General features: G+C 43.1%; 3 protein-coding genes and 3 non-coding genes across 6 annotated transcripts; 3 read left to right on the top strand and 3 right to left on the bottom strand.

Annotated features, from left to right (window-relative positions):
* Nucleotides 1-1836: 1836 nt before the first annotated feature.
* LOC136501982 (uncharacterized) lies at nt 1837-3016 on the top strand. Its single transcript, XM_066497481.1, has 2 exons — nt 1837-1927; nt 2135-3016. The coding sequence occupies exon 2, from the start codon at nt 2318-2320 to the stop codon at nt 3014-3016; it is 699 nt and encodes a 232-aa protein (XP_066353578.1). The 5' UTR covers nt 1837-1927; nt 2135-2317.
* A 17024-nt stretch (nt 3017-20040) lies between these two features.
* TRNAL-CAG (transfer RNA leucine (anticodon CAG)) lies at nt 20041-20121 on the bottom strand. Its single transcript has one exon. It is a non-coding gene; the product is annotated as a tRNA-Leu (tRNA).
* Nucleotides 20122-21237: 1116 nt separating this feature from the next.
* LOC136502336 (U2 spliceosomal RNA) lies at nt 21238-21434 on the top strand. Its single transcript, XR_010770498.1, has one exon. It is a non-coding gene; the product is annotated as a U2 spliceosomal RNA (small nuclear RNA).
* Nucleotides 21435-23217: 1783 nt separating this feature from the next.
* On the bottom strand, nt 23218-23291 carry TRNAI-AAU (transfer RNA isoleucine (anticodon AAU)). Its single transcript has one exon. It is a non-coding gene; the product is annotated as a tRNA-Ile (tRNA).
* A 1108-nt stretch (nt 23292-24399) lies between these two features.
* LOC136499348 (UPF0481 protein At3g47200-like) lies at nt 24400-26201 on the top strand. The gene is made up of 2 exons (XM_066495037.1): nt 24400-24486; nt 24750-26201. Exons 1-2 carry the CDS (start codon nt 24400-24402, stop codon nt 26199-26201), a joined length of 1539 nt encoding a protein of 512 aa, XP_066351134.1.
* A 15214-nt stretch (nt 26202-41415) lies between these two features.
* LOC136502235 (auxin-induced protein 15A-like) lies at nt 41416-41724 on the bottom strand. The gene has a single exon (XM_066497697.1). The coding sequence runs from the start codon at nt 41722-41724 to the stop codon at nt 41416-41418; it is 309 nt and encodes a 102-aa protein (XP_066353794.1).
* Between the last annotated feature and the right edge of the window lie 20629 nt (nt 41725-62353).

Genomic DNA, 62353 nt, shown 5'->3' with positions numbered 1-62353 from the left:
CCCTCGAACTTTACCGAAATCAACCCGTAGTCCAGGCCTTTTAAATGGGCCAGCCTACCTCCCGCTCGGGCCTGTATATCACCGGACCTGGGCCTTACTAGGCCGAATTTGGCCCGACGACGTTTTTCTATTTTCCTGCGAATTTATTATTTATCTAAAACGGTTGAAATTTTGTAAAGAACATAATGTGGATCTAGATTTCTCTAAAGTTTTCTATAAATAATTAATAGAGTTAGTTTCTTTATTCAAATTGCTATGAAATTTTTACGGTAGCTTACCCATACCACGCATAAAATAAAACGATTGAGTGATTTTACCGGCTTTATATATATATTGCATTTTAATGTTACACGCAACTAACGTATCGAAGAAGTGCTGAGAGCCGGACATCACAATAATACCATATCTCAAAGTAGATTTTTATCATGATGCCATGATATATTAGAATTATCTTCGCAATAAACGTAGGGGCCTGATTATGTCTTTGATTGAGACAGACATGACAAAGTGGAGTTAATCAATTTCTGATTACCGTGCTTTAAATGAAACTCACGCCTTTCTATGTTTTTAGATTGTGCTGAACACTTCAAAGGGGTCAAGAGTCGCGCATCTGATGAACAGACAGAAAAAAGTTTCAGAGCTGCTTGTAGAAGAACTAAAACAGAGAGAAGATGAGGCAACACAAGCCCAACAAGAGGCTGATGTTAAGTTGCTCGAGGCCCAGAAATTAGCTTCACAGTATGAGAAGGAGGCTGACAAATGCAGCTCAGGCAACACCTGTGAAGAAGCTAGAGAGAAGTCAGCTATAGCATTGGTCCAACAGAAGAAACTGACTTCTTTGTGGGAGCAAAGGGCTCGGATCAGTTTCTCAATGCAACTCCTAGCATTCTTACCTCAGATTTTTTAACCTAGGCCAAAGATTTAGGTGGAAACATCATCAGAGACTATATCTACTCATCATGGCGTAGATTTAAGTGGATACATTATCTCGAGAGAACTCTAGGTCACTATGGCTCACAGTCTCACACCAAATTCTACACTGGCATCAATCTGGTGTAGGCGTGGCAAAGCCACGCCCATGTTTCTAGTTTACTTTGAGTGTGGCTCTCACCTTCTTAAATACATGGGAATTCCAATCTCTTTCCAAATGTTCACTGAGAGCAAAATAAAGGCTACAAGTTGCTGGAAGGGTTACTTACTCTAGGAGGCAGGTAGGCGCTTGTAAAGTCTAGCCTAAGCAATGTGCCATTGTACATCCTGTCTTTTATCAGCTGTTTCCAGAGTAAGGAAAAGATCAAGGTGCAAAAAAAGTGCCATCTAGTAATTAACTAGACCCAGGTGTACCCATGTAGATAAAGGCGGTTTAGTTGTGATTGAACCTGGTTTGTTAAATCTAAATCTCTTAGGAAAGTATTTGTTGAAGATTGATAATGAGGAAGGGCTCTTGCAACTCTCCTTGCTAGACATGACTTGAATGTTTGTCCCTTTGGAAAACAGAAACATGTTGGCTTATAAAGTTAAGGAGCAAGAAGTATGCTGTTTTGATACAGCACAATTAACAACTTACCTTCTTCTTCTTTTAATTAACAAGTATATCTTTTCTGTCACTGTTTCTCTCTTGTTTCCCTTAAAAAGAACTTATATTTTTCTCATAATGTTTGGAAGGGATGGACATTTTAGAAACCTAGTACATATTACACACTCAAGAAGATTCTTTGCTGCTGGCAATTGGGACATGAGAGCACCATAAGTTGATTATGCAGGAGCCGCATGTCTTCACCTAGTGCACTAGAAAACTGGAGAAACATTGGGGAGGCCATGACATGACACGAGTGCTATCATTAAGCCACCGTATAATTCTGTGATCAGATCAGAATCAGATGTTAACACGCGGCTTGATTGGAAACCTGGAGCTGGACTGCTGGAGGTGAGCGAAGTCAACATGCTGCTCACTCATCAAGCGGCAACTTGCATCTTAATTAATCCACGTCATGATCTGGATCTGATGTAGTGATTTCGGATCTTGGTGTTCACCCGTGCAGGTGAGTTTGCTGCCAAAAATGCAGACATGACAGCCTTGTAATCAAGCTCAACTAACTAGGATGCTTCTTGGGTTGTGTGTCTTCTGTTGCAGGTCACTACTTGGTTACAGATGAGAATGATTCTTGATGTCTGCTGGTTCATGTCTGCTTCACCAGCTCTCGTTATATAAAGAGGAAACACAAGGTCAGAAAGAAACCATCGCAGCAACAGAAGCAGCAGCTTGCCTTCTCTTCTATTCCCAGTGAAGAGAAGCTTCAAAGGTTCCATTGCAACCATGGCCTACCATCTGAGATCTGCAAGTGTGCCTTCGAGCCCTCGCTCCGGTGAAACCAATGTCGAGGAACAATTGCAGAGCCTGAAGGTGACTGTCTCTGCGTCTTCCCTGACTGTCCAAACCATGAGCGATGGTCTGACAAAGCTGAGGAGTATCTACAGCTGCATCGACGAGCTCGCATGCTTCCCTAGAAGCCAGAGGAAGATGGTGGAGGAGGAGCTCGAGCGCTCTCTTGTTCTGCTTGACCTCTGCGGTGCCATGCAAGAGAGGTTTGCGGAGCTCAAGACCATCGTTCTGGAGATGCAATTGGCTCTCAAAAGAGGAGATGAAGCGGCTGTTCAAGCCAGGGTTCAGTCTTATGCCCGCTCTGCCAAGAAGGCGCAGAAGCAGTGCAAAAGAATCAACAAGCCTGCTTCTGGCATTGAAGGAGGCAGAGTGGTCAAGCTGCTGTCTGAAGCAAGGGAGGTCACCGTCACAATTCTCGAATCAACACTGCAACTCCTATCGAAGCAAGTAGTGATGCCAAGTCCTGGCAAATGGTCACTTGTATCCAAGGCATTCCAGAAGAAGAGAGTTGTGTGTGATGAGGAGCAATTGCAGTTGTTGGAGTTAGACATTGTGGATCTTGAGATCGGAGTTGAAACTTTGTTCAGGAGGTTGATCCAGAGCAGAGTTTCACTTCTAAATGCTCTTAGCTAGTAGATACATCCTACACCAACTCTGACCCTGCTATTTGCGTCCGCCTTTCAGAGGACTCGCTGATGATCCAAACAATTTTTGTTGTATATATGTGACAGAAAGTGTACAGAAAATTAGTTGACTGAAAAAGGAAAGTTTTTGGTCCATTTCACCGTGAAGAACTACTTTGTTTATGGTTGCCCATGCTGCGTATGCGTTTCATTTCACATCACCATGATTGAATTGTTATAGAAGTACACATCATTCGTCTTTGCGAACACAAGGTTGACAAGTACCCTTGTGTGTTCGTTTTGTGATGAGTGATTGTCAATGTGATCCACGAAGTAGGTTGAGTGGTGACTAACCCTACCATGGCGAAAGCTATGTGTGCGACATGTCTTTTGGCTTGTGTTGTGCAGGTGTGGAGCTCGGATGCGGTGGTCGACGGCGAGGTGAAGGTCAAGGAGGACGTGCCGTGCCGACAGACCGGGAGCGGTGAAGGACGGACGTGAGGCTTGGACCGAGGGACCCAGAGGCCGGGTGACTAGCTACGGTGGCTGACACTTGGGACATCGACAAGTGCAAGAAGACATGGAGTGACGGTGTTGACCGGGTCAAGACGGCGGACGCGTGAGTCGAGCGAGGCTCAGGAGGACTTGGCGGGCTGGCCGGTCGAGGACGGCGGTGACACGCGTCGGATGGCGGGGGACGCGTATGGAGTACGCTACTCGCGGACGGTTTGATGGTTTGGACCTCAAAACCATCGGATGGACGGTTTACGGGTTTGGGCCTCAAAACCCGGGCGGAGGTTCCGAGGAGGGACGGACGGCACGTGGCGGCATCGGGGAGTTCGCGTCGAGGCGAAGCTACCGGTGAGAAGGCGCGGTGGCCGTCGGATCAAGATTACACCGGGTTGGACAACAACGCCCTTGGGCTTAGCGGTTCAACTCATTTGTATCCAGGGGCAAAACTGGGAATGTGTAATAGCCCTGTTAAATAGGATGAGGGAGCCCCCATCTCCCTTACCTCCTCCAGTTTTCATTTTTTTCCTTTAGGGTTTCTTCCTCTAGTTTGCTTCCATGTAAGAGAGAGGTCCACAACTTAAATTGTGATTTGGTTTTGAAGGAATCGGTGGCCGTAACCACCGTATGCCCTCCGGGATTCATGATTTAGTTGTGTTCTTGATGTGATTTTGGTGTTCTTCACGAGATCCTTTTGTCCCTTCTTGTTTCCCCTCTCGTTTCTTCGATTTGGGATGGTTTTGGTTCGTTCTTGTTGCCTTGGATCGATCAGTGACATGAGTAGAAGCTTTCCACCAAAGGAAATTCACTAATTCCTCACGAGATCGCAGATCCGGGCAATTTTAGTTCTTGACCTATTTTTTTTGGGGTTTTCTTCAATTCCTTCGATTCACGGAGTTAGAGTTTGTCTCGGGCTATGATCTTTTAGAGGTTGCCTTTCTACTCGCTTGTGAACTCTTGTGCAAAGTTTCAAGTCATTTGGAGTTGATTTGATCAAGTTATGGCTTGATTTAATTTTTCCCGAGAAACTGCTCGTTCATACCGGACGTGTCCGATATCATACCGGACGTGTCCGATATTTCTCACTTTGGAGTTTTGAGCTGAAATTTTGTGGAGATCTTCCCTTGGTGTCTAAAGAGCTATGGTTAAAATTTCATGATTTTTGGACACCGTTTGATGGGGTTTCGGATTTTTCTCTTTTGGTCAGCTTGCTGCTGAAAATCCCGGACGTGTCCGAGATCATACCGGACGTGTCCGAAAATACCGGACGTGTCCGATATAATACCGGACGTGTCCGATATTTGCAGGAGCAGTGCTGTTTTATTTTGGGAGTTTGCTCGTTTGGGCCTCGATCTGTGATCCGTTTGCTCTGTGGTGACCCGCTGTGTTCTGAGGGAGCATCCACCCTTCTCTTGGGTCGTGGTCACCAAGTCTTTCGTGTATGGTTTTTGGGGATTGATATTGGGACAGTGGTCGAAGATTTCGAAAGAAATTTGAGGCTCCCATTCAACCCCCCTCTGGTCGCCGTTTCCGGTCCTTCAGTCTTCATCGTTAGTATGATAAAATGAGTTGCCATGATATTCTTGTTCACATGAGATGTGCCTCAACAGCAAGCACAAGATCCATATGCAAATCTTGCTCTCAACAGCCAAAGTGTGCATCTTCCAAGAAGCCGGTACCTTAACAATTACAGACAAATGAGTGTTAATCCTTGAAGATTCAGCAATACTCTGTTAGGGTATATTTCTAAGAAACCAATCTCCATTAAACAAGTGTTAGAGCATGCACGTATACACTTGGGAGTTGGAAAATGAGTTGGTCGATCATGATGATTCCTGTTGCCGATAGCTGGAACATGACAACGTGATAATCTTCATTAGGAGTACAAAATGCACCACAGAGGCCATAATTTTTTTATAGCATGTGGATCCTCTTGAGATTGCCAAAGATGCCACATGAAGGTTCAGCAGGCATGAACAGTGAATGTCAACACTACTGCTGCGGCGACGGCGTCAGGTGCAGAAGTTGAACCTATTCCCCATCCTACAACTGAAGACGACGCGGCTGCTTCACGCCATGGGCCTCGACGATGGCCTAGACTGGGAGTAGTATGTAATAGGCTACAATCCACAGTGTAATGTAATACTTGAGAGAGTTGGAGGGGAGAAGAAGGTAACAAGCAAAACGATAACAAACTTGCTAATACAGCTCCCTGGTTCCGCCATCTCTTACCTTCCTACTCTGTTCTTCGCGATTCCTCCCAATTCCCCTTGCTATTGCTAACACCTGGTATCAGATACACCGATCTAAGCTTCGCTTCCCCCCTTCCTTGTGATTGTCGTGCTCCTGGTGGTGGTTCGTTGATTTGGATTGGATCCAGACAGCCGCTGGATTCGATTTGGAGATCCTGTAACAAACACACAGAGCAACACTAGTTATCAAGTCCAACTCTAAGCATAGACAATTTCTGGGCTGCAGCATAGCAACTACTTGTTTTTACCATACCTAGAGTTATAAGCGTCCAACAAACATAATCCTTAACTTAAAATCTTATGAGATTGTCTACAACTTTCTTATTATCACCTTAAGATAATTCAATAGTTAATAAGGTCAAATATTATAATGTTTCAGATCTGTACAGACATGGACAAAAAACTGACAGGAACTTTAGAAGTTTCTATTTGGAGTTCTACTCCACCAAAAATTTGTGTTCCTCAACATTTTGGAAAACCTAGGAAAAATACTACAACTCTCTTGTTGTCACCAAGAGATGATTCAAAGGTTAACTAAGTAAAAAAGCACCACCTTTTAGAACTGCACAGAAAACAAGCAAAACCTGATAGGAAACTTATAAAATCTATAGCTCCTGAACTTGCTGACCTAAAATTATAAAATTTTAGGACAAGCAAAATCAATAAGTTATCTACAATTTTTGTATTGACAAGATTCACAGAAAATATCATTTGCAACACGAAGTCATCACAACAGAAACTGCTCTGGCAGCCAAAACAACACAGCTATAATACATATTCATCACTTGTTTTGCTAACAACAAGCACAGTTATGTTACACCTGCAGCTCCACACCACTCCTAACATACATTGGCACCTTTAATTGGTCACTAAGAAGAAAGGGTACCACTAGCATCAAACTCACATACTAACAAACTTCTATTGCTTGGTATGATCACATGGCCGTATTAAGTGTGTAGAAGGCATAACAACATCATATGAAGGCAGTGGAACCACTTTTTCCATTTTTACTCACTTATTTTAATTATAAACTATTTAATAAGTAATAACCTAGGTAAATCAATAACTCAGTCATACATGCACAAATGAAGTTGAACTTTTTACCATAGCACAATTAAATAGCCTACCATAAAAGTTTCATAGCAATTGGAGCAATGTCACTGCAGATATGAATTTCACACTAAAAAGCATAACAAAGCTTCTACAACAAAAACTTTCTACTAAAACATGTCATACTATGGCCATGTTCGGCTTACCTTATAATCCGGATTATTCGGTTTCTTTTTTTGAGCCGGAACAATGTTTTTCTCCCACAACAATTCAGCCAGAACAGTATTTTTTAGCCAATTTCAGCCAAACGAACGGGGAGTCTAACAAAACTGGATTTGCTATTTTACGATTTGTCTGCGACTTACTATGCAATTTAGAAGATTTAACTGATTTTCTGCGTAAAGGAAAAGAATAAACAGAAAAGGGGAAAATTATTTTGCATCGGGAATCCTGGATTATTTACTATTTAACCCGCGCACTCATCTGTACTGTTAGACACTATTTATCTGAGTCACAGATGTTTCATTGGAACCCTGCAAAAGTTTCTATTCTACTTTCCTCTCCTTCGCTCGATGCAGGAAGCAGAGAACGGGTCTGGCCGGCCCCCGATTCCGACCAACAGAGATAAAACAAAAAAGATTCCGGCCAACGGCGGCCGTCCCGGGTGGCGAGGGATGGTGCTGGAGCGCCTCCGCAGTGTGCAGCGCCCGTGGGAGGCCTCAGCTTCGCCGAAGGCGGCCCACAGCGTCGTGGTCGCGTGTGCTGGCGGTCTGCAGCGGCGGCGGCGACGATGGCCGGAGAAGCAGCGCTCCAGGCGCGGGAGGAAGAGAGGAAGGGGCTGGAGGATGAGCGGCGAAGGCGAGCGCTCCGCGCTCAGCTGCGACCATGGTGAGCGGGATGTAGACACTGGCGGAGCCAAGGGGGGGCTGGCAGGGGCCATGCCCCCCCCCCCCAATATTTCACAACAAAAAAATTTAGTAGTATGACTTAATATTTTTTATTTATATTAAGAGAGAGATTATATAAAATTCTTGTCATATATACCTATTAATATCTTCTAGATAATATAATCATACAAAACACAACTAGATAATAAAATTATCGCAATGAAAAAGACCGAGTCGGTACTCAAGATTTACAAAGTCGTCCTATACGTCTTGCTGTTAACGGGCATATCACTTACCACTGAAAAAATAACGTCTTAGATCCTAGAATACATATAAGAAATTGCGAGCACCCGTTCAAATCAGTGAATTAATTCCGATAGTCATCACAAGGAACCTAACGAGTTGAGTTACACTTAGTTTTTACATGTTGGCTCTTTTGGCCGGCCCCCCTAAGTATAATTCCTGGCGGCCGGCCCCCCTAAGGATAATTCCTGGCTCCGCCACTGGATGTAGAGAAACGAGAGAGAGCGAGCGAGAATGGGAGGAAGGGAGCAGAGGGCAGCGCCCGGTGTCCAAATCATGAGCGCGGGGCGAGGTGGCGGTCATGAAAGCAAGCGATCTTCACCTGCCCTCGGTCGGCCACGCGCGGCTTTGCCGGTTCGACCGTGAGGCTCACGGTCAGACCGTGGAGTCGACTGAATCTTGTTTTTCGTCGTGTTCCCAATGCATGTGGCAACAGATCAAAGTCCTTTGCTACGGATTGTAGAGCTAGGAGACGGGAACAACTTTGTTTAAGAGTCTCAAGCGAGATGATGCACGATTTAGGATATACAAAGCTTCAAACGCAGGCACACTAAACTGAATTTCGGTTTCAGAAATTGAGACCAAGGCAATGAGGGATCAGGGCAAGATGCTATTTAGGTGATTAAGCATGACTTATTTTAGTTGCCAACCATTGACCACAAGAAATCATATAGAGAACAGGCATCACACTCAACATTACATGTGATCAAACAAATGCATCAACTTAAGGTTATGGTCATTCTTATGTGATGCACACTGAAGTAAATATGATTAACACTACTCAAGCATTGTTTGAAAATAGTTACCATTTAAGCAAAAGAGGGTTGTCTTTGCCTTTAAAAAGTTTATAAGTTGGGGCTCATCTTCAGAGAGTTGAACTCAAAACCTTTACCACCACTTTCAAAGTTTTAACTAGAGCTAAAGATCACCACTTGAAATATCTTTCTCAAGTCCAAACACCACTACTTAACCTATGACTAACACCCCTGGGTGTTACAATTCACAACTTCAAAGGAACATATGCTAACTTCTGCTTTTCAACTACTCCATTAGCTTTCTATTTTAACAAGTGATGCATGTTTGTAAAGCTCATCAGCTTTTATGTTGTTGGGTTCCTTTACACAAACCAGGGAAATCCAAAGCATTATCAAAGCTCAACTAGAACTATTCAACCAATAAGTAACTCATAGACTAGAAACTATTATCACATATTCCAATGTAGTATCAAGCATAAAATATACCATTAGCCAAGATGTTTCTCAAAATACAGTTCTCAAATTGATGTTTCACAAAACAAAATACTGACAATTGGATCTACAGATAAGAGAGTAGTATATTTTGTATATATTGACCCACAAAAGACAATCCGCCATTTGGTGATCATGCATAGCCTTTCATCTACTGGGAATGATTACCCATTCCTGTAGTGATAATATTCCTCCATGAAATGAACATAATCATCTTCTTCTTCCATCATATGTTTGTCACCCCCATTCATCTTCATCTTCTTCTATCATGTGTTTGTCACCCCATTCATCTTCATTTTCTTCCATCATGTGTTTGTCACCCCCCCCCCCTCCATTCATCTTCATAGTCTATCACATCATGCTGATCTGTTATATGGTCAGAACGTTCCTTGTCATCAAAATCATCCATTCTATGCTTATCTGTCCCACGTGAATCAGTCATTCCATAATCATCCTCAACGCAGTTCACGACGGTGAGTGGCCATCAGCTGCTTATAAGGCCTATACTTTTTCCTGCATAGTTATGGTTTAGTCAGATATATGGTAAGTAAAAAAATTAGAATATAAAAGTACCACATTGCAAGAGCATTAAAGTTTGGACAACATAGATTATCAATCGATTATATTGTTAATAAAAAGTGAAATCAATTTCATTCCCAAAATCGTATCCCTTTGACAAGGTGGTGGCTTAAATAGTTCAACTTCTCAAATATACATTACATAAACTAGGTCGAAGGGGGATCTAAGGAGATGTGCATCCTCATATCACAGATATAGATATGTATAACTCTAATTAAAAACGATGTGCTTCCATGTACAAAGAGTTTATGTGGGTGCATGTGGCAGAATCACCTAATCTAATACCCTCTCAAGAGTACTTGTCTTCCATTAGACACTAAGTACCCAAGAGTGCACTAAATTGTGTCGTTCCGTCAAGCACACCCCAATGGGGGAATTCGAACATCCATATTTTTCCGTCAGGATCATAAATGAGATAATAAAGCTTACAACATTCTTAACCATTTCTTACATCACTTAATTACAACATTAGAGTATTTAAACAAGATGAACGCTAATAGCGGAATTAAGACAGTTTTACATGTAAAAGAGTTGATACATTTTAAGTTTACATTTTTATCTTTCAGCGGAGAACAACATATGATCAGAGTTACAGTGGAAATAAAGATTAATGGTGAATCATTATCATAGTGAACATTTATAAACCAGATATGATGGCAGGTCATAAAACTTTTCTTCTAAAACTTTTAGTGAGGGTTATAAAGAAACACTACGATCGTAGCGCGAAAGGAATCATTTCTAAGCCCACCAGAAGGTTTCCACACACAAGAGTCAGCTCTAGCATCCACCTATCACCTGCAACACAGGGGGAAAACCTGAGTACTCGATTGTACTCAGCAAGACTTACCCGACAGAGAAAAATAAAAGACTCCAAGGATATGCTAGGCTTATTTGGCTTGTGGGTTATTGCGTCGACGGAAGTATTACTAAACGTGCGTCCTTATATTCACTTTTATTAACAGTCATCATTAGATCATTAACTAACCATTCTATGTAAGCACATATGCTACTTTCAAGCAGGTGGTAAGCAATCAGGACCATTTTACCATCTTTCATATTCCAGGTTCTTACTAATGGTGCTAGACCATAGCCAAGTCGTACTGTCTCACAGAAATGGCGATTCACGAATCAATGTATCCCTAGTTGGGTACCTTCGAAACACACGCCTCGCTTGTACCCTAGGCACAAACAAGACCAACCCATTCCACTCATGTCAAGGGATCTAGGTCCCCATCCAAACTTGGACTTCAAGCCCCCAACACCTGAGACCCAGTCTCAGTATGGTGCTTAGACCTTCACCTTTCCCGTCTCCAATCAGTCGGTCCGAAAAGAGCCAGAACCCACGACAAGAGTGTAACGAGACTTCTCGCTCCTATAAGCAAGTATGTGCTCAAGATAATAAGTCTGTGACCTGACTACTATCCACAGCAACGGACGGTCCTCAATCAACACAGGTGGAACAAATACAACCCGAGCCTCGCTCGAAAGCCTAACCAAGTCTAGATCCAAAGTACCATTCCGTCTGGTCCCCAATTATCATCCATATATATTCCATGTGATAGTTATATGATAATAAGAACAATAATATATTTCCTATATCTCGCGAGTGATAGGTAATCACTCGACTTCTACCGGGTCCTATAGCAGAGCAAGCTACACGATCTTGCCATACTAGTAAGACTTGGTTTTCATTCAACTCTTTAAAACTTAATGCACAAGCATAAAATAAAGTGTAGAATAATAGGGGTTATGTACCGGCGCTTGCCTAGGTAAGATATAACCAAAAGTTAGCATTCCATCATGGTGACACGATCATCCAGGCACCATCTTTTCCACTACTCCGATCATCTCCACGGTCCATCGTTGTTCAGCGAGCTTGCCCGTGGTGATGGTTCGGTCAGAGGCGGTCTGAATAGGGCTGGCCACATGCGACCGAGCGGGGCGGTGGAGCTCTACGATGGACACCGGCGCATCACCCCACCAATGATGAGCACCCCCCCCCAATACACGTACTGCGGCGGCACCCATGGCTGGCGGAGAGCAAAACCTGAAATTGGCCACGGCCAGACCACCGCTGGACCCGACAAGAGTGGGGCGTCTATGTAACTCTCCATAGTACTCACTGATACAAGGAATTGGGCTAGGAGGGATTGAGTTGGTGATTATGAAGGGGGGAGGACGGCGCATCGCCACTGCTACATCACGCGACGCGGCCCCAGTAGAGGTGACCCGGCCACGACCCGATAGGGTACAACAACTCAGGGAAATGGCCGCACGAGCGAGGGCAGGAGGTTTGTCGGTTAGTGCTTAGATGGAGCCAAGAGGGGTGCTAGCATGTAGAGCACTTGAATGCAGTAGCCAGGCCCGAGCGGCTCACCGGCGTTGGCTAGCGGGATAGGACGAAGCTGGGAGGCGTCACTGTCACCCTGTAGCTGGGATCGGTTGACCTAGACACGGCGAGCGGCGACACGAACCCACGGTAGGTGAATCGCAGGGCAGGGCGACTGCCACGCGAGCATGGCAACGATGGCCATAGCCTCGACTGGCTCGACAATGGTGGTCGTGGCTGGCTTGGCCCATCGCGTAGCATGGGGCGGCGACGAGATGACCACCAACAAGGCCACGCGCGATGTGGTGCGCGCGTGCGGTGGTGGGTGCACCAACGCGCGACGTCGCACCCCGAGTGCGGTGACCACGCACACCCGTCCAGCCAACCTGAGGCGATGTCGTGCACAGATCTTAAAGTGTAAAAATCAACCTATTAGAGCTCGGTTGAGATTAAAACAAAAGCTCAAGACTCTAGTAGACCCTAAGGGCTTCGTATCCAGACAACAAGCACGGCCGGAGGGTGACCGGCAAGAGAGATAGAGAGGTGCCAACGTGGGTTCATCACGCTGAGCGCTGGCCCATGAATGGAGCGCTAACAGCGTGGACACAACGCGTTTTAAGAAAGTTCGAGCCAATTTAAAACGAGCAAATCAAGTGCTCACTTAGAGGCAACCAACAACACCAAATCATGAAACTAGTGTTTTAAGTATTTTAGTTAGAACTCAAATGCCAAAATAGCATTGTCCAACACTCTTTTCCGACTTAGAGAAGACAACGGTTCAATTGGACTTAACATCCATGAACACTTGTTGCCACAATTTTTAAGAGGTCTATACCTTATTAACTTCAACCAAGAATTACTACATGCAATAGCCCATACTTTACACTAAACTATAGGAACAAAATACTTAATCACTATTTAACTATTTTGCTCAATATAATTCGCCAAAAATGACATTTTAAAAATAAGTTCAAATTCTTGCCGATTCAACGAAAAGGCTGATTTTTAGTTTCAGATTCGATTTTTGAGCTCTCAAGAACACTAGTTAACAACATTTGTTTTCAAAAATTAAAGTTGCATTTTCGACTACACCACTTGCTCATCATCTTTACTTAAGTACTACACACAAGTTATATTTTATTTTTGTTTATATAAATTGTTTTTCGTGCCAAACAATTAAAATGACTTATCCCATTTTTCTCGTTAGGATTTTCATTAGCACTTTTACGCACCAAGTAAGTTAACTTGGATATTTATTTGCATCCACAAAAGTGAGTCACATATGATTCGCTTATCATTTCACGTGCGTTATAAATTTTTAAAACCCAAAAACTTGTTTGGCTAATCCCTGTCGGACCTAAATCTTGGTGTTAAGCAAGCTCGTAACACCAGGGGTGTCACACAATTTCAACATCACCAGCTGAAGAATGTTGTTGCTCCACCAATTGTGGTTGCTCAGCTTGCTGCTCCACATACTGCACATCAGCAGTCTTCTTTCTTCTAGTATAAACATGCATAATGCCTGGTTTTCGCCTTGCATCCATGTTATCAATATTTCTATTTCCTTGCCTTTCATTCGCATTAGAATTATTCATATGGACTGGAATTAGTCCGCTGATAGCTTTTGTTGCCCTTGATTGATTGTCTTCCTTCTCTTGTAATATGTCCATATCATCCACTCCTTCTCGATCATCCACACTCATGCTTGGATCACCAAGCTCAAACAAGGAATTCATATCAGTCTTCTCCCCGTAATAAGGTTCAGATTCCCGAAATGTCACATCCATACTAACAAAGAGCCTTGGTTCAGTAGGACAACAAGAAGTATACCCTTTTTGACTTGATGAATAACCCACAAATATACACTTAATTGCTTGTGGATCCAACTTTCCCATAGACGGCCTATGATCCTTGACAAAGCAAGTGCACCCAGATACCTTTGGTGGAATAGTAAACACATTCACTCCTTGTAACATCTCATAAGGAGTTTTCCATCCAAGCAATCTAAAAGGTGTACAATTAATCAAATATACGGCACGGCCTCACATTCATAGTATACATAAGTGAACGTGCAATCTCCAAGATATGACGATTTTTCCTTTCAGCTACTCCATTTTGTGGAGGTGTATCAGGACATGTTGTCTGGTGCAATATTCCATGAGCTGATAGAAAATTGCCAAACTCATTGTTCACATACTCTGTTCCATTGTCTGTCCTCAACACCTTAACTCGAGCATCATATTGAATCCCAACAAGTGAGCAAAAATTCCGAAAGCATTGAAGTACTTCACTCTTGTGTTTCATGAGATATATCCAGGTCATACGTGAACAACAATCAATAAAGGTCATAAAGTACTTCATTCCACTAATAGAGGTAGCAGGGCATGTCCACACATCAGAGTGAATAAGCATAAATGGAGATAAGCTCCTTAGACCCCTGCTTACATATGTCGATCTCATATGCTTTCCATATTCACATGCATCACACACAACCTTTCTCCTGTCCACCTTGCTCATCATCTCTGGAAACACTTTTACCATAGTATCAAATGATAAATGGCCTAATCGACAATGTTGGAGCATCACTTTAGCTTCATCATCATTCATACTTGCTGTTAGTGCAGCGCTCAAGAACCTGTCATCTTTCTTTTGGTCTAGGAACCATAGCCCACCATACCTGATGCCAATTCCAAGTTCCTTTCCTGTCTTCTTGTCCTCAATGATGCAATTTTCCCGATCAAAAGAAACCCAACAGTCCATTTGATCAACTAAAGCACTTAATGATAGTAGGTTAACTGGAAAGGAGGGGACATGCAAAACCGATGACAGTGTAATTGATGGAGAGCATTTTACTGAACCAACACCTTTAATAGGTTGGCATGTTGCATCAGCTATTTGAATAGTCTCACTATGTGTGGATGGATATGCACTGTATGATTCAAACTCACTAGATGCACCCGTGACATGCCTAGATGCACCTGAATTAAGTATCCAATTTGCATAAGATGTACCTTTGTCAGGACGAGCGAGATTGATGAGATTGCCGAGCATAGTCGCCTTTCTATTTTCCTTTGGAAACTCGCTCCCCCTTGAGCTTCCTTGCAATTGTTCCATCTCCTTCCTTGACTCTTCTGTAGCTGACATTAGTTCACAAGTTCCTTAGCGGTGAGGATTTCATCCAACTTCTCAAACATCTGCTCAATCCTTCCACTTTCTGCCATTGCTTAGTTGCTGCTATCACTCTAGGGAAGGGGGAAGGAGTCTAAATCTATGGACATTAATGAACCACCATTGATGGACGTTGCACATGACACGATCAATTCGATGCAGTAGTAGCAGTATCAATTTGTTCCCTCAGTGAATCAGTGGCTTAGCACAAGCTGCAACTTCTCTCTAACCTCTTCCACCAGCTAGCAAATCCGATCCCCTTTCTTTTCTCACTCAACCTCTCATAAATCTTGTACAGTATGGACTCAATTTGAGCATCACCACACTGCACCTCCTCTTCCTCAAGCACTCAAACCTCCACTAGCTAGCAGCAGCACAACTACAGTATGCTCCAACACAGCTGCTGAAATATCAAATCCACAGAGGTACTCCCTCACAGGACGACAACAATTTCTCCCTCACGGTGCTCTCCTTTATTTTCACAAATCAGAAGGAAGCACCAAATCCACCCAGGATTACATCGATTGCAGTCCTGCCACTGCCAAGCAGTAAACTGCCACCAAATTTCTCTCCTATTAGCAAAACCAGCACCTTTCTTCAGTCCCTGCTCCAATCCTCCTCCTTACCACTCCCAATCAGTACCCAACCGTAGTGACTCCCTGTCTACTCTCGAGCAAGCAAGCCACCGCCAGAAACACCACTCTTTCTCTCCCTTCAATCCACAGCTCGAGCTTCCCTTCTTCCTGATGGAGGCTCGAGCTTCCCTGCTTCCTGATGCAGAGCAAGCAAGCCTGTGGTGCGCCTTTCTGCCGTTGAGGACTGCTGCCTGCAGATCGACCATCCGCCGTGGCCAACTTCCCCAACACTCGAAAATCAGACTTTGTTAGAACCGGTGGTGACCACCGAGTTCTCGATCTTGGAGCTGGCTTACAGCCGGCCCGGCTCGTTACGAGCCTGCGCTCACACAGGTCCCAGGTCCACCGGAGCTGACAACATATAAGGCTTTTGGGCCTTACTCAATCCAAAAGACTAGTCTGATAGGTGAGGGTTCTCCCACCTTATATGTTGTGCTCCCCCACCATCGCTACACTGGCTTGCAGCCGGCCCGGCTCATTACCACGAGCCTGCGCTCCCACAGGTCCCAGGTCCACTGGAGCTACAACATATAAGGCCTTTGGGTCTTCCCAACTCAAAAGACTAGCCTGATAGGTGAAGGTTCTCCCGCCTTATATGTTGTACTCCCCCACCATCGCTACACGATGTGGGACTAAACCTGCTCTTTCTTCACTGCGCAACAGCCTACTCCACCTCGAACTGCAGGAGTTGCTCCTAATACTCACCAATGTCTTCCCGCTTGCAGCACCACCGCTCGATTTGAAAGCTCCCCTCGCCGATTCAAATCAGCTCCGCCACGGCCCTTCTTTGCCTTCTCACACACTCGTGCAGATGAGTTTGGCGCCTCTGACCTAGACATCACATGTGGATCATAAGCTCCAGTGCAGTTAGAGATGCTTGTCATGAAGATGGCTGGTTTCGTTGCAGAAGCAGTGCATGACACAGCATTGTCAGTTTGATTCTTGTTGTCTACAAGGTCATTAGGTTAGGTCAGCAACGTCACTTCAGCTTGTATCGTTATATATAGAGGTAAAATCATAGCCAAGAACACATCGTTGAAGCAGCTTGTCTTCTATGTTCTTCTCTTCCATTTCTAGGGAAAACAAAGCAGTACAGTTTCTACTACAACCATGGCTTGGTTGCCACCTCAGATCTGCTAGTGTGCCTTGGAGTCCTTGCTCCAATGACATGGATGTCGAGGAACAGCTGCAGGCTGCAGAGCTTGGAAGACAGCAATCTCTTTGCCTTCTTAGACCATTTGGACCACGTGCAATAGTCTGAGAAAGCTTGAGGAAGTGTACAGCACCGTCAGTGTCAGTGAGCTCGTGTGCTTAACCTTCAGCCATGCTACGCAGCAGCGGAGCGGAAGCAGTAGAGCAAGAGGTCGAGAGCAATCACTGGTCGTTCTTGATTTCTGCAACGCTTATGCGCGTTGCCAAAAAGGCACATAAACAATTCAGGAAATTCAGGGTCTGGGTCCGATTCTGCAATAAGCATCCACCTTTTAGAGGATCTGCTAAAATAGTCAGTTGAAAGAAAGCAGAGTTTTGATTCATTTCAAGCTGTCGATTTTGTGCACACTTCCCTAATTTCCCTTCATTTGAAGTTTGATCGAGGAAAACGGAAGCAATTTACTCTGAAGAATTATTAGCTAGCACGAAGTGAATTTAATTATGGGAGGTGCTAGCGCCCGGACGTCCGGACGGACGCGCACGTCCGGACACCCACGCAGCTTGCCCTTGTCCGCTGAATTTTTTTTCCGCCCCGCACGCGCACCCCGCTCCGTCGCAGCATCCACGTATATGGAGGACTCGCCTCGCACTTGCAGCCCGCCCTATTTGCCTCGATTCGAGGCCGTTCGCCCCACCCACACTCGCACACCGCCCCCATCTCACCCCGACCGCCGGCCTCGAGCGCACACCGTCCGTAGGACACCGGCGTGCCCCGTGCCCCGGTGCCCGCGCCGTGCCACCATCTCACTTCCCACGCCCCACCCCCCCCCCCCCCCCCCCCCCGACTCTCCGAACAACATGAAAGATGTGCAACATGAAACACTTGAATGCAACACACGTATGCAACAGATAAAACATCTGGAACATACGCTTGCAACATATGTGTGAAACATATGCAATATCCAGATAAAACACTTGCAACTTGCAAAATGATCGAAAACACTTTAATACAACATAAGACTAAAACAGTTGAAACATTGGAACATATTGTTGCAACATATGTGTGAAACATATGCAACATCTAGATCAGGACGTTTACAACATACATCTAGAACAGATGAAACATTTTGAACAAACCTCTAAAACACTTCCAACATGCCTCTGAAACACTTGCAACATATGCAACATCCCTAATCTACATATGAACCAATTGCAACATACATCTGAAACGTCTAAAATACTTGAAACATACGCTTGCAACATGCGCTTCCCTCGCAACATCTCCTTGCTGAGGTCGCGCATCGCAGCGGCCAGATAGCGGCCACCACCTTCTGGTGGGGAACGGCGGTGTCGGCAGCACCTCGACACTCGCAGGGGACGGGGCGCGACGCACAGTGAGCTAGAGCGAGCGCGGCTGGGGATGGAGCGCGGCATTGGATGCGGGAGCCGCGTGACGCAAGATGGGGTACGCGGTGGGGAAGATGGCAGCAGCGAGCGTACGACGCAACAACATGCGATGGGCGAGAGGCCGAGAGCGATGGGGAGATATTTTAGAGAGAGATGAGAAACACAGAGAGTAAGCAGGCCTATTGGGCCGGTACGTGCAGGCCCGAAAAGCGTCGTCCGAACGGATGGACGCCCGCTCCTAAGCATTACTGATGAATTATTAGTACAGAGTTCATGTTTGTATTTGAAAATAATAAAAGATGAGATGGCCACAGACCACAGTTAATATGCACATGGAATGTGGCTCAACAACAGGCACAGGATTCTTGTAAAGTGAATTTTAATCTGCTCTAACTTATAATGTGCCAGCTTAAGCCATGACCATGAGATTTGAGCAGTTCAGCTCACAATTCATAAGTGTTCACAAGTCAAATTAATGGTGAATAACACAAGGGCCAGAAATGACAGCAACTGGCACTAGAGTATAAGCTGCCATGCATGCTTACTCATGCTGACAATGTAACAATGTGATAAGCTGCCATGCATGCTTACTCATGCAAAAGATAATCATGTATTTAAATATGATCTTGAGATTGTGCAAAACTCACACTCACATTCTTAAAGCTGTGAACACGGGTTGCACAAAGTAAATTACACTTTAGCTGATCCTGATGCAACAAGGCACCGGTTTACTATAAATCCACACGACAAGACAGACACGCAAGCAAGCTGTTTCTTAGAGCTGTTATAACTGCTTCCAGCTCAATGTTTCCCTGTAGATTTCCTGGACGGGACAGTACTTGGATAGCTCTCCGGGTGTGCCGAGTTCAAGGTGTCACGAAAGAAAACTGCAAACCTTTCCAAGCTGTACTGCTATGTATAATTTCTGGAATGGAAGACACAAAAAGTGTGAACTTGTACCAAGTCCAAGCATATGTATTTCCTCCCACAAAATATATTAAAAAAGCAAGCTTTTTATATATTATATATAAAGAAAAGGTTTGACCATGTATTAAAGCAAAGAAAGCTGACCTGCACTGAATCTGGAAAAAAAAAACATGTCCATTCAGCAAAGAAAGCAGACGTGTACTGAAAACTAAAAAAAAACAGCAAAGAAAGCAGACCTGTACTGAAAACTGAAAAAAAAGGCAAGAAAGAAAAGGTTTGACCATGTATTAAAGCAAAGAAAGCTGACCTGCACTGAATATGGAAAAAAAACATGTCCATTCAGCAAAGAAAGCAGACCTGTACTGAAAACTAAAAAAAACAGCAAAGAAAGCAGACCTGTACTGAAAACTGAAAAAAAATTGTCAAGAAAGAAAAGGTTTGACCATGTATTAAAGCAAAGAAAGCTGACCTGCACTGAATCTGGAAAAAAAAAAACATGTCGATTCAGCAAAGAAAGCAGACCTGTACTGAAAACTAAAAAGAAAACAGCAAAGAAAGCAGACCTGTACTGAAAACTGGAAAAAAAATTGTCAAGAATGGGATTCGAACCCATGCCCTTTCGGACCAGTACCTGAAACTGGCGCCTTAGACCAACTCGGCCATCTTGACATATGTCCATAAGTTATAATGTTTGGAATTTTCAAGGATAAAACCTGCCTATGTGTTGCAACAAAATATACAGCTCTGCCTCATATGTGCTAATACATTTTAGAGTCTAACTCTGTTATGTACCTCAACATGTGCTATACTAACTCATGCGAGCGCGACTCATGAGTTCAGATCATGGATAAGATAACAAACCAATTATAACTCTAATATCTAATTCATCACGTACCCCTATTCTTAGTAAAAACGGAAGAGTGGAGGGACATATAGACGGGAAGAGTGTGATGGATCAAAATTTAGAGAAATAAAATCTCTCCTTTTAGTATTAGGTGTAGTAGCAAATATATCTGCACGTGCTATTACGCCTCGTTTAAGTAAGGTTCCGTCCTTACCAACTTGAGAGTTCCTTGAATGTTTATGTCAATTAATGGTAAAATATTGCTAGTTTAATTAATATAAGGGGTCGTTTGGATTCTTTTATTTTGAGAAATTAAAATCTACTTAATAAATTAGACTATTTAGCTTGGAATTTGATATTCCACAACTTTCAAAAATTCACATATAAGCTTATCTTAAATTCATAGCGTGGGAGATGAAAATTTATTCTATAGATCACCATTATACATTCCTATTTTGTAACTTATAATACGCTCTTCAACTCGCTCCCATACGATAGAAATACAACACATAAGTATCTCTCTCGTATAACCAACAATAATATACATATATACTCCATATACAACCATATTAGCTTAATTAATGTGTCTAAATTATGATTATTAAAATAAATTCAATTCCAAGGATCAGGGTCTAATAATAATTCATATAGAATACTATTACTTTTTTATCAATAGAATACTATTACTTGGCAAAAGAAAAAAAAAAGAAAAGCAAGCACCTTCCGACCGATGCGTTAGGAGGCTTCGACGAGTCCTACTGGCGGGCCTAACTAGTATTTTTCTTGGAGGATTAGTGAGCCTAATTAAGTAGAGAAGGCCCATTACATATGGCCGGCATGGAGCTTGCAGCCGGTTCACCCGTTTAGTGCCAGCTCGCCTAACAAGAAGCATGGAGGCGTAGACTCACCATATAAGGTGACCCGGGGCATCTGGCCAAAGCATACCTTTCTCGACCTTTTAACTAAGACTAAGTGTATAGTATTTGTTTTTATCAGTTTAATATCTGATATGTGTGACATTGTCTTACAATGATATTAAATATTAAATTTATTTTTTGTGGGGAGAATTTATTATAGAACTAGGGTTCTTAAGTGTTGCCTAGCCGTTGCACTGTTGGCAAGGCCTGGCACACCCTAAGCAAATCTTATTTTAAATTTCATTTCACAGTTGCTTAGTTTGGTAGTAATTCAAATTTTCAAAGTTAACCTAGGTGTTTGTAGTGTTTGAACTGTGTTGCTCTGGTTCAGTCTACGTCTAAATGGTTGCAGTTTCAGCATTCTGTGAGGGGTGCTGTACCAGTGCCATATGGAGAGTGTTTCACCTATGCCAAATGAAGCATGCAGTAGGAGCTGAAGGACCAGATCATGCAAGACCCATCACGGAGTCGATGCCGTAAAACTTACTCCCTCTATAATATAGTGCATTTTAGAAATTTTAAGATAAATTAAAAGAGAACATAAAAGACACATGTACCCTCATTTTATTTCCTAATTAAACGCTATCATCAACGTGATTAATGGTGATTGATTGATAAATGGAAAATGTTTAACGTAAAATTGAATTTTGTCCTCTAGAATGCATTATATTTGAGAATAAATTTTGAATGCTAGAATGCACTATATTACAGGATGGAGGGAGTAAAGTTCAATTATCTACCATGGATAGATTGATTAACTTCTCCATGATAGAAGCAATGTAATGTAAATCGGTATGTCAAACATAATATGTAATTACCTAGAAGGGAACACAGTAGTAGAAAACATAAAGTAAAAAAGAAAAGTAAACGGAAAACACTAAAATGGCTCATGCAGGTAGGTAGGTAAAATAATATGTAATTACCTTGTATAGTAGAGAAAACCGCAGTACAAAATAGAAAGTAAACAAAAGGAAACGAAAAAAAAACTCTCTAATATGAACACATTGATTAACTTCTCCATGACATCAACACTATAAATCGGCATCTCAAATACCCCCTCAGTCCAGTAATATAAAAGATCAAAAGTTCAAAATATGTACATAAACATAAGGTATTCTGTGTCCTCAATCCCTCCTCTCCTCTGTCTTTTTTGTTAAGTATTGAGATCCCTTTTAAACTTAGCGTCACCTAAGACAACCGGCATTAATTAAAGAAAATAACAACTTGACTACTCCCTCCATCCTGATTAGTGAGGGGCAAGGTGGTCTTTTGTTAGTCTTCTTATTCTTATTTTAAAGTCGCTTGAATCCCTTATATTATAGGGCGGAGGGAGTATAAATCTATAATTATCTAATAGGGAAAAAAGTAGTAGAAAACAAAAATTAAAAAGAAACAAAAAAACATTAAATGGCTCATCCAAGTGGTAGGTCAAATAATATATAATTATCCAGTATAGTAGAGGAAACAGTAGTGCAAAACAAAAAGTAAACAAAGGGAAAATAATGTATGATTACATAGTAGAGAAAATAGGTATAAAATGCTTTTCAATTAATATTATTCAAGATGTTCACCTGATAGTTTCTACGGCCGATAAGCCGGCTGATGCTGTATTGATTGAGAGAAAAAATATTATACCAGCAGTTCAAGCGAACAGGGCACTCGGCACTCGCTGTTTTAAGGTGATCTTCGTTAACCTTTTTTAGGATTTTTTATATTCATATATGTTGGCATGAGCAAATAACATTTTCTTTTTGTTCGGCAATAACGAAATGGATGGTGTAAAGTAAATGGAAAACAGAAAGTAAACAAAAGGAATGATGTACAAAACAGAAAGTACACATAGGAAATAGAAAAAAAAAGTACAGAGAAAACAGGAAAAAACAGAAAGTAAACAAAGGGGACGTGGTGCAAAACAGAAAGAAAAATACAGGGGGAAAACAGTAGTACAAAACTAAAAAAACAAAATCAGACCTGGGAAAAAATAAAAATAAAAAACAAAAAACTTGGCCCATGCAGGTCTCGAACCTGCGACCTTCGCGTTATTAGCACGACGCTCTAACCAACTGAGCTAATAGGCCACTTGGTAGGCAAACAGTAAAATAAGTTTTTTAGTTTGTACTTACTATAAACAAAGGCAAATCCCCCTTAACCATCGAAGCCTCAACGTGAATTTTTACCATGAGCAGCATTCCAAGTGTGTGTTACAAGTGCAGCGGTAAGATAACTAAAACCATTACCAACCATGAAACTAGATGATTGTTATATTCAAGTGTCAACTAAGCAACAAAGATGACATGACATTGCAATTAAAGAAGAGAGATGAGAAAATGGTTTATTAGATATAAGAAGCCATGTCTACACAAGAATCAAGATATGAAGAGATGTAATAGGTAGATGATGGAGAGAGAAGATGTGTAATTAGATAAAAAAATTATTCTATAGAAACTATCCATTGGAAACCGTTTCTACATTATTAGTGTCTACGTAAATTAATGGCAATAGAAATTAAATGTGATTTCTAGCTTTGGGACTGCCCTAAATGAATTAGATTTCCACCCACGTGCTACAAACAAAATCCAATCAGACATAACAAGGTAAGAAATTTGTTGGACATGTATTGACATAGAATAAGTTTGTTTGGTTTGGAGCTAGCAAAAGGTGTCTGCCAGGCAACAATCCCAGATAATGTTTTTCGGAGATCCGGGGTGAAGATATATGCTTGGTCAAGTTGCCTAGTTCCAAGGCTCCAACCAAAATGCCCCTAAGTGAATATAAACACAACTTCAGTTCTTAGATTAATTACTTCGCAAAAAAGAATTCTATAGCTCCAATAGTGTTAAAATAGCTAGCTCATAAAATATTTTATTGAGTAAATAGGAGAGAGAATAAAGTTAGTTTTCCATGAAGAGCTAAGCCCAAACACTTTTCTATGATTCATATGTCTTTGCTTACAATTTTTTTCTATACTAGCACGTTAGGTTACTCTATTTTATATATATTTTAAAAATAATAATATAAGCTGGCAAGCTGATGTTACCTTACATAAACGAGATCATTCACATATATGGCCTCGTGATGCTCACCAAGGAATATATGGATGTCCCAGGTCGTTATCATCACTCACCGCGCGAGGGCAAAGACAAGCATCCTCCTCCTGGCGTTGCCGAGAAGTCAGACCGGCGACCGATGCTAGCTTTCAGATACCTGAACACCACGTCTTGTGGATGCTTCCAATCCAAGACTTTTATCAGTTCTAGCAACGCGGGAGAGCGTGTATGTGTGCGTGTTAAAAAAGACCAGTAGGGCCAGCCAGCCATGGTGATGAAGATAAACCAAGAAGGGCTCACAATGACGCTTGCTTGGAATCAGAGTTAGGCAACCAATCTAGGCAAAGGATCATAGGGATGATAAAGAACAATGCATGCATGCTTCAGCGATCACTCTGAGTATCTGATAGCTGTTGGACTCTTGCTTGCATGCATGCATATAAAGCTAGCTGTACGTGTGCACGGCAATGTCGAAATGACTGTTCCCAGTTTCCCATCAATCCCAATCCTGGCGCCATGGAAGTCACTGACACGAGAACGATACTCATCAACGACGACGTCCCCGACCTCCCCGCCATTGCCGAGAGGATGGCCACGACGACGAAGAGGCTGGAGGCCGATTTCTCCAAGGTGGAGAGCAAGATCCACCGGTTCCCCGGCAGCCTGCGAGGAATCGGCGGCGACAACGATCGCTACATCGTCCCCAGCGTGGTGGCCATCGGGCCGTACCACCACGGCGCGCCGCACCTGCACAAGATGGAGGAGGTCAAGCTCGCGGCGGCCTACTACCTCTGCGGGGCCTCGGGCCGCTCCACCGCGGAGGTGTACGAGAAGGTGCGCTCCGTCGCGGGCGCCGCCCGGGGCTGCTACGACGCCGACGACCCCGCGGTGGTGGGCCTCGGCGACGCCGAGTTCGCCGCCATGATGTTCCTCGACGGCTGCTTCCTGCTGCAGTACATGGTCGCCGGCGGTGACGTCGACGACGACGCGACGGCGCCCGTGCTGCACAACCGGATGACTCTGTCCACGGGGCCCAGTATCCAGAAGGACATCTTCCTGCTCGAGAACCAGATCCCCTGGCTGGTGTTCGACGCGCTCGCGGAGTTCATGTTCGTCGACGTGCGCGGGTTCGTCACCGGGATGGGCGACAAGTTCCTCCCCTTCCCCAGGAAGGTAAGGCAGCCGGAGGATAGCCGCTGCTGCCGCCGGGGGATGCGCTGTGGATGCATCCCGACGTCGCTGGCCAAGACGACGCGACCGTCCGATGAAGAAAGCCGCGGCGTCGTCGGCAGCACCGAACAGCACAAGCCGCCGCATCTCCTCGGTCTGCTCAGGTTTACTCAGGTGAGCTGTATGCCTGAGAAGGTGAAGAACTACACGGGCGTCTCGTCGTCGTGGTCCAGCAGCGCCGTGGAGCTCGCGGAGATGGGCGTCGTCCTCACGCCGAGCACGGAGGCCTGGTTCGGGGACATGAGCCTCCGGCGGTGCTGCCTGTACGGCGAGCTGTCGCTGTCGCCGGTGTTCCTGAGCGACGTCACCGCGTGCTGGCTCGTGAACATGGCGGCGCTGGAGGCGAGCACCGCCGGCGCGGCCAGGGACACGGACGGTTTCGTGGTGAGCTCGTACCTGTCGGTGCTTGCGATGCTCATGGACCGCAAGGAGGACGTGCACGAGCTCCGGCGGCGGGGCCTGGTGCACGGCGCCCTCAGCAACAAGCAGGCGCTGGGCTTCTTCAAGGGCCTCGGCCAGCACCTGCGCTTCGGCCGCCGCTACTTCGCCGCCCTGGAGGAGATTGACTCGTACAAGCGCCACAGGTCGGTGAGGATCAAAGCGTACAAGTTCGTCTACAACTACTACAAGTTCATCGCCGCCTTCCTGTCTGTCACCGGCGTGCTCATCGGCATCTTTAAGACCCTTCTCTCACTCAAGCGCCATTGCTAATGCTGCCTATGATATCATGTTGTTGTATGCTCTAATATAAGTTTCATGTTGTTGTATGCTCTAATATAAGTTTCAGATAAGCACCTATTTGTTCATGATTGCCACACTCGTGCATGCATTTTTTTTCTTCTCATTTTTGTTTACATTAATACACGTTGTACACGCGATGCATATATGTTTACAATTATTATTAATACACACATGTAGCAAAAGTTCGATTCCAATCGTGTGGTTGCAAAATTCAAATAAGAATAGCCGTGTTTTTATTGTCTATATATACTCCGTACCGGATGAGAGATCACTCCTCTCTCTGATTTTTTTTAGCATGTTATTAAAATTACCCTTGAGGGTCACAAAACAGACTTAACGACCATGTCTAGCTTAGCATCAACCGTCGGTGAGCTCGTCCCACCACTTCTCTTATTACAGTGCATGCTCTGGGATTCAACCTTGCTTCGGCTAGCTCGACGTCCAACTGGCAGCTGCTCCACCTGGCTTCCGCCCTGGGCTTCATGATGCGCACCAATGGGAGCTTGATCTCTGAGGACAACGATAGGTCGTCGTTGTTGACACAGGAGGGGATTTGTGTTCTTGAGAAGGACACCCTGGCCTTCTCCGGTGTGCTAGTGCTGCCTAATAAAAATTTGGGTCCCACCACAGAAAAACGGCATCGCTCTCCATCTGCTGCAATGCAGAAGCAAATAAAAAAAAAGGAGGAAACCAGGCACACGCCGGCGATGGCAACTGCATGGACGACTGAGCGGCAGTACTACAGAATGTCCCAGGCGGTAACAGCTTTTAGTCCCGGTTATCGTGCCGGGACAACGATCTTAGGATTAAAGGTGGAACCTTCAGTCCCGGGTCATCGAGTCGGGACTAAAGAGGGACCTTTAGTCCCGGTTGGTAACACCAACCAGGACTAAAGGCCCTCCAGCCGAGTAAACCTGACGCACCCGTTAGTCCCGGTTGGTAACACCAACCGGGACTAACGGTTCACCCTTTAGTCCCGGTTGGTAACCCCAACCAGGACTAAAGGTTCCTTTTCTTTTCTTTTTTTTTGTTTAATTTGTTTTCAGTTCAGTTACACGTATTTGTTTAATATATAATATATTTTTATGTACATATTCTACGCTGCTAATATAAATACACGCATGCGTATAATTACATCTAATTCTCATCTTGAGCATTATTATATTCGAATAAAGTATGAAACTATATTATATATATATATATATATATATATATATATATATGTATATATACAACACTTTTATAATCTTGTTCTCGAAAATAACGATATCAATAAACATTTAATTTACATCATTTATTCCTTAGGATCAAAGTAGAACTCGCCGTTGGGATTTAGCACTTTTTCTAGAAGATATCCTGCTATTGACTCTTGAACTGCTTTCAGATGGTCTTTTTGCATGACCCTTCGTTTCAACCATTCAGTCTTGCATTTGAAATAAAAGGAAAAGTATTAATACACATATACGTATATATATTCATTTAAAATAAATAAAAATTGATATATACGTACTCTGAGGACATCTTCAGGAGTTCTTCTTATGTGCGCAGTGATAAATTCACAAACGTAGTATCCACATAAGTTATTACCTGGTTCTTGCCGCAAACACCACTGTACGAGAAAAAGATTATTCTCATCATCTCACACGTAAATTGAAGTACGATATAGTAATTAAACACGTGGGGAAGTGTATATAGTACAACTTACTGGTATTTCAACTACATTAAGTGGTGCCTTGCAATCCTTACGATGTTGCCGAATAAACTCTTTTCAAACCCTGTGCGACCAATAATGTACGATGGTTAATAAATTATGGCAAAGTCTATTCAATAATAGTTGTGCGCGAGAGATCGAAATTACCCCTGGATAATGTCTATCATATCTTGGTATAGTGCCTGTTCTTTTCTCAACGAGTCAAAGATTAGTAACCGACTTGAGTTTAACTCAATGACAATGAGTATCCAGTGAAAACTGCATTGGTTTATACACACATGTACATGCATATGAGTTGTATTGATATTACATAAAATGTGTAGACTACATTATTATTAACACTTACTCAAAGTTGTACGGGAAAAGTATTGTTGTCTTGTCGTGCTGCTTCACGAAGAACATCATGATATTCTCCTATGCTTCAGATACCCATCGCTCCTTGACAATAATACCGGTTTTGAATACGATATAAGGATCAATGAAGCCAACACTGGTGTCTTGTATTCTTTGGAGCTCTGACATCTGGAATCTGTATATAAATATAAGTTACATGTGAGGATAATTATATACACGTACGCATGGAAGTGAGTTTATTAAATAAAAGTAAGAATCACTTACAAATAAAAGGAGCTAATGATTGATTTGTCCAGAGCGTCCATGTGGTATAGTTGATGCAATTCTTCGAAACTAATATGTAAGATGTCATCGCCATGGAAGTAATGATGGTCTCTAAATCTGACAAAGATCCACTGCTCACCCCTGCCACACGCCTGCATGTACCACTTGTTGAGCAAGTACATTTGCGTACCCAATTCATTCAGAGCCACAGGGTTGTATAGACTTTTGCCATATTTATAAGTCTTCCAGGTATCAACTTCCAGGTTCTGGATTGGAGCTTTGCCCGTCAATTGATCCAAGGTTAAACCAGTATCTTGAAAAAAAGCATTAAGGGCTTGAACCGACACTTCTCTAGAGTTGTCTGGTCGATAGACTTCTATGTTGGAACCATATTGATTAGCAACAATAAGATTTTGCATTGGTTGCTTCTGTTGTCCGAGCTGTGGGACATCCTTCCCTGATGCTCTTTTCCTTTTCTTATCTGCATCATGTGACTTCACGAGGGAGCGGTCATAGTCTGATAGTGGCGAAGGCTTACGAAGTTCAGTCATCTTTTTCTTGTGAGCATCGACCTTCTGCCTCAGCACCTCTCGTGGTAGGTAAAAGTATGGCTTCTCCTTAAGCTTCGCTTGACTCTTCTTTTTGGTATCTATAAAAAAATCTTTCACTTTTTTGTCTTCTTCAGCTGCTATTTGCTCATTAGTCTTTTCAGAAAGTATTTATTGAGAAATAACTCTTTTTCTCGGGGTCTTCTTTGCCGCCGGGACCTTAGACGTCTTTGTAGTGCGTCGCTGTGGAGGGGGTGGGGCGGTGTTGGAGACCGGCGTGGAGGTGATGTGGCCGGTGTTGGTGGAGACCAGCGTGGAGGCGTTGGAGATCATTGTGGAGGCGGTGGAGCCGGTGTAGGAGTTGAAGATCGTTGTGGAGGCAATGGGGCCGGTGTAGGAGTTGGCGATCGTCGTGGGGATGAAGTCGTCTCGCCCCCCCCCCCCCCCGCAACACTGTGATGAGATGGGGAATGAATGATTAGGCTAGGCTGGGGGGAGACCCTGCTACAAAAATAAGTTGTGTGTCAATTATTTTTTAAGCCAATAGAAAATTAATGGAAAATAATATTTCATTCACTTTCATTCGTACCTAGGGTGAGGTAGGGGAAGCGGTGGCGCCCCAGGAATGATGATGAAGCGTTTGCGCCATTGAATAAATGTCTTCTCTGCTTCTCCTAGTGTCTTCTCCCCATCACCGCCTTCAATGTCAAGAGGAACATTGCTGTAACCTTTGAGCACTCATTGACCGAGACGCTAGCATATCCAGGTTGAATAACTGACCCATGGATTCTTGGTGTCTTTGTTCAGTCTATTGGAGATACAACCCCGACAGCCACCATGATTGATGCATTATTACCATCTGGAATGTGCAGCTCATATGTTGTTAGAGGCTCGGTAATGTCATCAACAGGGAAGCGCAACCCAGCATCGTCTTGAATAACTGGTAGCTCCGTAGAAGCACAACTGCTTTTCATCTGACCAACGGGGCTAATGGTGACTCCCGACGTTGATTGCGATTGCATTTGACTCATTGCTAGCTGCACTTGCCTCTTGATCTCCTCCTGCATTCTTGCCTCAAGAGATTTTTCTCGTTCACGTGATTCAAGCAATGCTTGTCGTGACTCATCAACAAATTGCTCCAATGCATGGATTCGTTCTGCCTCCTCATCCTTCTTTCTCTGGCGGCTTCTGTATGTATCCTTGTCTGCTGGGAATGCGTGTAGCCATGGAACCGCCCCATAGTCTCTTGTTCGACCACCGTGTTCGGGATTCTCTAGGACATATGTCAATTCATCCTTCTCTCTGTTGGGCTTAAAAACACCACTATCAGCTTCTTCCCTAGCACGAGCTAGTCTCTGTGTTGCTCTCTCAATTTTTTGGCCGAAAATTAGCTTGCCAGTGTCTGGGTCTAGGCTTCCCCCATGAGCGTAGAACCAATTCTTCGCGCGTTGAGGCCAGTTCTTCTCTATTGTTTCAGGTATGATTCCCTTGGCAGTAATCTCTGCTTCTAGGTTCTGCCACTTGGGAATAGCACTCTTATAACCACCTGATCCCATGCGATGATGGTATTGCTTCTGTCGGGCATTCTACTGATTCCTCATCACACGTCCCTCACTGTCTTGGGATGTCTTGTATTCTACGAAGGCATCCCAATGGGACTCCAACTTGACAAACGCCTTAGCATTGAAATTTGGCGTATCATTCTTCAAGATAAACTTTTTATACAATGTCTTCTTCCAACTCTAGAACAATGTTGCCATCTTCTTCATTGTCTAATCCCTCACTAGCTCCTTCAAAGCATCATCTGCTTGTAATGTGAAATGCTGAGTGATATCTCTCCAAGCTAGGTTCTTGTCACGATCAGATACAAAACTAACATTAGGAGCGGATATCTTCTGCTTCCATTCACGAGCACTAACTGGGATCCTATCCCTTACAACGAACCCACATTGATTGACATAAGTACTGACTCGTGTCATCTACATCCATATTGGTGCCGGCGTTGATAATATCCGCCATTATGTCATCACTCAAGTTATCATCCGGAGCAGCCATTTGTATCTTCAAGATAACACATAGATAGAATTACTATGGTACATAACATAAGTACATGTGATAACACATATAGAATTACTAAATCCAATTAAATATAATAACACATAATATTTCATCAACATGGAAATAAGTACATGTATATATATACACATAGAATGATACAATATATTTTCTCTCTCTCTCAACACATAGAAATAAGTGCATATGTCTATATCTCTAGATATGCATGTGATACACATAGAATGTCTCTCTAAATACAATTTTCTCTCTCTCTCAACACATGAAAATAAGTACATGTATATATACATATAGAAATAATTAAGTACATATGTATACATATAGAATCTCTCTCTAGATATAATATATATAGAGAGATAGAATATATAATTACTAAATCCAATTAAATAAATCTAACATGAAATTAGATAAACTAGTAATAGATAATACATTTTAATCTAACATATATCAAAAACTATAATAAAAAACTATCTAAAAAACTATCTAAATAAAATACTAATTAAATTTTAATACATTTAAATCTAATATATCAAAAACTATCTAAAAATAACTAAAAACTAACAATAAACTACTAATTAAAATTTAATACATTTTAATCTAACATATAGCCGAGACTTTGTAAAAAAAATCTAAAAAACATGGCCGATCGAGAGCAGCAGATCAAGATCGAGTTCGACGGAGGCCGTACGGCATGGGCGCGCGGGAACCGTCGGCGACGGAGGGTGGGGTCGTGTGCGGCGGCGGAGACGGGATGCGGCGATGCGGGCCTGGAGAATGGCGTGGCCGGGCGGGGGTAGACGACGACGGCGGCACGACAGAGACGAGCTCGACGACGGCGGATGGCGCGGCTAGGCGGGGCTGAGCGACGAATGCGAGATCGAAGATGAACAGAATAGACGTTCGATATATATAGCCCGCGACCCACCAGCCAGGACTAAATAACATTTAGTCCCGGCTACCAGCCGGGACTAAAGGTCCAACCCTTTAGTCCCGGTTGGTCTTACTAGCTGGGACTAAATGTTCTTTAGTCCCGGCTGGTGTTACCAGCCGGAGCCGGGACTAAATGTATTTTTTGGTGGGCACCGAAATTGCGGCCCACCCTTTAGTCCCGGTTCTTGGTCTGGGCCGGGACTGAAGCCCTGAAAATTTTGCCAACCCGCCAGCGTAATTGGAAAGGCGTGGGATTTTGGTTTTGTTTAATACTAGGTTAATCAATTAATTCCATAGCAACTTCAATACTTTGCAATATTTATTTTAAAAAATACTATTGATTAACTAATTATTTATTGTAAATAGGAAAATTTTGTAACCTAAAGTTTTTAATTTCTTTTATGAATATAGAATATAAATGTTACTAATACTAAGTATTTTGTTAATGCAAAAATATATTTGTAACTTAAAATTAATAAAACTAATATTATTCGATAGGAAATTTATTATCACATTATTGTAACGTCAATGTTTCAATTTTTTCTCGGTTTTTGACCAAAATTGATAGGAATTTTTTGTTGAACCTATAAAAATAGAGAAAATGTAGTATTTTTTATTCTACAACTTTTTCAAATAAAAAAATGGCCTATATAAGGATTGTATATATTGATGAGCTTAACAAACTCGGTATTCAAAACTTTTCAATTTGAGACAATCTAGGGTTCTGAAAACTAGTTTGTAGGCGTCAAAATTTAAAAATCACAAATTTGAATCGTCCAAACTTTCTCAAATGAAAAGTTGACCAAAACAACAATTGTAGATATTTTTGAGTTTAACAAACTTGGTATTCAAAACTTTTCAATTTGAAGTCATTTAGAGTTCATAATACTAGAGTCAAAGTGTTGTTGTTTTATTTGACCAAATTTGACTTGGTCAAACTTGCTCAAATGAGACACTAAATGACCTCAGATGAAAAAACTCTGAATACCAAGTTTGATCATCTCAGCAAGATCTACAATTGTTACATAGCTCATTTTCCCATTTGAGAAATTTTTATCAAACACTAGTCACAACATCTTGAATCTCATATATACTTTCTAAAACTATGTCACACACTTGTAAAATTTGAACTACATTTTGTTCAAGCTTTCTTAAATGAAAAAATGGCCTATATAAGGATTGTATATATTGATGAGCTTAACAAACTCGGTATTCAAAACTTTTCAATTTGAGACAATTTAGGGTCCCGAAAACTAGTTTGTAGGCGTCAAAATTTAAAAATCACAAATTTGAACTATCCAAACTTTCTCAAATGGAAAGTTGACCAAAACAACAATTGTATATATTTTTTAGTTTAACAAACTTGGTATTCAAAACTTTTCAATTTGAACTCATTTAGAGTTCATAATACTAGAGTCAAAGTGTTGTTTTTTTATTTGACCAAATTTGACTTGGTCAAACTTGCTCAAATGAGACACTAAATGACCTCAGATAAAAAAACTCTGAATACCAAGTTTGATCATCTCAGCAATTTCTACAATTGTTACATAGCTCATTTTCCCATTTGAGAAATTTTTATCAAACACTAGTCACAACTTCTTGAATCTCATATATACTTTCTAAAACTATGCCACACACTTGTGAAATTTGAACTAAATTTTGTTCAAGCTTTCTCAAATGAAAAAATGGCCTATATAAGGATTGTATATATTGATGAGCTTAACAAACTCTGTATTCAAAACTTTTCAATTTGAGACAATCTAGGGTCCCGAAAACTAGTTTGTAGGAGTCGAAATTTAAAAATCACAAATTTGAACCGTCCAAACTTTCTCAAATGGAAAGTTGACCAAAACAACAATTGTATATATTTTTTAGTTTAACAAACTTGGTATTCAAAACTTTTCAATTTGAAGTCATTTAGAGTTTATAATACTAGAGTCAAAGTGTTGTTTTTTTATTTGACCAAATTTGACTTGGTCAAACTTGCTCAAATGAGACACTAAATGACCTCAGATGAAAAAACTTTGAATACCAAGTTTGATCATCTCAGCAAGATCTACAATTGTTACGTAGCTTATTTTCCCATTTGAGAAATTTTTATCAAACACTAGTCACAACTTCTTGAATCTCATATATACTTTCTAAAACTATGTCACACTTGTGAAATTTGAACTACATTTTGTTCAATCTTTCTCAAATGAAAAAATGGCCTATATAAGGAATGTATATATTGATGAGCTTAACAAACTCGATATTCAAAACTTTTCAATTTGAGACAATCTAGGGTCCCGAAAACTAGTTTGTAGGCGTCAAAATTTAAAAATCACAAATTTGAACCGTCCAAACTTTCTCAAATGGAAAGTTGACCAAAACAACAATTGTAGATCTTTTTGAGTTTAACAAACTTGGTATTCAAAACTTTTTAGTTTGAAGTCATTTAGAGTTCATAATACTAGAGTCAAAGTGTTGTTTTTTTATTTGACCAAATTTGACTTGGTCAAACTTGCTCAAATGAGACACTAAATGACCTCAGATGAAAAAACTTTGAATACCAAGTTTGATCATCTCAGCAAGATCTACAATTGTGAAGTTATAACATATTACATAATATCCGTCTCTAAAACATAATATATTAAACATGCATCGTTGTATCATGCGGGCACAACAGTGAATTTCTTCTTAACGTATGACCCTTGGTTATGATCTTGTCGTAACCATGGAGTGTCTTCATCATTTAACATGATGCTTGGATCTTTCTTCACTATGAAGGGTGGAATTCAGACATTTCTTTCGTAATCTTCTGACATGTCTGACTTGTCTTCAATTCCCACTATATTTATTTTCCCAAAAAGAATTATGTGGTGCTTTGGCTCATTGATCATTGAGTTGATGTCTTCGTTTTTTCCTCTATTTGATTTTGTAGACATGTCTTTCACATAGAACACCTGACTCACATCGGCAGCAAGGACGAATGGTTCCTCTTTGTACCCAATATTGTTGAGGTCCACTGTTGTTATTTCATACTCTTTGTCGACTGTTACCTCTCCTCCGGTCAGCTTCACCCATTGGCACCGGAATAAAGGGACTTTAAAATTAGGTGCGTAGTCTAGTTCCCATATCTCTTCTATGCGGCCATAATATGTTTGTATATTCCCATTTGGATCTGTTCCATCTATGCGAACACCACTATTTTGATTGGTGCTCCTTTTATCTTGGGCAACTGTGTAAAATGTATTCCCATTTATCTCGTACCCTTGGTATGTGAGGATATGCCACGATGGCTGCCTAGCCAACAAATACATTTGCTCATCAATATTGTCATCGCCTTGACATTCTTTTCACAACCAATCACTGAAACTTTCCATGTGCTGATGCCTAATCCAAGCTTCAGTCTTCCCTAGAAATTTGGATCGTAAGAACTCCTTATGTATCTCGATGTACGGATGCACCAATGACGAGTTCTAAAGAACTGTGTAGTGTGCTTTATTGAAATAATCGTCTTCCATGCCGATATATATTTTCTTCCCTAAAGTTCCTTTACCACTGAGTCGCCCCTCGTGTCGTGATTCGGGAACGCCAATCAGGGCAAGGTCAGGAATAAAGTCAACACAGAACTCAATGACCTCCTCTATTCCATAGCCCTAGGCGATGCTTCCTTCAGGCTTAGAACGGACTTTCACATATTTCTTCAAGACTCCCATAAACCTCTCGAAGGGGAACATGTTATGTAAGAACACAGGTCCAAGAATACTAATCTCCTTCACCAAATGAACTAGGATGTGTGTCATGATATTAAAGAAGGATGGAGGGAACACCAACTCAAAGCTGACAAGACATTGAACCACATCATTCTATAGAGTAGCTAGTTCCACTGGATTGATTGCCTTCTGAGAAATTGCATTGAGGAATGCACATAGCTTCACGGTGGCTAGACGTACATGTAGAGGTAGAATTCCTCTTAAAGCAACTGGAAGCAATTGCGTCATAAGCACGTGGCAGTCATGGGACTTTAAGTTTAGGAATTTCTTATCTGGCACATTTATTATACCCTTTATATTGGAGGAGAATCCCGATGGGACCTTGATGCTGCTTAGACATTCGAACATGCTGTCCCTCTTTTCTTTGCTAAGCGTGTAGCTAGCAGGACTTAAGTAATGACATCCATCATCTATCTTCTCTGGATGAAGGTTGTCTTGTTCTTTCATGCTCTACAAGTCCTGGCGTGCTTCAAGTGAATCCTTTGGCTTTCTGTATACACCCATAAATCCTAACAGGTTCACACAAAGATTATTTGTCAGGTGCATCACGTCGATTGCGTTGCGGACCTCTAGGACTTGCCAATAGGGTAGCTCCCAAAAGATGGACTTCTTCTTCCACATGGGTGCGTATCTCTTAGCATCTTTGGGAACAGATTCACTGCCTTGTCCCTTTCCAAATACTACTTTTACATCCTTGACCATTGCGAGTACATCTTCCCCGGTTCGGTTATGAGGCTTCTTCCGATAGTCTGGCTTACCTTTAAAATGCTTCCCTTTCTTTCTTACTTGGTGATTCAACGGAAGGAATCGATGATGGCCAAGGTACATGACCTTTCAATATCTTTTCAAATATATATAATATCAAGGTCATCAAAATGATGTGTGCATGCATTATATCCTTTGTTTGTCTAACCTAAAAGATTACTTAAAGTAGGCCAATCATTGATTATTACGAACAATATTGCTCGTAGGTCAAAGTGTTCTTGTTTGTACTCATCCCAGACACGTACACCTGGTTTGTTCCATAAAACTAGAAGTTCTTCAACTAATGGCTTCAGATAGACATCAATATCGTTGCCAGGTTGCCTCGGACCTTGGATGAGGATCGACATCATAATGAACTTCCGCTTCATGCATAACCATGGAGGAAGGTTGTAGATACATAGAGTAACTGGCCAAGTGCTATGACTAGTGCTCTGCTCTCCAAAAGGATTCATACCATCTGTACTTAAGGCGAACCTTAAGTTTCTAGCCTTATTTGCAAACTCTAGAAATTCCCTGTCTATCGCTCTCCACTGGGACCCATCAGCTAGGTGTCTCAGCATATTATCTACCTTACGGTCTTCTTTATACCACCGCAACAACTTTGCATGGTCTTTATTTCTGAACAAACGTTTTAAGCATGGTATTATAGGAGCATACCACATAACCTTGGCAGGGATTTTCTTTCTAGGACGTTGTTCACCCTCGACATCACCAGGATCATCGCGCCTGATCTTATACCGCAATGCTTTACATACCGGGCATTCATCCAAATTCTTGTATTCATTGCCATGGTAGAGGATGCAGTCATTAGGACATGCATGTATCTTCTGGATTTTTAATCCCAATGGGCAGACAACCTTTTTTGCTTCGTACGTAGTGGTGGGCAATTTATTTGGCTTCGGAAGCATCTTCTTTATGAGGTTCAATAAATTCCCAAATGCCTTATCGGATATACCATTCTTTGCCTTCCACTGTAGCAATTCCAGTGTTGTACCCAGCTTTTTTTGCCCCTCTTCGGCCGTCGGGTATAGCAACTTCCTATGATCCTCAAGCATGCGCTTGAAATTAACTTTCTCTTTTTCACTTTTCCATTCTTATTGTGCATCACGAATGGCATCGCCAAGAGCATCACCGAGATCATCTTCTACCGCTACCTCTTCTTCATCTCCCCCATTGTAGTATCATCAAAGGCACCATACTGAGCAATAATGTCATCAATGTCTAAATCTTCTCCTTCACCTTCTTCCATCATGACCCCGCTTTCTCCATGCTTAGTCCAACATATATAGTTTGACATAAAACCTGACTTAAGCAAATATGAATGAAGACTCATTGAGCTTGAATATTCCTTTAAATTCTTATATAGGGCACATGGACAGCATATGAAACCATCCCGCTTATTTGCCTCGGCCACACCTAAGAAATAGTGCAAGCCCTCAATAAAGTCTTGGGAGCGGCGATCGGCATTGTACATCCAATGGCGTGACATAATCTGTATTACGCGACAAATTATGAAAATCTTGAACATAATTTAGTATTTTATTACACAACATAAATGACACACACACGGTTGATTAATTAACTAAGTCTGGCTACAACGTAAGCAATCCCAACTATCACTAAATAAACTAAAACTACAATGCACTTCGGTAACATAATTATTTCATGATCGTACGCAACTAAAACAGACAAATCATTCTTCTGTTGAATATCAATAAGCTTCTCCTACTGGCTCACTGCCTCATCAGCAGCAGCCGCTACCTCAAGCGCACCCAAATTCTGCACGTATGTAGCATAATCTTCCTCACAGTACCAACCATCGCATCCATTGCCCTCCCACTGTAATTAAAGCCAAAAAATATTTAGTCAAAAATATTCAAGAAAAGCAGGTCAATTAGCCATAAAGATAAAATACGTAAGAAACTCACATCGCGATCCGGGCACTTGTAGAAAACACGACCCTTGTTGGGTCCCTGTCTCTTGACTTGGTACTCCATCATAATCTTCTGCTTGCACTTGCCGTAGATAATGAGAGGGAGTTCTGGCCTCAGTCGTTTCGTAACCGAACGAGAGGCCGATGATCCGGTACCAGTTGTCATCTACTTTCTATACTTATTTTTGCAAACTAGTGTAAATTTCATATTTTCTAAAATGATATATTTAAACAAAACTAGTACGGATTTCACATGTTTCAATAAATAACCATCCGTACTAGTTGACCTTGCTTACGTGATCATCTCGGCCAGCATTTCTCCACCGGACGGCACCGTACTTGGCCAAGGAAGAGCTCCGATTCTACGAGAAAGGGAACACGGTCTTCCACGACCGTTGCCGCTCTCCCTCGTAGCATCAAAGTTCCTCCTTGACGTCCGTTACCGCTCGGCAGAGAACATGTTGGCCGAGCTGAACACGGTCCGCAAGTTCAACTAGTACGGATTTTCTATAATTTTTTAACTATTTTCTAAGTTTTTCATTTCATGGAAAATTTAATTCTAAAAAGGCATGATTTCTAAGTAGTTCGTTTCATGGAAAAAATAATTCTAAGTGACCTGCTCGATATCGGCGAGCTCGCGGACGTTTAGGTTGCCGAGGATAGTAACATTTGTAGATGACATTTGTAGGTCTAAAGTTATCAAATATCCATCAAATTATAGCTCAAAAACATGTTTCAATAAATAACCATCCGTACTAGTTGACCTTGCTTATGTGATCAACTCGGCGAGCATTTCTCCACCGGACGGCACCGTACTTGGCCAAGGAAGAGCTCCGATTCTACGAGAAAGGGAACACGGTCTTCCACGACCGTTGCCGCTCTCCCTCGTAGAATCAAAGCTCCTCCTTGACGTCCGTTACCGCTCGGCAGAGAACATGCTCGCCGAGCTGAACACGGTCCGCAAGTTCAACTAGTACGGATTTTCTACAATTTTCTAAGTTTACATATAAAATCATAATAAAGTCCAACATATAAAGTTACACATGCATCTACATCGCAAAATGAGATAAGCTACTAATAAAACATAAGAGGATTAAGTTTGTTACCTCTAAAATCGAAGAGCAACACCAATGGAGGGGGGGGAGAGCAAGAACAACAGCAAGCTGAAAAACAGAGGCAGTGAGTTTGAATGGAATGGCTCGGGTTCGGGAAGAAAGAAATGAGCTGAATTATAGGCCGGAATTATTAGTCCCGGTTAGGGGTCCAAACTGGGACTAAAGATTAATCTTTATTCCCGGGGCATCACCCAAACCGGGACTAAAAGCTTGCCCCGCGGACGACCGTTGGGCAGGGACCTTTAGTCCCGGTTGGTATTAACAACCGGGACTAAAGGGTCCTTTAGTCCCGGGGGCAAAAAAATGCCGAGGCTAATGCCAAATTGGGACATCGTTCTAAAGTCTGTTTTCTAGTAGTGCGGGTTTGAGCGATAAAATCTGCCTGTACTCGCTCCGCTCCCAGAATTCTCGGCATCACTGAAATTTGGCTCCGCTAGCCACAGCGTGTAGGAGTGACTCCCCAATCATCTCTCTCCATTCTAGGCATCACTTAGGCCTTACACTGCAGAGGCCTTAGGTGGTGAAGCCGAGCATATATATGTTTTGCCACGGCTGTAAAACACAGCTGCTGCTGACTGTCAGAACAGTGTTATGTGAGAAGAGGCAGCAGCATCAACAGCTATGAAAACAAACTACCAAACAGGTCTATAGATCTTGTTTAGTATAGCTTCTCCATGAAGAAAACACTTCTTAAAGAAGCTACACAAATAGAGTAAGGGTCTGATTGGTTGGCTATCAATTTTTGCCCTACCAAAATCATGGCAAGCCAAAACTTAGGTTTGCCAAAATCAAAGTTGCCAAAGTTAGGACAAAAAATATAGGTGTGCATTTGGTTGACCGTCGTAACAATAATAGGAGGCACATTTTCTCTTTTATGCAATTTAAGAGCTCTCTAGAGACTTGCCAAAACTTTGGTTATAAACATCGGTGTGCTAATTCTTTGGCAATGAACCAATTTATGACTAAAAATTTTGGCATGTCATGATTTTGGTTGGACAAGAATTGAAAGCCAACCAATCAGGCCCTAAAAGCTAGTGTGGTCAGAATAAGCAAGTCAGCCGATCATATATAGGCTTTGCTTGGTTCATATAGATGCTTCTCAGAGGAGCACTTCAAAAAAAAACTACACAAATGGAATAAAAGCATAGTCAGAATAAGCAGGTCTGAGCTAGTTCTTACTTTTTAGTAGGAATGGGGTGGTGTGAATAAACATGGCAAGACTAAACTATAGAAAAACATACTGTTTAACTTTTAATTTTAGCTTATTTTGGCCGTAAGCCGCTTATAAGTTACTCCATTCCAAGTTAGAAGACATTTTGATTTTTCTAGATACATGGATGATTTTTATATATGCACTTAGATATACACTATGGCTAAATATATGGTAGAAATAATGTATCTAGAACGGTCAAAACGTCTTAAATTTAGAACGGAGGGAGTAGGAAATAACCCACATGAAGAGAGAAGGTATGTAATAAACGTTTCCTGAATTTTGATGGCTTGGAATCTCATTTCAGTTGCTACGGATTTCTGATACTACACCTTGGTGAGAGAAGAGCTTATTCCAATTTCCAATCATAATCTTTACAGTGTCAAGCATACCCCCAATACTATTGCTGCTACGACACTCCAAGAAAAAAATTGTCCTAGCTAGCTGGAACTGGAAGCGGAATCTAACGATCAGAGCTCGATCGACCGACTCGATCGGCACGGGCACGATCATCAATCATCACTCATCGGTGATGGTGGTGGTGGTCGTCCACGGCGGCGCTGACGATGTCGACGAAGTCGCCTTCCGACGCGCAGGGGATGGTGAGGCCGCCGCAGCGGTGGTCGAAGCCGAACTCGTCCTCCACCCGCTTCAGCAGCGTCACGAACGCCGGGTGGCTCAGGCACGCCGTTGGGATCACCAGCCGCTTCCGCCCCTCGCCCACGTACACCGCCAGGTGGCCCCGCGGCACGTCCGCCGCCGACGGCGACGGCGGTCGGCTCCTCGCCAGGTGCAGCCTCGTCATCAGCTGTCCCAGCTTTCCCACCGTCATCTCTCTCTGTGTGTGTGTGTGTGTGTGTGTGTGTGTGTGTGTGTGTGTGTGTGTGTGTGTGTGTGTGTGTGTTGATGATTGGTTGATTGCAGAAGTTTATGCTATCTTCTTTGCGGGAAGCAGGACCCTGAATGAACAAGATTTCACTAGCTACTGAAGACGACCGAGCGGCGCTGAGCTGCTAGAGTGCTAGTAGATGCTTGTTGGTGATGATCATCGATCAAGCTGGGCATGTCACATGCATGTATATATGGTCCACTACTCCACTGCATGCGGCACTAATGAGTAGTGATGTCTCAAAAAATATCTTCAATTGGCATCTATCCTCGACGTGATCTTGATCTTGCAATAGTAGCTAACAGCTAGCTGCCCTAGCTAGTCGAGTACTCCGTAGACGTATGGGCCAGTGTGCTGCCGGGGCAACATACGGTACGGGTGCATTGCACTCTTCGCACGGTGAGGAGGGGCCGACCACGACCGCGACCATGTCAAGATGAGGCAGCTCTGCCCAGCCGGCCGGCCGGTCCATTCTTGGGCAATCACACGATACAAGTGAGTGCTCACTGCATTCGTCAGGACTTGTACAGTTATATGCATGCAGAGAATCGGCGGCATGCGTGATTGCAGTACGGCCCCAGGGAATCGTTTGTTCATCGATAATGATTTCCGCACCCGCTCGTTCCGCGCTCTCTTCCATCACCGCGGCATCTCCACATCCGCCGCACCCACGCCGCAACGCAACCCCCCCCCCCCCCCCCCGCATGTCGCATGAGCCGCGCACCCCGCTGCCTCCCTCTCCCTCCTCTTGCTCCAGCACGGCTGCGTCCCCGGCGCGAGCACGAGCTTAGATCCACGTGACGACCCCTTCCTCTTCTCGAGCCGGCAACCCGGTGCGGGGACGAACGCGGCCCCGGCGTGGGCACAGATCCGGTACGGGCACGCGGCCCTGCTCCGGCACCGGGAGCCCCCAATGCCCGCAGATCCAACGGCCATAGAGCTCCCCGCATCAGGCTCTCTTTCTTTCCTATGTTGCAATTGTGTGTTTTAATTGTTTGAGACGTTTCAGAGATATGTAGCAGTTGAATCATATGGATGTTGCAAAAATAGATTGGGAATGTTGCATATGTTGCAATTGTTTTCAGAGGCATGTTGCAATATTATGTTTCGAGTGTTTCAGATATTTCAGATGTATGTTTGATCTGTGTTTTCTAGACACATGTTGCAATTTTGTTTATCTGGATGTTGCATATGTTTCACATGTATGTTGCATGTGTTTTATTCGGATGTTGCATATGGGTTGCAATGTTTTTCAAGTATTTCATAAGCATGTTTCAACTACCTTCAGACGTATGTTGCAACCGTTGTATTTGGATGTTTCAAAAGTAGATCTGGTGTTGCATATCTCCTTCCACCTTTCTATTGGATCGTCTCTCCCGGAGCCGGCAAGGCATCCATACGAACGAGGGATGGGCGATGGGCGTGGGACGAGGGAGCTGCGTACGTCGGACGCAAGTGAGGGAGCTCCGTACGGACGGACGCTGCCTCCGGAGTGAGATGGGCGCTAGGAGGAGAGGGCTGCGTACGTCACGGTTTGGTTGCAGGGGCGTGGTGACGTGGGCGCGGTGGGCAGACGCTCTCCTGTTGCGCTAGTGTAGCCTATATGAGGGGGCGTGGAGGTTGCATCGAACGGGAGACGCGTCCGGACGCGAGGCTTGCCGTTTGTTCATTCATGTGCTCACTGTACTTATATGTATCCTTCATGTATGGAGTGATATCATCTGCAATCTTCTTTTTTTTTTTTTTTGAAACCGATATAATCTGCATGCACAGAGATTGAAGGCCGTGCCCGTGTGCAGCTGTCTTTAGTTTTTCTTTTTATAGTAGCCTGCACGAATTCATGTTTGCAACTTGCAAGAGGCCGAGAAGCTAGCACAGGTCGATCACATGGGGTGTGGGTGTGGGTAGGCCTAGTGCGCGTCGCCATACCAGGTTGACGGTGATGGAAACCAGCGGCGGCGAGATGGGAGTTTACGTGCGTCACCATCACAAGTCCACATAGGTAGGCGGGTGAAGAAGAAAAAAAACTGGAATGTCAAACAGGGAGTGTATATTTCAGCGTCTTTTCCACCCAAAAAGGTAGATGTATCATGTAATATGTATGTGCACTTGAACTTGATGAATGAAGTGACTAAATTTTTTTTTTGCATACCATCAATGTTTCTTGTCCATCGTACATTACTCGTCTACCACCACGTAAAAAAGCCACATAAACACCACGCTCTCTACAGACGCCAGGACCAACGCGCGTCTGTAATATGAGTTTACAGATGCACGTTCTAAACACACGTCTGTAATAAGTCGCCAACCGGGGTTACTGATCTGGCGGGATCAACACGCGTCAGTAATAAACATCTACTATAGACACATGTTTAGAAAGCGCGTCTGTAATTAATGAGTCGCGTCTGTGGTATATGAATAAGGTGCGTCTGTGTTAGATGTATTTTACGAGAGACGTGCCCGTCAACACGCACGCAGAGAGTTCCCAGACCCAAAAATATTATCAAATCCCATGTACTTCGCAACTCAGGTCCACGTCCGCCTCCACCCCCTCGATCTGTCCCTCGCCCCTCTCCTCTCTTCCTCCGACGCCACCGCCCCGAGCCCCGACCATCTCCTGTCGCCTCCCCCTCCTCTCTTCCACCGTCTCAGCGGCCACCCACTCCTCCACCGGTGAGGCCACCACCCCCTCCTCCACTACAACTCCTCCCCTCCCTTCCCTCGGAAGACGGCGGCAGCTCCCCGTGCAAGACCGGCCGGTGGCGCCTCCCTCCACACACATCCGGCCGGCACCGCCTCCCTCCTCCAGCCGGCGTCGCCTTCCTCCACCCATATCCAAGCGGCGCACCTCCCTTCTACAACCGGCATTGACTCCCTCCTCCAGATCTGCGCTCACCCTGTTCTTTGTCGGGCCCTCGACATTCGTCGGTGACGAGCACCCACCAGGTATGCGCCCACCCCTTTGCTCTCCCTTGAAACCGAGCACCCAAACCCTAGCTAACATAATCTATTTGGGTTTTTGTGCTCGGTTTAGGATTCGATTTGGGGGTGGATCGATAGATCAATGTGCGTGAGCTGCGGTTGCTCAAACCTGGTTCATGTTTAATTAACATGTCACATGTGAGCTATTTTTAGAATTAAAAGCACGCTCCTGTTGTTACAATCTCCAATATTTTTTAGAGCTCATACATGGTGTAGATGTTTGAAAAATACTTGAATTTCTAAATTGATACATTTTCGGTTATGAAGTACAACAATTATTGTCTAGTAATAGTTATTTCTCAATCTATCTTGGGTTAGCGTTTCACATTACTTAATTCTCTGTTGTACTGAAATGCTATATATGTGTAGTCATTTCCATTGTCACATGTATAAACCTGCGAATATAAAAGACCGTTACTGAACTGTATCTGCATCTATTTTGGTCTATAGATTTTTTTAGACGTCTTTCTCATATAAGAAAACTTGCCCATTCTACCATGTTAGCTTTCTGTAATTGCATTCATGTGACATACCACTCAAGATTACTCAACATCAATAATATAGATGAACCTGGGTACTGGACATTATTGTGTCAATTGGCTACCTGTCTTCCCCATTTCTAGATAAATGTAGATAGTCTGCAGTGTAGCACTGCAGTAGGCAAACAAGTTGGCTTCATGTTGGGGTATACTGCATTGATTCTGTGTAACTATAAGGCCAATGGCACTCTAGTTCACTGATGCTTTCATACCGTGCAGGGAAGTGACATCCCCCCATGTAAGTTCCATTGTGAGGTATGCAGTGATTTGTATGTGTTGTGTGAATACTTGCCGTCAATCTTAAAATTAGCAAAGTGCTGTTAGTTTAGCTATTTAAATTCTGCAGACATAGAGCAAAATTGAGAGCAAAATTCATATCTGTTATGTCATTCCTGTAAGTATCTTGGTCTAGTGATAACTCCAGTGTAGCAGAGAGTAGAATATGATACTGTAAGTGCAGCCATCTCTTCTTCTTTTTTCTCACCGTTGTTTTGCTGAGTGCAGGGAACTGGCGATTTAACAATTGCTCTCCTACTAGGATGGAGTGAAGGGAAGTGACATCCCCCCATGTAAGTTTTAATGTGAGGCTGATGCTTATGGATCAAATAGTGGCCTTCAAAAAGCTCATTGACTAGCAGTATCATTTAGAATCTGATGTCTTCTATGCCTCCTACTGCTCTTGGCTCAAACTCTAACACATGTAAGCTTCACCTATTTTTCTTCTATTTTATCTAGCATTTCTATGCAGTGATGCGCTCTTGTATGGATCAAATTGTGGCCTTCTAATGATGCTACAGACCTATGTAGTGAGGTGACAGTTTCTTCTATTGTGATTTGCATCAGTTATAAGTTAAACGGGACCAGATTTTGGATAGCTATCATACTCTATGACCATTTTGGTTCTTTGTGAATCTAGATGTTTTTAAAGTTACTCAATTTGACCTCTTAGTAATTTTGTCAATGATATACATTGTGTTTCAGCTTTTAGTTGTTTTGAAATAAATTTTACTGGAATGTTTTGCTTCAGTTGACATACAGTTCATGTTTTGCAACATTGCATCTTAGATGGGTAAGGGGAAGATTGTTGCACAGTGCAGGTGAGACCTTCTTTGCTTTAATAATTTTGTTAGTTTGCTTCTCACTTCAGTCACAAATTGGTTCTTTACAACTGTGAGAGCGTTAATAGTACATTTGTAGCATTGGTCTGCACTTAAGCATTTTATTTAATGACACTAAACTGAAAGTACCAAACTGGGAGAACCGTTAATATAGTCTTGGAGCAGCAAAATAGATGAAAGTTAGTAGCAGCAGTTATGACAGACCTTTACTTAGCATCCACAATAGATAATATCAAAATTCTTTTTCTTAGTATACACTCCGGAAGTCCTTTAGTGTTTATGATAAAAAAAATATCCAAATTCAAGTTTTGGCATTGTTTGTCTAATTAACTGAAAGCTGGAACAGAAGTTGAGAAACACAGCTTGGTTTCCTATGTTTGACTGAGTTGGTGGCAGGACTTTAGAAATTTCATCTATGGGTTTACTTCTAGTTGCATTGCAGGTCAGTGCTTTCCCATTTTCCCTTTGTTGATTTCAAACACTTCCAAATTAACACATGAGGGATTGTTGCCAGGGTATTGATATCAAGGGAATGATAGTTGGTACAGATAGTGGCATACTAAACTTCACTATGTGATTACATCACTTATGCAGAATCCAATGACTTGAATATTTCCTTCAAGAAGATTATTAGTTACATGCCTGCAACTTATCTTCTTAGTTCAAGTAGAAAGTAGGATTACTTGCATTATATGAGGGACATGTAATGGCTTTTGATATTACTTCATGTATATGAAATTGCTAATTAGCAATTGACTGATGTATGTAATTTGACGTGTCATGAATGATATATAAGACAATGGTATTGGTTTTTTTTTCTTTTTGTAAATCATTATCACAGACGCGTGTTGGTCATGCGCGTCTGTGATAAGTGTTCTTCACAGACGCGTGTTGGTTATGCCCGTCTGTGATAAGGGTCGTCACAGACGCATTTTTACCTCTACCGTCTGTCCGAAACATAATCATAGACGCGTGTTGGTATACTACAGACGTGTGTTGAGGCGCGTCTGTAATAAGACCTTACTACAGACACGTTATTAGAGACGTGCCGAAGCACATCTGTGACGTCTCTAAAGACGCGTTTGTGATGTGCTTTTTTTACGTAGTGTACTACTCGTCTTTCATCACCCACCGGCAGGGCTGATCAGCTCGCCGCCGCCGTTCGTCGTTTTTCCTCCTCTTTGCTTGTTCGCCACCACCATCTTTAATTTGTTGCATTATAGTCTTTATCAAAAAAATCCTGCATGTTTCTCTTGTGAAGTAATCTCTTAAGTTCCTATATAGTTTCTACTTAACACTTCTGTACCGTCTAATCTCCAATGTTTTTTATGACAAAGAAAGCTAATTTGTTGACTTTGGACAATTACATCGAGGTAATATTATCTCTAAAACCTCCTAACCTATTGCATAACTATAATGCACATAGCCTATTGTTGTTCAAGAAAATAACTATATAACATCATAGATATCGTGTCCTAGTGAGCTATTAATGGATAACATAATATTTTGTTCCATACATCATTAGAGCACACTTGGGACACGAGGGAAAGCCACAACACACGCTTGTGCTTCAATGTTGATATTCATGTTTGAACAAAATTGGAGTTAGCGCACTTGCAAAATAGGTGAGAAAGAACACTAGTGTTGTGCTTTTGCACTCACTGGAATTGTTCGGTGGGTCATCAGAGTGCACACTATTGATGCTTTTTGTGCTCAAAAATGGATAATTCCCCATGCACGTACGAGGATATCGATGCAATACTTCATCCAGTAGTATTCCGGGTATCGTATTTATATCCTCAGTGAAAGCGTATGGCTAAGATAATTTGATTGATATGATTTTTAGTGACTAAGTTACAACCAATTTCCCTACTCTAGACGGCGGTAACGGTAACTAAAGGGGTAACGTGACACAGAGAAATGAATACTTTAAGATAAACGATATAGCTAGTATGAGGACAACGAGTGAGTATATGTAGTTCTATGCGAATGAGGCCAGAGCATGCAACTCTGCTGGGAATGAGGCCTGTTATTTTAGAGATGATCAATGCTTCGCTGTGCTTGCAAAACCGTTGAGTGAGATCAAAACATTTATGTATTTAGAGTTCTCTGAACTTACCATTTCTCATGTGTCGAGAGGTTGTAGCTCTGTAGTAGATACTTGGTAGCCATAGGCCTAAATTGTACTGATTGTTCCCTGTTGTGGCTAGAGTAGACCCACTACCAGACTTTTTAGCTTCGTTGGTGTCTAGCGATCTGCCAGGAACATGTTACTAATGGAACTATGCTTTCCATTTCAAAAAAAAAAACCTCGCGGATCTCCTCTTCCAAACGCGTGCTGTGGGATTTGGCGTCACTTCTGCTCGCCGTCCAGACGGCAGCCGTTCCACCTTGCCTCCGCCCTGAGCTTCGTGACGCGTGCCAATGGGAGGCCTTGGTCTTCGAGGACAACGATCATAAGGTCGTCGTTGACCGGGGTCCAGGGCCCGGGGGTTCTTGAGAAGCAGAGGACACCGGCAGGGGCATGTAAACGCTTCCTGAATTTTGATGGCTTGGAATATGGTCCATTATATTCCCACGGGTTTCTGACACTACACCTTGGTGAGAGAAAAGGCCATTCCAATTTCCAATCAAAATCTTTACAGGGTCAAGCAAGGTCAACACTAGCTACACTTAGTAACAGAACATTGGTGCTACGACACTCGAAGAACAATTTTGTCCAAGGTAGCAGCTGGAACTGGAAGTGGAACCTAATGATCAGCTCAGCCCGATCGACCGGACTCGGCGCGAGCACGATCATCACTCATCAGTGGTGGTGGTGGTGATGGTAGTGGTGGTGCATGTCCAGGCCGCCAACGATGTCGGCGAAGTCGGTCTCGGAGGCGCAGGGGATGGTGAGGCCGCCGCAGCGGTGGTCGAAGCCGAACTCATCCTCCACCCGTTTCAGCAGCGTCACGAAGGCCGGGTGACTGAGGCACGCCGTTGGGATCACCAGCCGCTTCCGCCCCTCGCCCACGTACACCGCCAGGTGTCCCCGCGGCACGTCCGCCGCTGCCGCCGACGGTGATCGGCTCCTCACCAGGTGCAGCCTCGTCAGCAGGTGTCCCAGCTTCCCCGCCATGATCCCTAGATATGTTGATGATTGCGCAAGTATCTACTCGGAATGAACAAGATTTCACTAGCTACTGAAGACCGTCTGAGCTGCTCTCTAGTAGATGTTTGCTGTTCAGCTTGCTCAATGTGAGAGAGCTGTGGCGACCTATGTGAGAGACTGAGGAGAGCCAAAGCTGCCTGCTTATAGCTCAGACCAGCTCAGTATCAGCATGGAGCCAACGGCAACTTTGGCAGAAGGCAACAACGCCTACCAGATGTAGGAAAAACTTTAGGCAATCAAGGTCAAGAATGATGGAAACAGTAGTGGCGCTACTAGCTACTTGCGGTACGTACACTGTAGTAGCAGTAGCAGTTTCCTGTTGGTGATATGATGATCATCAAGCTGGGCATGTCGATCACATGGTCCACATCATCGACATATGGACCATGTGATGTCTCTGAAAATCATCAAGCTAGTCGAGTAGACATGTGGAGCCAGCGTGCTGCGGGGCAGCATACGGTACGGATGCATTGCACTTTGCACGGTGAGGAGAGGGGCCGACCACGAGTTCACGACGACCATGACCACGACCACGTCAAGATGAGGCAGCTCTGCCCAGGCGGACGGCGGCCGGTCGGGCCATTCTTGGGCAATCACACAACACGTACCAGTGTCCAGTGCGTCTCACTGCACTCATACACTGAGACCAGCTAGCATGCAGAGAATCGATCGGCTGCATGCGTGGTTGCAGTACGGCCCCAGGGAATAGTGTGTTCATCAGTTCGTGTGCTCGCTGTGTGTATGTGTCATGTATGGAGTGATATCATCAGGTAGAGGCTGCAACTTTTTCCATTATTAAAAAAAATGGAGTGATAACTTCTGCATGCCATGCACAGAGAGATTGATCGAAGGCCGAGTGCAGCTGTCTGGAATTTTTTATAGCCTGCACGAATGCATGGTTGCAACGACTTGCAAGAGGCCGAGAAGCAGGTCGGTCGACCACATGGTTTCAAGTATGCATCTTCGAGCTCCAAATTGAAGTTGTCCAACACACTGTGTGCCGCCATACCAGGCTGATCTGGTGACGGAAACCAGCGCCGGCGAGATGAGACTTCACATGCATCACCACCACAAGGTAGGTGGGGGAACAAATTAAAAACTTACGCGGTAATCTCTTAAAATTCTTATTTTTCACCCTTTCAGATATTTTCCTTCGTTGTCCTGCCTGTTTCTCTTATATGAGGGTAATCTCTTAATAAGCTCATAGTATCTACTTAGCACTTGTACCGACTAACAGGGGCGGAGCTATAGCAATATGGGTGCAATGATCTATGTCATAGGGGTACATATATAGTGAAAGTTTAGCTCTTTCTACTTTCTTTTAAATTTTGCGTGGGTGTGGCCGCACCCACCACGCGGAATATAGCTCCGCCCCTGCCGACTAATCTTCAATGTTTTTTAAGATAAAGAAAGCTAATTTGTTGACCCTCGGACTATTACATCGAGGTAATATTATCTCTAAAACCTTCTAACCTTTTTGCATAACTAAAATGCACATAGCCTATTATTGTTTAAGAAAATAACTATATAGCATCATGTACATGTTGTAGCGAGCTATTAACGAACAACATAGTCTTCTGTTCCGCCACTGGTCGCGATCCACCGTCGCTGCCACTTCGCATTCCCATTGCCTCCTCATCTCAAGCTTTGGGCCATCTAGGCCTCTTTCCCCGCTCCTCGTCCCCTCCTGCTCCGAAGTCGAAGGCAAGGAGCGTCTCCACCACCGACCGGTGATTGGTGAAAGTTGTCGGTGCCATCCTTTCGCCCTTGTCGTCTTCAGGGGCACTATGGCGTACATTAGGTCAACACGGTCGAAGTAAGCGCCACCCCTCTTGTATGCCATCGTCGCCTCAAAGCAAGCCCGACAAACGCTTGGTGAGCTCGACATGGTGCCGAAGTGCAAGCGAAGTCTTATCGATAGTTCTTTCCATACGGTTTCCTCGGGCAACACCGAAGCCTCCATCCATATCATCTCACTATTAGGCAACACCCAAGGCCTTGTCGATACCTCCTTCCAAAGTGTCTCGTTGGGCAACACCCATATCCCCGATAGCTAGCAACTCCTCGTATCTAGACTTCTATATTGGACCCTAGAAAAAAGGGGCACATGCCCCATATGGCCAACGCCCATCAACCCATCAGCACAACCAATTAGTGCAAGTACATTGGTGTTGTATCAATATAATATCAAATAATTTTATGACAACTTAATAGACAATACTCCGTCCGTAACGGTAAAAGAAGTCGTTTTAAGGGGTTGCACCGTTTGCACAGATCAAGTCGTTTTAGGTGTACTATAATCGGGTTTTGGACGCTATTGCCCCCGTCGCTTTGGTTCCGTCGTGCCGCTTGACGAGGAGCAATAAATCGCGTCACTTCCTTACTTGCCTCCGCTGGCTGCATGCATGGAGGCCACGCAATAAGCCAATAAATCGAGCCACTTCCTTCCTTACCTCCGCTCGCTGCACGCATGGAGGCCAGGAAGCGCTTGCTCATTCTTCTTTACTCGGAGGACGACGTCAAGATCGTGCCGGACGTAAGGAAGGAGTAAACTATTACATAGCATCGCCCGTTGAGATGAATAACAAAAGAAGTTGTAGACTACAGAATGCCGCGGATGGATGATAAGATGAAAAATATAAACAACGCCACCCTTGAGATAATTAATAGATAAAAGAAAGGTCGGATGGATGATAAGACGAAAAATATAAACAACGTCACCTTTGAGATAATTAATAGATAAAAGGAAGGTGTAGTATGCAATTGATTCAAACTGACGATGGAAGGAACATCACGCGCTCAAGCCTGCAACTGGTAAATGTTAGGGGAGGTGGACCCAAGAAAAGAGGCATATGTCCCATATCCACCTACCTACAAGGCTACAATCCCAATACACAGATAGGAGGTTGTAATTAGAAAACAATCATTCTAACTATTCCATCGTTCAAACTTTAAACTATACTTTAATTAAGTTATATTTTAAATGAAACTACTATAACATTGATCAAATTTTTAGGGGAAAAGCATCAACATCTCTAGTACCAAATAAGTTCAATTAAACTCTCTATAAATATGTCTTCACAGTACATTTATTTGATCTCGCATATATAATTACGTTTTTATTAAAACCTGGTCACTTTTTGAAAATTCTGATTCATGATAAATTTAAAGTGAACTGTAATTCTTTGCAAAAAAATTGAATTGTAATTTGCAAAGGGTGAGTATAGATTGGTGGAACACAACTTAATCGACTCTCAGAAGCTGAGAAGGCCTTGGATGCACGCAAGTTTGTTGGACGGACGGAATTTGGCCCAACATCTAAGTTTCTCATGCTCCAAATTATCTATGGAAGTTGATTCTCTAAGAAAAAATGTTTCTCTATGATTCTCTAAGATAAACACTATGCATACAATGAGTCAATGCATACAGTGAATTTCTCTAATTGAAAGTGTTTCTCTATGATTCTCTAAAAACATCTCCAAGAGTATCTCTTAAACTCACTCGCTAAATCATTATTTAGAGTAATTTGAATAAAAATAGCACTATACACTACTACAGAAAAACTATTGCGAGGCGTTTGGAAAATGGTCTCGGAGGCGGGCAAATATTTAAACCGCATCGGTTAATGCATACGATTAACCGAGGCGGGCATTTTTATTAACCGAGGCGGTTACATTCATCCGCCTCGCAAAATCAGTTTACGGAGGCGGTTAATAACCGCCTCAAAAAATACCCCTATTAACCGAGGCGGGCCACTTATAAGGCCCGCCTCGGTTAATCGTGGCTAAGCCCACTAGCAATGGAAAAGCCAAAACCAGCCCAAAATCACGCCCGCACTATATATATACCGTGACTTAGGGTTTTAGCTCTCTCACTTCCTCTCCCACAGTTCTCATTCACCGGTGCGGCGTGGCGCGGCGCGATCCCCCCTCCCCCGCGCCCGGCTCTCCCTCACCTCTCACTCCACCACTCTCTCCCTCCCTCCGCTCTACCTCCCTCCACTCTCTCTCTTCCTGAATTTAGTCTGGAAGCTATTTCCAGGGATGGAAGTGAATAACCAATGGTCAGCCTCGTATAATGACATAAAGGTGTGTTGTAAGAAAATGGTGTTATTAGATTCACGTTTGCGCAGTATACGACTTTCTGTCTCGCTATTATAATATTTTTGTTGCTGAAAACAAATATTATAAGCTCGTGTACAAAATGGTTGAATCCCCTAGGCCCAAGCAGCGGGTACGACACCAGCTTGTTTATGAGCAGAAACGCGTGTTGACGTTCCGTTTTGAAATGTTGTAAATCAAACTATCTCAATTTTGATCAGGTTTATTTATACGGATGGCTATTAGTATTTATGCCATCAAATAGTTATATGAGTTCCGTGATGAATTCCATAATATGTAGTTGAATTATATATCATAAACATTCACTAGTAGAGAAATGATATTTGATCCACTTCAAAATTTGACTGTAGTCCTGGTATTTTTCGCGCCCAGGACTAGAGAAATATTTAATCCCGGTTGGTAGCTCCAACCGGGACTAAAGGTCCCTGCCCAACGGCTACTGCGCCAGGCTTTTACTGGAGGGGACCTTTAGTCCCGGTTGGATCTACCAACCGGGACTAAAGGTTCACTTTTACTCCCGGTTTGTCCTTCTAACCGGGAGTAAAAGTCTACTCCCGGCTGGAGGATCCGTCCGGGACTAGAAAGGGACCTTTAGTCCCGGTTTCTGTCTACAACCGGGACTAAAGGTCCCCTCCTATATGCCCCTTGTTCCTCTCCGAGCCCGAGTCACTTCAAGCTTAGTGTTCTTGCTTCATCGCCGGCCTCTCTTCTTTCTCATCACCGGTGATCACAAGATTTCTTCCATTCCTCCATCGATTCTTCGGTTCTAAAGGTTACCAACTTTATACTCTCATGTTTTATCAGTAGCTTATTTCATTTTGTGGACTAGATATATGTGGTTTTTTTATGGTAGATTTTTTTTATTTGTAAGCCATTTAAGCTCAAAATCACTTTAAAGTTTGCATATTTGGATGAAGAAAGGTTAAAGTAGTTATTCAAAACTAGTATTGAGCTTTCATTTCTAGCATGCATAGCACACTTCATGTTTTAGAGATATAGAGAATTTTAGAGTTTTTTTAATTTTATTTGTTTATAAAATGAGAAATTTATATTATATTAAAAATGAGTATAGAGAGTAGATGGCAATTGCTTCCAGGTCCTCGGCCTCTCATCGGGTTACAAAGCGACTGAGGCCGGACCTCTCTCTCATTGCATGCGGTAAGTGTGAGCAGAAGATTGTTATAGAGTACCGGGTGACGAAGGAGTGTCCCAACAAGGGCCGTATCTTCTACAGGTGTCTGGATCGCAATGTGAGTTATTTTGTCGCATTTGATGATTATGGTTAATTTATACTTATTTTCATGATGATTGTGATTAAAGTTCTAATTTTTTGTTTTAATTTTAGTGGGATGGCACTGTATGTTCAGGCTGGTACTGGGAGGAAGAGTATGTTGAACACGTGCAAAACTCTCTTGCACAGGCGGCTACGGCGGCTGATGAGGCAGTGATCCTACGGAAGAAGCCCATAGATGTTGAACAAACACATGATCTGTCTGTTTTAGTTAGGATTAGTCACGAAATCCTTATGCTGCTGAAGTGCATTTTAGCTTTAGTTTTTTTAGTGGTAGTTGGGATTGTCTACATTGTAGCGAGACTTTCATAAATTAATACCTTGTGTGGTCATGCATGTCGTATAATTAACTAATTATGTTCTAGGTTTTAATATGGTATGTATGTCATGTAATGCAGATGAGACGGCATTGGATGTACAATGCTGATCGCCGCTCCCAAGAGTTCATTGAGGGCGTGCATTCTTTCTTACGTGTGGCCGAGGCAAACAAACTCGATGGTTTCATGTGCTTCCCATGTGCCATATGTAAAAATTTGAAGGAATATGCTAGCTCAAGGAGTCTTCATTCACACTTATTGAAGTCGGGTTTTATGCCAAACTATATTTGTTGGACGAAGCACGGAGAAACCGTGGTTGTAATGGAAGAAGGTGAAGAAGAACAATGGGACGATGGTGACATTATTGTTGAATATGGGGGCCTTCAATGATACTGCAATAGGGGAAGCTAAAGAAGATGTAGGGGCAGAAGATGAGTCCATTGATGATCTTGGTCGGGCCATTCGTGATGCACAAAGAGAATGCGAAAGTGAAAAGGAGAAGATCAAGTTCAAGCACATACTAGAGGATCACAAGAAATTACTATACCCAACTTATGATGCGGGGCAGAAAAAGTTTGGTACCACACTGGAATTGCTACAATGGAAGGCAAAAAATGGTGTATCTGACAAGGGATTTGGGGAGTTACTGAAAATCCAAAAGAAGATGCTTCCGAAGGATAACGAATTGCCCGCCACTACGTACGAAGAAAAACAGGTAGTCTGCCCTTTGGGATTATAAATCTAAAAGATACATGCATGTCCTAATGACTGCATCCTCTACCGTGGCGAGGAGTACGAGAAGTTAGATGCATGCCCGGTATATCATGCATCGCGGTATAAGATCAGGCGAGATGACCCTGGTGATGTTGAGGGCGAACGTCCCACGAAGAAAATCCCTGCCAAGATTATGTGGTATGCTCCTATAATACCACGCTTGAAACGTCTGTTCAGAAATAAAGACCAAGCAAAGTTGTTGCGATGGCACAAAGAAGACCGTAAGATAGACAATATGTTGAGACACCCTGCTGATGGGTCCCAGTGGAGAGCAATCGATAGAGAATTCCCAGAGTTTGCAAATGACGCAAGAAACTTAAGGTTTGCTTTAAGTACGGATGGTATGAATCCTTTCGGGGAGCAGAGCAGTAGTCATAGCACTTGGCCAGTTACTCTATGTATCTACAACCTTCCTCCCTGGTTATGCATGAAGCGTAAGTTTATTATGATGCTAGTGCTCATCCAAGGCCCAAGGCAACCTGGCAACGACATCGATATGTACCTGAGGCCACTAGTTGAAGAACTTCTACTTTTGTGGAACAGACCAGGTGTACGTGTGTGGGATGAGCACAAACAGGAGCACTTTGACCTACGAGCATTGTTGTTTGTAACAATCAATGATTGGCCTGCTCTAAGTAATCTTTCAGAACAATCAAACAAGGGATATAATGCATGCACGCACTATTTCGATGACATTAAAGGTATATTCTTGAAAAAAATATTAAAAGGTCATGTACCTTGGCCATCGTCAATTTCTTCCTGCGAATCACCTCCTAAGAAAGAAAGGCAAGCATTTTAAAGGTAAGACAGACCACCAGACCAAGGCGGGCAACCGAACTGGTGAGGATATGGTCAAGGATGTGAAAGTAGTATTTGGAAAGACACATGGCAGCGAACCTGTTCCGAACGACGTTGACGGTCACGCACCCATGTGGAAGAAGTCCATATTTTAGGAGCTACCCTATTGGCAAGTCCTAGAGGTCCATAGCGCGATCGACATGATGCACCTGATGAAGAATCTTTGTGTGAACCTGCTAGGCTTCATGGGTGTGTATGGGAAGCCTAAGGATACACTTGAAGCACGACAGGACCTGCGGTGTTTGAAAGAACAAGACAACCTGCATCCAGAGAAGACAGATGATGGACGCCATTACTTAAGTCCTGCCAGCTACACTCTTAGCAAAGAAGAGAAGGAAAACATATTTGAATGCCTAGCAAGTATCAAGGTACCATCTAGATTCTCCTCGAATATAAAGGGTATAATAAATGTGCCAGAGAAGAAATTCCTAAACTTAAAGTCTCATGACTGCCACGTGCTCATGATGCAATTGCTTCCAGTTGCATTAAGAGGAATTCTACCTCCAAATGTACGTCTAGCCACCGTGAAGCTATGTGGATCCCTCAATGCAATTTCTCAGAAGGCAATCGATCCAATGGATCTAGCTAAACTACAGAATAATGTGGTTCAATGTCTTGTCAGCTTTGAGTTGGTGTTCCCTCCTTCCTTCTTTAATATCATGACACACCTCCTAGTTCACCTGGTCAAGAAGATTAGCATTCTTGGTCCTGTGTTCCTGCACAATATGTTCCCCTTTGAGAGGTTCATGGGAGTCCTAAAGAAATATGTTCACAACCGTGCTCGACCAGAAGGAAGCATCGCCAAGGGTTATGGAACAGAGGAGGTTATTGAGTTTTGTGTTGACTTTATTCCCGACCTTGACACGATTGGTGTTCCTGAATCGTGATACGAGGGGAGACTAAGTGGGAAGGGAACACTAGGGAAGAAACCATATATTGGTATGCAGGACAATTATTTTAATAAAGCACACTACACAGTTCTGCAAAGCTCCTCTTTGGTGGATCCGTATATCGAGACACATAAAGAGTTGCTCTGATCCGAGTTTCAAGGAAAGTCTGAAGCTTGGATTACGCGTTAGCACATGGAAACTTTCAGCGACTGGTTTTGAAAAGAATGTCAAGGTGATGAGAGTATTGATGAGCAACTTTATTTGTTGGCTAGGCAGCCATCGTGGCATATCCTCACATACAAAGGGTATGAGATAAATGGGAATACATTTTACACACTAGCCCAAGATAAAAGGAGCACCAACCAAAACAGTGGTGTCCGCATAGATGCCACCAACCCTAATGGAAATAAGCAAACATATTATGGCCGCATAGAGGAGATATGGGAACTAAACTATGCACCTACTTTTAAGGTACCTTTGTTCAAGTGCCAATGGGTAAAGGCGGCTGGAGGCGGGGTAGCAGTCGACAACCAGTATGGAATGACAACCGTGGACCTCAACAATATTGGGTACAAAGACGAACCGTTCGTCCTTGCCAAGGATGTGAATCAGGTGTTCTATGTCAAGGACATGTCTACAAAACCGAAGAGAGAGAAAAACAACAACGACCCAATCAATAAGTCAAAGCGCCACATAGTTCTTTCAGGGAGAAGAAACATCATTAGAATTGAAGACAAGTCAGACATATCAGAAGATTATGAAAAGGATGACCGAATTCCACTCTTCACAATGAACAAAGACCCAAGCATCTAGCTAAATGATAAGGACACTCCATGGTTATGGCACGATCATAACCAAGGGATATATGTTAAGAAGAAGTTCACTACTGTGCCCGCTTGATATATATAGTGATGTATTAAACCTATTATGTAATAATTGTGACTTCAGATTTTTTTGTCGTGTTTTCATATTTTCTACGGTTTAAATGAATTTTCTGCTAGACGGTAGATTTCCCGTGGAGAATGTGTGATGAAAAACCAAATGATGAACGTTAATAAGATATAAAAACTAATTTCCTGTCGAAAAACAATAGTTTTAATGATTTTAATTAAGTAGTATATTTTTGCATGGTGCAAATTATAATTATTATTTACACTATGTCAAATATTTATACAGTAAAACAAAAGAGTTTAGTTTACAAATTTTTGTTGTGTATAATAATGCAAAACCAAGTCCAAGAATTTTTTTATATTTTTTTTGGATAATATTTTATTTATTAGGCAATTAATAACTCTATGCATATTTATATAAAATAAATATATAAAAAAGGAAAAAACTTATGGAAATTGGAGAAAGCCAACTGCAGCTCCCCCTTTACTCCCGGGTGGATCAACCACCCGGGACTAAAGGTGGAGCTTTAGGCCCTGTGTAGCCACGACCCGGGCCCGGGAGTAAAGGGGAGCTGCAGTTTTCGCGGCCAGCCAAAATGCCCTTTACTCCCTTTATAAACACGCCCTAGTTCTCTTCCTCTCTATCTTTAGTCCGGGACTAAAGAGTCTTTAGTCCCGGTTGGTAGCTCCAACCAGGACTAAAGGTCTTCCTTTATAAACCACGCCCTAGTTCTCTTCCTCTCTGTCTCCGCTACGCCGTCGCCTCATCTTCTCCACCAGATCGATCCAGCAGCGCCGCCGCTCCCAGGCGACCAACCTAGCCTCGCCTCGTCACGCGCGCACGCTGTCACTGGCCCCACACGCACGCACGCTTCTTCTCCGGCCGGTGCCTCGCTCATCCTCGCTAGAGCGCGCGCCGTCCTCGTCCCCGGCCCCCACCTCGCTCGTGCTCACCGGAGCACGCCGAGCCTTCCCCGCGCTGCCTCACCGGAGCTCGCCCGAGCCTTCCCCGCGCACGCTGCCTCACCGGAGCGCGGCCGAGCCTTCCCTGCGTTGCCTCACCGGTGCTCGCCCGAGCCTTCCCCGCGCGCACTGCCTCACCAGAGCGCGGCCAAGCCTTCTCTTGTATGTGCTTCCTTCATTCGAACGTGCTGCATACAGAACCAAGGAAAGATTATGCTATTTTCTCTTATATGTTCCTGTCAGTAGCATTTTATGTTTGAGTTTCTATAACACTTGAAAACGCGACGCGTGGGAAGGCGGAGAACTCGTCCTACCGACTCCACGCGGCTGCGGTGCGGTGTGGTGCGGCTCGTTTCCATCGGGAGCGCTAGGCAGGCGTTAGTCGTCGTTCAGCTCGACTCTGTGCACGTCCATTTGGAATTCTGCTCTACCTGTCATGGTTTTACGGTTGCGTTGCTATCTCTATGCACTTCGCTCGTCTTCCTCACTTCTTTCTTCCACCGTCAAATTGCTGCGTCTCGGTATACTAGTAGAGATTTGAAGCACACCGGGGACTAGTGCCTCTGACTAGCATGACAGATGCAATGCAAGGTCATGCAATAGGAAGCAAATCCGTTCTCTTTTGACGATACGCCCGAACAGCCGGCTTGACAGATTTGGTGGTTGAATGGGTCCGTCGACCGTCGTCGTGCGACTGTACGACAAAGAACGACATCGATCGACCATAGTATTTTATTGTCCGGAGTCTGGTCCGGAGTGTAATGCAACACAATGACAATTGACAATGCGTTGCTAGGTCAAAATATGGTCGTTTCTATGGACTCCGCGACTAAACATTTTATTTTAACTTTTTATGAAATGAAAAACTTAGAAAATTGTTAGAAAATTGTAGAAAATCCGTACTAGTTGAACTTACGGACCGTGTTCAGCTCGGCGAGCATGTTCTCTGCCGAGCGGTAACGGACGTCAAGGAGGAGCTTTGATTCTACGAGGGAGAGCGGCAACGGTCGTAGAAGACCGTGTTCCCTTCCTCGTAGAATCGGAGCTCTTCCTTGGCCAAGTACGGTGCCGGCCGGTGGAGAAATGCTCGCCGAGATGATCACGTAAGCAAGGTCAACTAGTACGGATGGTTATTTATTGAAACATGTTTTTGAGCTATAATTTGATGGATATTTGATAACTTTAGACCTACAATGTTACTATCCTCGGCAACCTAATCACCCACGAGCTCGCCGATATCGAGCAGGTCACTTAGAATTATTTTTTCCATAAAATGAAATACTTAGAAATCATGCCTTTTATTTTTTAGAATTAATTTTTTTATGAAATGAAAAACTTAGAAAATAGTTAGAAAATTGTAGAAAATCCGTACTAGTTGAACTTGCGGACCGTGTTCATCTCGGCGAGCATGTTCTCTGCCGAGCGGTAACGGACGTCAAGGAGGAGCTTTGATTCTACGAGGGAGAGCGGCAACGGTCGTGGAAGACCGTGTTCCCTTCCTCGTAGAATCAGAGCTCTTCCTTAGCCAAGTACGGTGCCGTCCGGTGGAGAAATGCTCACCGAGATGATCACGTAAGCAAGGTCAACTAGTACGGATGGTTATTTATTGAAACATGTTTTTGAGTTATAATTTGATGGATATTTGATAACTTTAGACCTACAAATGTCAACTACAAATGTTACTATCCTCGGCAACCTAAACGCCCGCGAGCTCGCTGATATCGAGCAGGTCACTTAGAATTATTTTTTCCATGAAATGAAATACTTAGAAATCATGCCTTTTATTTTTTAGAATTAATTTTTCTATGAAATGAAAAACTTAGAAAATTGTAGAAAACACGTATTAGTTGAATTTGTGGACCGTGTTCATCTCGACGAGCATGTTCTCTGCCGAGCGGTAATGGACGTCAAGGAGGACCTTTGATTCTACGAGGGAGAGCGGCAACGGTCGTGTAAGACCGTGTTCCCTTCCTCATAGAATTGGAGCTCTTCCTTGGCTAAGTACGGTGCCGTCCGGTGGAGAAATGCTCGCCGAGTTGATCACGTAAGCAATGTCAACTAGTACGGATGATTATTTATTGAAACATGTTTTATTTTTTATAGATATATCTAGTGGAGTAAAAGCTAGATGGCTGCCCCGAGAGACAACATGGATGAAGAAATGATGAATATTATCAACACCGGCACTCAATTTGCCGATGGTGACTAGCAGGATGTAGATGACGGGAGTCAATACCTGGCTCTTGAAGATAACCAAGAAAATATTATGCAAGAAAATACTGGCGAGGTATATATATTTATATATATATTTGAATATTGTATATATATATATTTGAATATCTATCATCTATTATGTGTACACATGATATTTATTTATTCTTTTTTTTATACGTAGCCTTCTGAATCGACGACCACAACGACGAAAAGCAAAAATCTTCGAGGCCCGAAAAAGCCATTGGAGGGGCACTACATAATATCGGAATTCAATATCGAGACAGGCAAACCACTTGGTCCACATGCAAGAAAATTCGTGCAACACTGTGGGTACCTTGTAAGGGACAGACTTCCGATCAGTGCCCGTGAATGAAAGCAAAAGATCAACAAGCCTCGTGTTAGTTTTGTCTCTGATCTTGATAAGAATTTAATTTGGGATGATATCCTTCAACATTTCACGT

This window comes from Miscanthus floridulus, chromosome 13 (genome assembly GCF_019320115.1).
Source record: "Miscanthus floridulus cultivar M001 chromosome 13, ASM1932011v1, whole genome shotgun sequence".
In the NCBI taxonomy this organism is placed as follows: Eukaryota; Viridiplantae; Streptophyta; class Magnoliopsida; order Poales; family Poaceae; genus Miscanthus; species Miscanthus floridulus.
The sequence above is the reverse complement of the archived record's forward strand: the minus strand, read 5'-3'. Positions and strand labels throughout refer to the sequence as shown.

Coding starts and splice junctions, on each gene's coding strand:
- LOC136502235 (XM_066497697.1), bottom strand. CDS start 41,724: ATGACGGTGGGAAAGCTGGGACAGCTGATGACGAGGCTGCACCTGGCG.
- LOC136499348 (XM_066495037.1), top strand. CDS start 24,400: ATGCTAGCTTTCAGATACCTGAACACCACGTCTTGTGGATGCTTCCAA. Junction 24,487..24,749: donor CTAGCAACGCGGGAGAGCGT/GTATGTGTGCGT, acceptor GACTGTTCCCAG/TTTCCCATCAATCCCAATCC.
- LOC136501982 (XM_066497481.1), top strand. CDS start 2,318: ATGGCCTACCATCTGAGATCTGCAAGTGTGCCTTCGAGCCCTCGCTCC.